This window comes from Canis aureus, chromosome 15, assembly GCF_053574225.1.
Source record: "Canis aureus isolate CA01 chromosome 15, VMU_Caureus_v.1.0, whole genome shotgun sequence".
NCBI classification, from domain to species: domain Eukaryota; kingdom Metazoa; phylum Chordata; class Mammalia; order Carnivora; family Canidae; genus Canis; species Canis aureus.
In genome coordinates, this window is record NC_135625.1 from 24,486,687 (window position 1) to 24,558,775 (window position 72,089).

General features: G+C 35.4%; 2 pseudogenes; one reads left to right on the plus strand and one right to left on the minus strand.

Moving 5' to 3' along the window:
* Window positions 1-27,541: 27,541 nt before the first annotated feature.
* LOC144283975 (small ribosomal subunit protein eS6 pseudogene) lies at window positions 27,542-28,265 on the plus strand (annotated as a pseudogene).
* Window positions 28,266-40,870: 12,605 nt separating this feature from the next.
* Window positions 40,871-50,762, minus strand: LOC144284149 (splicing factor 3B subunit 4 pseudogene; annotated as a pseudogene).
* Between the last annotated feature and the right edge of the window lie 21,327 nt (window positions 50,763-72,089).

The following is a 72,089-nucleotide window of genomic DNA, read 5'->3' on the forward strand; positions in this document are numbered from 1 at the left end:
AGTGATACTATCTTTTTAATTATAGTCACTGTAGTGGAAGTAGCACCTCAATATGGTTTTGATTTGTTTTTTCCCAAAGAACAGAATACTGAACATCTTTTCATGGACTTGTTGGCCATTTGTATATCTTCTTTAGAGAAATATCTATTTAAATCCTTTACCCATTTTTAGATTGAGTTATTTGTTTTTTAGTTTTTGATTTATAACAGCTCTTTGCGTATTCTGGACACTATTCCTTATCAGATAAATGATTTGCAATTATCTTCTCCCATTATATCAGTTGTCTTTTCACCTCCTTGATAGTATCCATTAAAATACAAAAGTCTCAAATTTTTATAAAGTCCAATTTATCTATTTTTTTCAGCTGCTTGTACTTTATTATTAGCCAAGATATTAATGACGAACCAAAGATAATGAAGATGTACACTCATGTTTTCTTCTAAGAATGTTATGGCTTTGGCACTTACATTTAAGTCTTTGATCCATTCTAAGTTAATTTTTCATATGCTGGGAGGTAAGGGTTCAAATGCATTTTTTGCATTTGAAAATCCAGTTTTCCCAGCAACTTCTGTAGAAAAACTATTTTTCCCCACTGAAATATTCTGGCATCGGCCAAAAATCAATTAATCATTAATACATGGGTTTATTTCTGGACTCATAATTTTATTCCATTGATCTATACATCTATCTGTAGGGTAGCACCACACAGTCTTGATCACTTTTAAAATCTTGAGAGTTTTGTCTTAAATTTTGAATTAGAAAGTATGAATCCTCCAAATTTAATTTTTGTCAAGATTGTATCTTCTATCTTGGGTTCCTTATATTTCCATATAAATTTTAGGATCACCTTGTATGCTCAATGTATAAATCTTAGACTTCTTTTATTAAGTTTATTCTTATATTTTTTATTTTTAATATTGTTATAATGGGAATATTTTCCTTTTTTAAAAAAAAGATTTTATATATTTATTTGACAGAGAGAGAGAAAGCAAGCACAAGCAGGAAGAGTGGTAGAGGAAAAGAGAGAAGCAGGCTCCATGTGGGGCTTGATCCCAACATCCTGGGATCATAACCTGAGCCGAAGGTAGATGCTTAACTGACTGAGCCATCCCGCACCCCTGGAATGTTTTCCTAATTTTATTTTTGGGTTGTTCATTGATAGTGTACAGAAATACAATTGATTTTTGTATATCAATTTCTATCCTATAATCTTGAATCTGTTTATCATCTCCAACAGTATTTTGGGTTGTCCTTGTAATTTTCTATACACAATATCATGTCATTTGAAAATAGATGTAGATTTACATTTTCCATTATAATGTGGGTATTTTTGTTGTTGTTGTTGTTGTTGTTACTGTTATTGAATTTTCCTGCATAAAATATATACTAAAGTGTTGACTAGAAGTAGTTAGCAGTGTTTACTTTTCTTTTTCTCTAATCATAGGGGAAAACATTTATAGTTGAATCATGAAGTATGATATTAGGTGGGGTTTTTCACAGGTTCATTATGAACTAAATGTGCCTCCCCAAAATTCATAAATTGAAACCCTAACCTCCATTGTGATGATATTAAATGATATCAGACTTGAAGAAATGTGTAGGTCAAGTTTCATATATGCTTTCCGACTCCATTTTCAATAACAAATGGAACAACTAGAGAGGAAATAAAATGTTGAATAAGATTATAAATCAAAAGGTAGAGTATCTGAATCCCTTATTTTTATTCCTTTCTAAATCTGGAGAACTGCTCAATTCTGGGCCCCACATTTGAAGTGGTGTACCGAACAAAGTCTAAAGAGAAGAGACCAGGGATAATGTATGAAGTGAGACAAAGTTGAGAAGATGACTAACTTTATGCATAGATGAGAAGACTTAGCCAGGAATCTGGTAGTTTTCTTTAAGCATTTGAAAGGTTATTGTATGGAAAAGTAATTATGTTTATACTATGCTTTCACATAAAGTAGAATTGGCACCAACAACAAGATGTTTCATCATTAACAGTTATAAACTCAATTTCTAGAATGATACTTAAAGATGAGATATTCAAAGATAGAATAGGGTGCTACAGGTGATAGCAAATATTCCACCCAGTATTAGCAGCAAGGACACGGCAAAAACATCCAAACAGAGATTGAGGGAAAAGATGGGATTTTAATATAGAAGTCCTTTTTAACCTTGAAATTTTGATTCTCTTATTCCAAAATCATGTCTGATATCTTCCAGGTACATCTTCCAGGGACTCTGGCTCCCTTCTCTCTGACTGCTACTAATTGAAATAGTGGGCCTCAAATGCTATGAATCATTATAAGAGTCCAATTATATTTATTAAAAGTTTCAGGTAGGGGGGAAATAGCCTTTTTATTACCTTATATGTATCTCAAAGCATCTACATGTTTTAAAGGTGAGATCATTCATGCAATTTCTGAAGTAGAAATGGACCTGGAGAATAATACAAATCTTTTCTACCAACTCTTGAGTTAGAAGTTCTTTTTTTTTTTCATTTTCATCATAACCAAATGTTTATTAACACTGATCTAAGATTTGAAAGCATTTAATGGTAACAATTTTATAACTAAGAGTTGTATAATAAAATCTTCTATTGTGGGATCCCTGGGTGGTGCAGCGTTTGGCACCTGCCTTTGGCCCAGGGTGCGACCCTGGAGACCCGGGATCGAATCCCACGTCGGGCTCCTGGTGCATAGAGCCTGCTTCTCCCTCTGCCTGTGTCTCTGCCTCTCTCTCTCTCTGTGTGACTATTATAAGAAAAAAAAATCTTCTATTGCTTTCCCCTGCCCCCAAAGTTCATGCATTTTATTAGATGAAAAGCAAAACAAAACAAAACAAAAATAGAGGAAGGAAAAGTTTGGCTGATGATTGGTGACTCTGATGCATTTTATAGAGTGGAGGATACAATCAAATCCATGGTTATATCCTTATCCCTTTCTGAGGAGAAATGCTTTTCACAACCACAATTTTGGCAGACATCTTCCTGTTTTGGGGATCAAGAATAAAACAAATGTTTATTGTTACACTCTGTCTGGCCAGGAAAATTATCATAGCATAAAATACCCTCTTTCAGTAAACATTTTATTCATGGACTGAAAAAGCATGTTGCACTATTTCCAGAAAGGATGCTCTAACAAGTAAAACGTTAGTTGGAGAGAACAATGTGATCACAGATGTAAGACCATAAGAAAAACAAAAACAAAACTGGATACACACTAAAGCAGGGCTCTGACACATGCCTAAAGATTCTCTTGTGGTTTAGGGGGATGGTGATTATACTTGGTGGTGATTTTGTTTATGATACAAACTTCAAGAGAGCAAAAGTTTTTCAACCGGACTCCCTGGGTATATTTGTTAAATTTTATTTTAGAATCTATGTATTCATCTATTTATCATCTAGCTAGCTAACTAGATATACATAGAAGGCAAAAGAAGAATGTTTGGTTAATGTAAAATTCATATATCCATTCCTTTAGGATGTATGAGAAGATATTGATAGAAAAACAAAATAAAACAACTGTTGAACATTCAGGGTTTACTCTCTTTGCTCAGTTGGGATTTTTTTCCCAACTTGTCTGAGTTTGTCCTCAGTCTCTACTGAAAGTAGTGAAATTTTCTAACAGCAGTTCTGCATAGTAAAGACTCCCTATCAAAGATTTAACCCTGAGTGTGCTCATACTGTGAAATCCTACAACCTCAAATATTTTATTTATTAAGCATATGTGATAATCTGTCATACTGTATTATAGACTAGTTCAGGCTGTGAGATTATTTGATTTGATAAAGATAAATAAGCATCTTCTCACTTCAGCCTCCAAAGACTGGAGCTGCTACCAACAAATAAAATAGAACAAAATCTCCAGCCAGATCACTAGTAACTACTGATAGCCTATATATACTTGACCAACAGGACTGTTTTAACATTATTAAGAATGCTACGAAAAAAAATAAATAAATAAAAATAAAAAAAATTAAAAAAAAAGAATGCTACGGTAAATTCAGAATTATGCTTTGGAAGCTGATTTAAACTTACTTAATGATGTTAATAGCATTACAAAGCATTCCTTATGGATTTATTATTTTTTGGAATTGTTTTGGGTTTGATCTAGATTGAGAAAGCTTTGGCATTCAGCCTGCAATATTATCTGTTTTAACATTTTTTTAAAAATATTTTATTTATTTATTCATGGGAGACAGAGAGAGAGAAAGAGAGAGAGAGAGAGAGGCAGAGACACTGGCAGAGGGAGAAGCAGGCTCCATGCAGAGAGCCTGACGTGGGACTCGATCCCTGGTCTACAGGATCATGCCTGGGTTAAACCACTGAGCCACCCAGGCTGCCCTATCTGTTTTAACATTAAAAAATGTAAATTTTTGCATCTTTCTTAAAAAATGGAGCATGCTCTTTGGCACCACCTCAGAGAATTTTTGTTGGAAAAGACGTTAACATGTACACATTTCTTGAATAGTCTTATCCCTCAGTTTTTAAATTTTGACTTTTTTCATCAAACAAAATATGAAGAGAAATTTTAAGAGAGTGACATGGAGCTAAGGCTGGCCAAATTGACCTGATATGATATCTTTACTTAATGTGCTTTAACATACAAGAATCAACAACAAAAAATTTCCTGTCCCATACATGACAATTTCTAGTAGTTCATTAATGTTGAATTTTAAACCAACAGAAATGGAATCATATTGCTATTGAAAGGAATTTGCATGAGGCAGGGATCACACATGTAAATGCTGTCATTTTACTTAACATCTAAAAGAAAGATTTGTTGTTGAACTAGAAAGATTTGTTGTTGAACTAGGTTAAGACAATACATATTTACATTGATTTGTCTCTGCTACATTTGATGTGAAACATGTTCAATTTTATTTTGGTTAACATTTTGAAAGAAAATTCTTAACCATGCTCCAATAAAAAATAAATCTAAAAAATACTGTCAAATATTGTTTCCAAGTAAAAGTATCCCTCCTAATCCCAGCTTTGCAATGCACCTCATTATTGCATGTCCTCTGAATTGATTTTATTCTCCAGAGTTTCAGAGAATTGTTTTCAATATACTGTTTACTGTTATTCCTATGCAGATTTGCAATACTGAGAAACTAGCTAGATGATTTACTGTTGTTTATTTGGAATCCTTTTAAGAAAAAGGCACTGCAATTGATCTTAATAGGGACGTGTTTACAGGGAATGTAGCCTGAAGAATACAACTAAGACTTCTTAGATTGTTTTAATATTGAAAAAGGAAACACACAGGAATTCGCTTGCGTATTAATACCTGCCTTTCATAATACAAGGAAAAGTTAATTACCAAAAGGCAATTTTAAAAAAGTAATTTACTGCTGCCTTGCTAAAACCTCCTTTTTTGTTTTACTAAGAAAAATAATGCAAAAGAGATATGTAATGTCAAGTTAGTAACCAGGTGGGGGATAAAAAAGTACAACCGAATTTATGTCAAAAACATTACTTATCATGCTGATATCCATTATGATATTTCTTCTTTTGAATATAGGTATGAGTATTTTTATGTGAGTTCCACTCAGATACCACAAAATGTTGCCTCAATCTAATTAAATAATAAATCCTTCTTTTAGGTATAAATAAAGTGAGACCAAAAATAAAAAAGAGAGAAAACAGATATTTACTATTTTGTTACTAGAATCTATAGGCTTGTAAAATTGTAAGTAGATTATAGTTTTAAAAATTTCTTTTCAATACTTAGTAATAAGTACCTGATCACATTTTCTGAACCAAAAATTGGTACATACGTCCCTACATCTCTTAACACCATGTCTCAGAAGTAGGGCATACTATTTGGAATTTTGTGACCATAAACATGAGTAAAATGACAGGAAATAAAGTCCTGCATTGATGATGTGAAAGCTGACACCATGTAATCATCCATTTAACATCTTTTCTGTTGCTTGGCACTATGCTACGATTTAGAAATATAAAGATTTCATGCTCTTTGTTCAAAGGAACCCACTATAACAAAACAGGGCGACATGTTCATAGCACATATGAATTACAGAGATGTTCAAAGGAAGGAAGGGAAAGCCTCCTTAGAAGTTGTCATTTTTGTGGTGCTCAGTGAGTTCACATGTCCATGAAATCCAAAAGTATCTCTTTAGAGAAAAATTAGCACAGCAAAAGTACTCTTCAAATGGATGAATAAATAGTAAAATATAAAATTTAGAAAAATTAATTGTATCTTTTTTATACTTTTGTATTTGTAATATGATTGTTATTTTTATATTTATAATACATTTATATTTTGTATATTTGTATATTTGTAATTTAATTATTAGTTATAATAATTCAAGGAGTTAGCTTTAGCCATTAAAGAATTTTAGGGTGGTAAGGTGATTCATTTTTGTACTATAGAAATAAATTTCAATAATATTGAAGATTAGATATCTTTATACGCATTCCAGTCTGTGTGAGGGCAACATAAAGAGGTCAGGCCATTCTAATCTACAGAAGATAAATATAAATATAGATAAAAATAGTAAAATCATTCCAGGCCTTGGGAAAATGACAAAATGCCAGCAATGACATGAGAACTGTTTACACGTGAAAACACATGCTGAATCAAATAAATAGATGAGTTGTTTATTTGTGGGAGGGGGGGTGCATACCTAGAGAACCTCCCTTCCCCACAATTTAGGCAATGTAAACTCACAGATTTACTAAATGGAGGTGTTAAGCTGGATTTGGGGTAACCAACAAAGCGGCTAAGCACTTAAGGATAAATAGTTGAAGTAAAACAGACTTACTCATGTAGAAACAGATATAAAATGGCTGAAACAGCAAACACATCAATGAGCAACTTCTCAACTAAAATGAAACATGCATGCAGGGAATGCTAGAGAGCACAGAGAAAATCAAAACCCTGGAAAGAGCTATTAATATGCTGTATCTTTCAACGCATTCTTCAGCTTGAACAATGCTCACATGGCAAAAAGTGGAAACTTTTCTGGCTTGGTATATTTCAACATAACTTCTGCATAAGCAATTGCATAATCACTAACAATATAGTTAAATGGAAGACCTCAGGAATCTAGACAGTATTTTAAAAAGTACAAAGAACAACACCTGGATGGCTCAGTAGGTTAAGCATCTGTCTTAGGCTTGGATCATGATCTCTGGATTCTGGAATCAAGCCCTACATCGAGGTCCCAGCTCAGGGGGAAGTTGGCTTCTCCCTCTCCCTTTTCCCCTCCCCCTACTCATGCTCTCTCTTTCTCTGTCTCATAAATAAATAAATAAATAAATAAATAAATAAATAAATAATCTTTAAAAATTTAAAGTAAAAAGCACAAAGAAATAGCCTTATATGAGACATTAATTTTTACACACTATTTTGCAGTTTGAGTCCAAGCAGATTAATTGATGCATTAAAGCAAAGCAAAGCAAAATAAAACCAAGAACCTTTGGAAGAACAAAACAGAATCCAGAGTTGCTACAATGTTGAATTTTCAAACAAAAAATATATATAAAATGGTCAGGAAATGGTCACACATATTCAGGGGAATAAATGTCAATAGGAACTATGATTGTCACAGATATTGGGTTTAGCAAAAAAGACTTCAAAATGTGTATTATAAATAGGTTCAATTAGTCAAAAGAAGATACATTCAATTGTTAAATATGAGTAAGTAAGAAATATCATTGGGAAAGTGGAAGTTCTAGAAATTAAAGATTAAAATATCTGAAATTTAAAAATCACTTGAATCAGCAAGCCCAAAGTTATGAATAGAAATCATTTAATGTGCAAAACAAATTTTAAGAAATGGAGAAAAATAAGACCCTCAATGATCTATGAGATCATTTTCAGTATTCCAATAGAGCAACAATTGAAATCCCCAAAAAAGAGGATAGAGACATGGGGCAGAAAACAAAACTTAAGTTTTGACCAAACCACTTCTCAAATTTTATGAAAATTATAAACTTGTATACTCGAAAGTTCAATCAACCCCAAGTAAGATAAAAGGAAAAAAGATCATGGCTAGACACAGAAGCACAACTTGTATAGATGTGTGCATGCTTGTGTACAATAATCTATTTATCTGTGTAAGAACATGGGGTGGGCAACTATCTCACAGCAGCAGTCCTGAAAAACATAAGCTGGGAAGTGACTAAAGAATGCAAGTAATAGGACCAAGAACATAAGTCTAAAGGAACACCCACGTTTACAAGGTAGATGTTAATAAGAGAGGATAGCCATGGATGGAGCCCAGAAGATAATATCCAGAAAGCAAATGAAGTCTGAGAAAGCATGTCATGAAAAGCAAAAAAGAAAACAAAAACAAAAACAAAACTATGAGAAGATGAATGTTAACAAGTCCAATTGCTCCTAACGTGTCAGGCAGGATGAGATGAAGAGAGAAGACTGAAAGTTAGGTGTGGGGCATCTGAAGGCCAAGATAATAGTGCCTCTTCACAGAAGCAAGGTCAGGGGCTGAACTGAAGTAGGTTGAGATTAAATGCAAAGTTAAGTGAATAAATCTTCTGAGGAAGTTACAAAGTAAAAGATAGTAAATGAAAGGGTAGTTAAGGTGAATAGTGTTTGATAATTAAAATATGAGTGATTTCCAGAAAGATGGTTAGACTTTGGGCCCCGAGAGAATTTAACAAAATTCCAGAGAATTCCAGAGAAAAATGTGAGGCTTCCACACAAGTGAATCATGTGCCGACATGTGTGTGTTTTGGAGGAGGAGAGTCTTCCTGTATAACAGGAAGAAAGATTCAAAAAGCTGTTTTTAAAATATCAAACTACATTTACAGTGGTTGTTGTGTGGCTGCTGCTCTGACTGCACCTACCCCCGTGCTCTCTCTGTGACTGCTACCCATTTCCCACCCTCCCCACACCAAGCCCCAGCAGAAGGCCTCAGCAACATACATTCTAATTCTCATCATCTGGTGTCAGTTCCTCCCTGGTTGTTAAATATTTTTAGTATTACCCCTGATTACTAATATTATAGGATTACAGAATAGTGAATATAGCTTTTGATTTTGAAGTAAGAGAAGCTGGGGAAGTCCATGTTTCAAAATTTCAGTGATTTATATGTTACAAATCATCCGCTGGGAGGGATACAGAAAAGATGATTGGGAGAACATGGAAAAGAATAGAATCTAAGTAATAGAATTGAGATTTCCTAAAAAGTCATATGTCTGGCTGAAGTTGAAGCTCATACAAGTGTTATAGGGTAATCACCATTGTTACATGACATTTCTTAAGAGGAGGAAGCAATATAAAAACTCAGAGTTGATGCTATTTTTAAAACTGCCCAAGTAATTGCAGTGGAAGGACAGGGAAACAAAAAAATGGAAGGCACTAGAGACAGAGCTCTTACTATGAGCTTTACTTGGAAAGGGCTTTACTTCAAGAGGGAACTGAGGGAGCATGAGAAATGGCAAAACTCAAGTGAATGAAGGTCACAGTAAAGCCACAGCTTTGTGAAAAAGGTAAAGGGATAAGATGTTGACATAAAGAAAGAAAAGGAATAGGAAGGGAATCTCAGGACTTGTCAAAGACTGAATAGTTTGAGAGATGATGTGGTCTGGGGATCAGTCACAGGAGAAGGTTAAGTGAAGCAGAATAAAGTTCTCCTGAGTCAGGGAGGGCAAGGCTATGTAAGTCCAAGGTGAAGATGTCCATGTGGATGCTGTGAATGAACAAGGAGGACTGACAGGGATAGAAAGGGGAATAAAAAACCCATAAGCCAAGTTGTATAGAAATGTGATTGATAGAGAATGGATGAGAAATCTTTAAGAAATTTGGAGGCAGAGGAGTAATGGAGTAATGGAGTAATGGAGGCAGTTCTTATGCTAGTTATAAGTTTTCCAATGTGATTCAAGTAAGAAGATTTGCAAAGGATAATGCCTATTAGTAAATATTGCACATTCCAGTCCTTAATAAGAAATTTTCCTACTACAAAGCATTTTATCCCTAGTAACACTACCCATATCAATGTATTTGCCAGAATACACTTCAATGTATTTGAAGTGGGCCCCTCTGGATTTATTCACACAAACTTGGGTCTTCAGTTTTCCTTTTTGAAACAGATTGGTAAAAACTAGTTCTCTGAGAAATGTATAATACTGCCTTCCTATTCGGGGCTCCAACATCACTCTTTGCCGTTATGTGAAATGAACGGTAGATTGTCATCTTTGAAAGCTTTGCTCTCTGGTTGAACCTGTAATGATTTGTTTGGCCTTTTATTGCTTGAGAGAGTAAGGGGAGTGGGGCTGCTGAGTTATTAGAATAAGAATGTTTGCCTTGGGATTGCTACAGCCACCGACCTGACCAAGAGGTTGTATTCTCCAATTCAGCATTTGCCTTTTTTATTTTGATTTTCTTTTGTATGTAGCAATAATAAATAATACATCTCTCAACACAGACACCAATGGCCATGGAATTCAAAAGCCATTCAATATCAAATTCTCCCTTTGGAACTCTAAGTGCAGGCTCCTGCTTGAGACGCCACATCCCCAATATTCAGAGATAATAGAAAGTTAGAAGTTTCAAATACCTTTGCTGTGCTATAAAGCAAGGAATATACAGCAATGCAAGACCAGCATAATTCAAACGGGATATCTTTCTCAAGCAGTAAAAATTCCCCACCCATTAAAATGACTAATAATATTGCTCTATATTTATATAGAGTCCTCCTACAAAGGAGCTTAAAATGTTTTACTAACATTTTCTCATTAACTCTACCTTCATCTCCATGAAATATGTGGTGAGAGTTGTTACTTCTATTTTTCCTTGTTTTACCTGCAGTTAATGTGATGTCTGGCATGGTGAGACCATAAACCCAAGGTCATTCCTTTGGACTGGTGATTACAAGACTTCCTTTTATTTGTTTTCTCCTCTTTGGTCTATGGTCAGTGATAATGTCTCATTAATTTAGATGTTAAGTTCTCTTGTCAGACAGCTGAGAATACATTTAGTGAAGTATAATTGGGCTAAGATTGAACACTACCTTAATAATAATATTGGTAAACTTTCCTTTATTTCAGCTCTTAGCCATTAATGAAATACTTTGAAAATAGTTGTCATTTCTTAGATGAGTAGTAAAGAAAAAATGCTGTGAAAAATAAAAGAAGAGAGAATCATTATTCTGCTTTGTCAACTTTGTCAAAAGTTCTACTTTTGAAAAAATCAGAATTCAGAAGAAGAGAGAAACACTGACAAGCACTAAGATAATCTCAGTAAAATTGTTTTTAACATCCATGGAGTCACCTCTTAAGTCTTCTGTCAGACTTAAAAAAAAAAAAAAAAAGGCTCTGCATTCTTATAAGTGGTAAAATGATAGACAAATAAATTAGAAATTTTGATTATGACCAAGATAACCTAATTTAAAAATGACATTGTAAAGCAGCTATTTTCATTGTGATAACTTGATATTCTATTGCCTGAAATTTATTTACTTTTTACTGGATTGTTCAGTGTCTTTTTATGTCTCAGTGCCCTTGCAAGACTGTCTCTTTATCCTAAACATGCCACAGTTATGTCATCTTTTTGAAGTCTCTTCTGAGCCCCACAACGATGTAGGTCCCTCCTTCCACTGAGACTCCACTGATTATGCAAAAGCATATCTACTTTAGCTCTCACCCCAATTTTTCTTTTTTTTCTCACCCCAATTTTTCAAATATGTGTTTATGTACAGGTCATCTCTTATTTTTTCTTAAAGATTTTATTTATATTTTGAGACAGAGAGAGTGATAGCAAAAGAGAGGGTATGAGTGGGGGAAGGAGCAGAGAGAGAAGCAGACTCCCCATTAAGCGGGGATCCCAGGACTCTGGGATCATGACCTGAGCCAAAGACAGATGCTTAACCAACTGAGCCAGCCAGGCACCTCCCTGTTATCTCTTAGATGGTGACCTGCTTGAAGGAAAGGGAAAGTGAACACGACTTATCACAGAGCCAGTGCCTGCCATATAATATCCCCTCTAAATATGAAAAATGAGTGATTGAATCAATCCCTGCTGAATCCACTGTATCTTATGCCCTACAACATTTAATTTGCTGAATGAGTCTGTAGCTAAATAAATGATAAATGAAATAATAAGTGAAGACATTCAACTGATCAATAACTGTATTATGATAAACCTCAGCCTCCTTCAGGCAGCTCTTTATAAGAGTACCGCAGAATGCTTGGCTTTCAGCACCTATGAGTCATTAAGCCGTGTGCAAACTCAGCTATTCACCTGCGCCAAACAATGAGCTTCTTGGTCTCTACAGTTGACTTACAATGAAAAAAAAGTATAGCTACTGGTTACAACACTTTGTTGGTATTTTTGTGCATAAATATGTCCATTTATGTTTCCTTATTTTCAAAAATGTATTTGTTGTCATCTTGAGTATCTACTTTTAATCACTAGCACAAAATTTAAAAGCACTTTCTTTGCCCAGATCTCTCTCCTGCCCCCAGACACAGGAAGATCTACAGCAATCTGATATTATCCCATAATTTAACAATTGGCAGAACAATTTGAATAATTTGGGTCCTTAGAGCAGGTTAGTCTTATGTTCTGCCAAAGATTGGTGTGTCATCACTTACATTCCCTTCTCCATGAATGTCTTCTATTTTTCATCCTCTTTTGGGTTTTCCTGTCACCCCTATTCCTGATACATACACACACGCACATATATATATGTCTATATATTTATGTTTATATTTCTTTTAGGACAGCATTATACACATGGTGACAAATATGCAATAAATATTTAGTGTGCATTTCAAAAGTATATACAGGAAGAAAAGGCGATCATCAAAAGTCATATGACTCAAAGTATATAAAATTTTTTGTTGACCTTATGTTTCCTTCATATTGGATCCTTTATTTTTTTAATTTTTAAAAAGATTTTACTTATTTATTTGACACAGAGAGAGAGCACAAGCAGAGGGAGCAGCAGAGGAAGAGGCAGAAGCAGACTCCCTCCTGAGCAGGGAGCCCAACGCAGGGTTCAATCCCAGGACCCCAGGGTCATGACTGAGCTGAAGGCAAATGCTCAACAGACTGAGCCAACCAAATGCCCCACATAGGACACTTTAAAACTCCATTAAAGTAGAGATAGAGTTTAAGGAAAATGTATATACACTGTGATAACAATAGTATCTCTCACTTAATAAATTGAAAATTTAAATATTTTGGTGAAAAAATTTGGTGTAAAAACTTATCCTATTTAAACATGATACAACATTAGTGTTAAATCATGCCATTAATAAAGTTAAAATTGGATGACAAAGCACTACAGTGAGAATTTTTCCCAGATAATTAACACAGCCACTGTTATGCATTGCCAAACACAGGGATCAGTACTCTGAGAGATTAAGAAAAGTATCTTTGATGACATTTGAATAAATTCCTATAATGCAGTATCCCATTTAACTCAGTGGACCCAAATGTGTTGCTTGAACTTTGAAAGAAGCTATTATCATAATCATCCTGACTCTGGTGAAGAAGCCCTTTGCGCTAGTGACTGCACAGTAAAGGTTCAGTGACAGCTCTGAAATGGTATTGAAATATAAGAGATTAAGTGCACCTTATCAATCAATATGCAACGGCACTATTAAAATGCATAAGCTTTCTCATGACTGTCTTTTCCCAGTAATAAGAAATTACCTAGTAAGTTTATTTATTTAAGAATTGAGGATTTAAAAAAAAAAAAAAAGAATTGAGGATTTTACCAAATATTTACTTTTTAAATAGACATTAATTTTCTAAGGACCCAAATGGAGAGTATTCCATTGAGTTTTTGATTTTTGGTGTATATGAATTATAGACCTACATTTTTGTTTGTCCATATATTTTTGACTATCAACTGGAAGAGATTAACCAGTTATTAACAAGGTAATGACAAAAAAATAAAACAATAGTAATGACAGTGATGATGGTAGTTGTAATTATATTTTAATTTAATATTTACTATGTGTCAGACTCTATTATCACAGACTATTATTACCTTGATACTAAAGCTAGATTAAGACACTACAAAAAAAGTAAAATTATAGGACAATATCACTGATGTACACAGATGTAAAAATCCTCAGCAAAATGTTAGTCAACTGAATCCAACAATACAGGGATCATAGACAATGATCAAGTGGGATTTATTCTAGGAATACAAGAATTATTCAATATCTGCAAAGCAATCCATGTGATACATCAACAAAATGAAGACTATAAACTTTATAATCATTTCAGTAGATGGAGAAAAAGCATCTGATCAAATACAACATCTCATGATATAAGTTTTCTTTTCTTTTCTTTTCTTTTTTTTGTAAGAGAGAGGGAGAGAGAGAAGAGAGAACACTGCGGGGTGGGAGGGGGGTCGGGTGGCAAGCAGAGAGAGAGGGAGAGGAAGTTTCCGGGAGGAGCAGGGAGCCCAATGTGAGGCTTGATCCCAGGACCCTGGGATCATGACCTGAGCTGAAGGCAGATGCCTAAGCGACTGAGTCATGATAAAAATTTTCAACAAAGAAGAAAATGAGAGCATGTACCTCAACACAAAAAGACCATATATGACAAGCCCACAGCTAACATACTCAATAGTAAAAAACTGACAGCTTTTACTCTAAGATCTGGAACAAGGCAAAGATGTCCATTTTGGACACTTTTATTCAACATATTCCTGGAAGCCCTAGCCACAGTAATTAGTCAAGGATAAGAAATAAAATGTGTTCCAATCAAAAAGGAAGAAGTGAAATTGGCTCTGTTTACAGATGACATGATCTTATACGTAAAAAATAAAAGCCCTAAAAACTACACACACAGAAACACAACTATTAGAACTAATACACTTAGCAAAGTTTAATAAAATTCAGCAAAGTTGCATGATACAAATTAAAATAGAAAAAAGTTACATTTGTACATTTGTATTGTACACTTATAGCAAACTATCTGAAAAGAAAATTAAGAAAATAACCCCACTTAACAGAGTTAAAAGAATGAAACATCCAGTAATAAACTAAAAACTGTACAGTAATCAAAATATGCCACTGACATAAAGCATGCATATATTCCAATGAAATAGAACCAGAGCCCAGAAATTGAGCCACAGTATATGATAACTAAGTAGCAAAATTATACAATGAGAAAATGACAGTGTCTTCAATAAATGATGTTGTGAAGCTGGATATCTCAAAGCAAAAGAATGAAATTAGACTCATATCACACCACACACAAAAATAAATTCAAAATGGATTAAAGACTTCAAAATTATACCTGAAACCATAAAGCTCCAAGAAGAAAACAGAAAAAAAGCTTTTTGACATCAGCTTTGGTGTTATTTCATAAATATGAAAGCACAGGCAATAAAAGCAAAGAATAGACAGGCTTACCTCAAACTAAAAAGCAGAGCAAAACTAAACTTCAACAAGATAAAAGAGTAATCTATGCAATGGGAGAAAATATATGCATATATCTGAGAAAGGGGTGATTTCCAAAACATACAAGAAACTCTTATGACTTAATGCAGAAAATTTATATAAATAAATAAATAACCTTATCTTAAAATGGGTAAAGAAAATGAATAGGCATTACTTCAAGGAAAGCGTATAAATGGCCAATAGGTGTATGAAAAGGTACTCAATATCACTAATTACTAGGGGAACGCAAATCAAAATCACAATGATCCTAAAAGGTTAAAAGTATATGTATTTATAGATGCAAGGAAAGAAAAGTCTGGAAGAAAAAAGGTCAGAATGTTAATAATAGTTATTTCTGAGTTGTAGAGTTTGGATATGTTCTTTCTTTTTGTATAATTGTATGTTCTCTACAATAAATATGCAATGGTTTATAATTTTTCTTAAGATTTTATTTATTTATTCATGAGACACAGAGAGAGAGAGAGAGGCAGAGACACAGGCAGAGGGAAAAGCAGACTCCATGCAGAGAGCCCGACGTGGGACTCGATCCCTGGTCTCCAGGATCAGGCCCTGGGCTGAAGGCAGCGCTAAACCACTGAGCCACCCGGGCTGCCCAGTGGTTTATAATTTTAAAAAGTCACAATGAGATATCACCTCATACCAGTTAGGATGCATATTATACACACACACATGCAAAGATAACAAGCATTGGCAATGATGTGGAGAAAAGGGAACGCTCCTACATAACTGCTGAGATTGTAAATTGGTGCAGCCACTGTGGGACAACAGTGTGGAGATTCCTCAAAAACTTAAAAATAGAGCTACTCTGTAATCCAACAATGCCGCTTCAGGGTATATACTGTATCCAAAGGAATTCAAATCAGCATCTCAAAGAGATATCTACATTCTCGTATTTACCACAGCAGTAATCCCAATAGCCATGATATAAAAGAAACTCAAATTCCATCAATGGAGGAATAAAGTGTGAGATCATACATGTATAAAATGAAATATTATTCAGCCTTAAAAAGACGAGATGAGGGGGACATTCTACCATTTGGAACAACACGAATGAACTTGGAGGGCATTATACTAAAGGATATAAACCAGGGACACAGGAGGATAAATACCACATGATACCACTTATATGAGAAATTTAAAATTCTCAAAGTCATAGAAGCAGCGAGTGGAAGGGTAGTTGCCGTGACCTAAGGGGAAAGGAACATTGGGAAACATTAGCCAAACGATGCAAAATTTCAGTTGTGCAAGATGAATACAACCTGGAGACATAGCAGTGCCTCTAGTTAACAGTACTGTATTGTTAACTTAAAACTTTGCTAAGATAAAAAAAAATGTGTTAAGATAATAGATATTAGATTGTATTCTTCATCATAACTAACTAACTAACTAACTAAATAAATAAATAAATAAGGCAGGAGGAAGCTTTTGGTGGTAATGAATATGTTTATGGCATAGATTATGGGGACAGTTTCATGGCTTATACTTGCCTCCAAACTCATCAATTTGTAAACATTAAAAATGGATGGCTTGTACAATTGTACAATTGTATGTTAATCATACTTGAATAAAATGATTTTAAAATATATAAATTAAAAACAGTATCTAATTCAATGTCATGGGAAGCATAAATGGATAGATAGAGCACCATGGGGGATGCCACTTTAGAGAGAGTGGTGAGGAAAAGCCTCTCTGAAGGGCTGATTTTGAGCAGAGACCTCAATGAATTTAAGAAGCAAGTTGTGTGTAGATTTGAAGGAAGAACACCGCAGGCCAACTGAAAGGCCCTGACACGGAGACACACTTGTTCAGATATAGCAAAAAAATGTCAGTTGTGAAAAGGTCAGAATAATTGAAGGGGAGAGTGGTAGGAGGTAAGTTTGGAGAGATAGAAATAGTCAAGAGTCATATAATGTGAGCTGTGCAAGCCACTGTGTGGACTTGGAGTTTTATTCATGGTGGTATTAAGCCATATGACATTTTATCTCACCACTTTGCTTCTAAATTGTTTCCAATGTTTATCTATGTTGATACAAATCTAATAAATGCACTGTAATTTTCTACACCAGCCTCTTTTTGATGAACATTTATGTTCCTTTTACTTTCCTCATTGTTGGGTGCTTGTAATTCATTCTCTGCCTTAAATTAAGAATACATATTGGTTTATATATTATGATTGATATTGTGAAAGTTTCTGTGATTTAATTTTGTGGATTTTATTTTTTTTTATTTTTTTTAAATTTTTATTTATTTATGATAGTCACAGAGATACAGAGAGAGAGAGAGAGGCAGAGACATAGGCAGAGGGAGAAGCAGGCTCCATGCACCGGGAGCCCGATGTGGGATTCGATCCCGAGTCTCCAGGATCACGCCCTGGGCCAAAGGCAGACGCCAAACCGCTGCGCCACCCAGGGATCCCTTATTTTTTTTTTTTTAAGATTTTATTTATTCATGAGAAACACAGAGAAAGAGAGAGAGAGAGAGAGAGAGAGGAAGAGACATAGGCAGAGGGAGAAGCAGGCTCCATGCGGGAGCCCAATGTGGGACTCGATCCCTGGACTCCAGGATCATGCCCAAGCCAAAGGCAGGCACTAAAGCACTGAGCCACCAGGGATCCCAATTTTGTGGATTTTAATTTGCCATATTTCTGTTTTGCTTTCATATGTCTCATTTTTCTGCCCACTGTTGGATGGATTGCATTTTCATCATTTTCTTGTTGGCTTCCTATGGTTTGCAATTAAAAGTAGTATAGTTTTGGGTTTACCTTTACATACTTAACATCCATTCTTATCTCTTAAAGGCAGAAGTGATCCTGGAATTAAAATAAAAACTTAAAAAAAGTGATTCACTATCTTGGTCAACTTCCCAAACAATGCAATTCCATACCTTTCTCATCCTCTGTATTTGAGATCTAGTATTTAATGATTTTTTTTTTTTTAAATTTCACCAAAATTGTCAATTAGGATTCTTTTCATTCCAATAAATACCTAGATGGATGTAAAAACTTTTTAGCAATTTATTTGTGTACAATTGCTCTGTATCTACTTCATCTGTTTTGTTTTGGTTTTTAATTGCTGAAGTATATATTTTGGGATAATTTTCAGTGAGTCTCTATGAACAGTAAACTCAGTCTTTCATGTTTTTATTTGTGTTACTTGGAGCTTAATATAAACCTTCAATCTAAGCACACATGTTCTTCAGTTCTGCAAATTTCAGCAAATTATCATAAAATTCTGCATCCTCACCAGTTTCTCAATTTCCTGCATCTGCAGGAAATTTTAAAAGACAAAGGCTGGAGTTTGCCTTTAAATTCCTCCAGTTATCAAATCCTCTTTCATTTTTTCTGCTTCTTTTCCTCACTGACCTACATTCAATGATTTCATCACATACATATTCCAATTAATTAAGCCCACTAATGCTTTATTCAGCTCTATATAATCTAATGTTTAAAATATCTGGTGATTTTTAAAGAAAATCTCTTTTTTAATACAATCTCATTTTTATTTAATGATATGTTTCCTGTCTTTTTGATCACTTCAAATGCATTTGATTTAATCTCTCAGAAGTTGAGTTCTTACAGTACCAACCTCCTGTTTTCGTATCAGCTAGGTCTCACCCACAGCAGTTTGCTTGCTGGTAATAGTTACCATTTTTTATTGTTATCTTAGGATGCATGTGGTTCTCCCTTTGAATCAGAAGTTTCCCAGTTTGTAGCGTTTGTTCTTGTTAGGGCTACAAACTTTTCAAAGAATCTGGGCTAATTTTATGTTTCTCAATGAGGAATATGTCGTGGGAAATTAGACTCCATATTATTACTTGGCACCTGCTTACTGTTCTGGTTTTGTGTTGGTGACAATGTCTTTCTGGGCTGATGGGCATTTTTTCTAGTCCTCATTTCACAGAGGAAGCAGTACTTTAGGATTCTTAGCTTTACGTAGGAGGCTTGGTTTTGGTTTCTACTGAAATAGACTTGGAATCTCACTTCCTATCTCCATGCTGGCAATAAAATCCTGTACCTCAAGCCAATATCTGGTTCTAATATTCATATGAACCATTTGGCTTATAGATCCCTCCCAGCAATAGTTACTTGGGTAATTTTCTGTTCTTACTTACAATGCTTGTTTTGTCTGTATTATATGTATTTTCTCATTGAACTAATTTTACGTAAAATCTCTCTCTAAAACTAGAATGCTGCTATAGACTCTTTATGTCTCACCAAAATTTATATGTAGAAATCCTAATCCCCAGCGCAACAGTATTAGGAAGTGGAACCTTTAGAAGGTATTTAGGTCATGAGGGTGGAGCCCTCCTGAATGGAATTAGTGTCCTTATAAATGAACCCCAGGAGACATCCTTGCTTCCTCCACTATGTGATGACACACAAGAAGACAGTTGCCTATGATTCAGGAAGAGAGCCCTCACCAGACAATAAACCTGCTGGCAACTCGATCTTGAATTTCCCCATCTCCAGAATTGGAAGCAAGAAATTTCTACGTTTATAAGCTATCCAGCCTACAGTATTTTGTTATAATAGCCTGAACAGACTATGATGAGTGTCAAAAATCTTTAGGTTACAGAATCCAGTTTCATGCCAATCATGCCAATCAGCCAGCATATTGTGATGAAAAATACCTGGTTCAAAGTTTTGCTCTTTCATTGCTAGCTGGGTGGTGGTTTTGGCAAAATGGCTTAAATTCTCTGAGTCTCATTTTTTTCCCCCTCTGCTTGACCACACCCTCCTTTGTAAATTTCTGTTTTTCTCTTATCTTGGCTTTTTTTTTTAACCCAATAAGTCACTCAGAAGAGAGTTTGTTCTATTCATCCACATTTCTTTTCTACTCATCATTGCATTAACTCTCTGAAATCTACCTTCTGAATGTATCACTGTAATGAAATTATTCAGTTCTTTTTTTTTTTTTATCAAATCTAGCAGCTGTAAGTAAAATAAGAGTTCTTTCATTAAAAATCTCAAAGTCAGGGAAACCACAATTTTGAGACTCATTTTCCCATATCACTCACATTGATATGTTTTCATCCGTCTTTCCTGGCTTCTATGAACTGATGGGAATGGCATTTGGGACAGCATGGCAGCAAAATGTCTTTATGATTCCTTACTGGCCTCAGTGGATTTTCTATCAAACATCCTAGTAGAAAGTCTGAGTCAGAACAATTGAAGAGCAAACAGTCCAAAAGCCTGTCTTAAGCGAGGACCTGTGTTCTTGAGATGTCCTTAACATCCCCTACTTGGGGGCATTAGTTGGAGGAAGCATTGAAGATGACAGAGTTATTTCAATAGAAATGGAGACAAAATCTAATATGTCTTCTCCCTGGCTTATACCATATGTGGTGTGAAAAACAGATAATTTTAAAATCTAAGAAAAAAATTTTATCAATTTCCCTACCTAATTTCTAGATGTAAGTAATAGAAAGTTCTTCATTCTTTAAATAAAATATCTGAATACTGAATGTATTCTATAGATGACTGGATTCACCATATATATTGTTATTTAAAAGTCCCCTACCAGGGGATGTCATAACTCTTAATTTGGCATATAACACCCTAAAATTTTTATATTCTACAAGACTAAAATGATTACCTGCAACAAATTTTCACATAACATTAAAAATCTTTTTTTCATTATTTAAAACTACTCTTTGCATAGAAACACAAAAATGATAAAATTAAATAATACTTCTTAAAAATGACTAAATAAAATCAATCTACGTTTATGTGTTTTTTGGGGTTTTTTTGTTTTTGTTTTTGTTTTTTTTTTAATCTGTGTTAAAATAAAGAAAGCCCATGTGGCTCTATTATTTTTACAAATGTTTTCTTTTAAATGGTCTGAAAAAAGTAAAAAAAAAAAAAAGAAAGCATTATAAAACAAAGAAATAAATAACTTGAGTGGGATGTTGATGTTGTTGTATAGCAGGAGTCGGATGTAGGTAAATGGGGATAATTCGCAAACAGCTGTCCTATGTTACTAAGAGCCAGCAAAGCTGAGAGCCCAAAGGATTTCAAATGTCCCTACAAAGCTTCAAAATAACTTCAGGCTGATGAGCTAAATCCCTGTTGATTATTAGATCAAAGTATCAGTAAAGGTTTAATGTGTACATATAACTATGTGTTAAAGAGATCTATGAGAATAGGTGTGTTTTAAATGTATACTTAAATACACAGAGGTTTTTTAAAAATCTGTCCTATTATGTTACAACAGAAACAAAAAATTTTCTCAGGCAGCTAAATGTCAATAATGCGCATGTTCATTCCATGTTCATACTCCTCTCCAGGAATTGTGCAAGGGTGTTGCATATGCCAGACAATGTCATTTGAGGCCTTTTCTGACTTTCTTCTGGATCTACCATACAGTTTTAATTTTCACAGTTTAATATCTGCACTTGTTGGTAATGTACATAGCAAAATGATCTATGGCACTGCAAAGCAGAAAAAGCCAGGCATGATTACTCTGATTACAGGGAAGATGGATCTTTTGTGTGTGTTTGTCAACCTAAATGGAGACGCACTATGAAAAATTCAAGATGAAAGCATTGTCGTATTGGATAAATATGAGCTCAGAAACCTAACTCAGTAACAGAAGAATTCCCCCACAGGACTGAGAGCCTCTAATAATCTAGATTGGACCTTCTGAATTAATACTGTGAACCTTTTGCTCGCTACATAATTGCAGTTAGAGAACTGTTCCTGTAATTGACCAAAGTTATCAAGTTTCATACCTACTTTTACTTACCTTGACAGCTCACAATTGTGATACAAGGCAGCTGCCAGGATTCAGGACAGCCATTAAGTGGCAAGAGAAAATTGCAGAGTTCAGATGAGGCCGCCGACTGAAAATGAGCCTCAGTTTTTGGATTAAAATGCATTTCAGTTGCATTCGGCCTGGTTTGTCTATGAATTTTATTTTCCATTAATGCGAATTCAGACTAAAATTATTGTTGAATTTTTTTCCAAGAAAGTCTTATTGTTTTTCAGAATCCTAATGATATACTTTCTTGAGTTAATTTTATTTTCAAGAAAGGTGCTTTAAGTGCTTAAACTCCTTATAGGTGGCCTAATTTTCTGGTGGGAAAAAATAAGTCACTGAATTAAGATTTGTGTGCTAATGTGAACAGTCGTAATGATGTGATTTGTTTACATTAACCAGACCTAGTGGTTAAGATGGTCTCCACTCTAGTGATTTGAACTGAAAAAGATATCAGCAAAGTTTCTCAGGTGTGATGTGAAGGAAACCATAGGTATAGATGGACTGAGAAACATAAGCTGCCTTATAAATAGCCATACCAACTTTTCAGACACAAAGTAGAATGCTGATAACCCCCCAAAAATAAAAGTCCTACAACCAAAGGTAACTAGTTTCACTTTTTCTCTTTAACTTTAAAATGGATCTTTCTATAATTATTCTTCTCTCAAGGAATATAAAAGTATAATAGTACCATAAGGTACTAATTAATTTGTTCGCAAAAACACATTTTATTGATATAATTACCATGGCGGTAGGGGGTTTTGTTATCTATATTGACCTTACTGGTCTCCAGTTAGCCAATTTGGGTCATCTGTTTAAATTTCACCTCATATTTAAAGTTTAAATATAGGGGCACCTGGGTGGCTGAGTTGGTTAAGCATCTGCCTTCGGCTCAGGTCATGATCTCAGGGTCCTGGGATGGAGCCCCACAACATGTTCTCTGCTCAGGGTGAAGTCTCCTTCTCCCACTCCCCCTGCTCCACTGTCTCTGTCTCTCGCTCTCTAAACAAACAAACAAACAAACAAACAAACAAACAAGCAAACAAAGTAAGTAAGTCTAAATATAATGAGAGCAAGGTGGTAGATATGAGGGTTGCTTTGGGGAGTGTTTACACTGTCTACTCTCCACATTTTTCCAGAAATAATAATCCAGAACCTCCTTTTTTATTGTATTCAACAAAAAAGTAAGGGTTATTATGTAAGTTAATATTGGTCATTTATAAAACACACCATTGAAGTTCTATTTCTTTGCTATTAGGAGAGATTTTAGCCAATCCTGAAACTGCTGTCAAATGAATATTTTAAGGATCTAAAATTCATCTCCACAAAGTCCCAAATATGTCAAATTCAAGTATCTACTCAGATTATTTTGCTGTGAAATATAAAGGGAATCCATACATTTAAGAAGGCATGTTTATGAAAAATGTAAAATAATTAAAAACATACATTTTAAGATACTGATGTTGATCGTTAGCCACAGAAGAGAGATGAATTCTAAAAGATCAAACACCTGCTCATTTTCAGGGAATGGGGTAACTGGGTGATGGGCATGGAGGGGGGCACTTGACGGGATGAGCACTGGGTGTTATACTATACGTTGGCAAATCGAACTTCAATAAAACAATATACATACATACATACATACATAAATGACCCAACACCTAGAATAACTCTTCCAAAATAACATATAGTGAGATATGAAAAAGAGAAAATATATCTTCCATAATCACATTCTCATAAATTTATTATTTGCACATTTGTGAAAAAGAAAGCGACTGTGTAACAAATTTCAGAATATTATCAAACTTTGTGTTCTCTATTTAAAAGCAGTTATTCTGTTTTTAGAGGAATAAAAAACATCCCTTCCTTTTAGGAGGAAACAAGAACAATCTACCTCTTGATAAACAAAAGGAAGGAAGGCACAGAGAATTTGGGGATTTTATTCACTAGTGAAAGATTAGTGCCTTTATGGATTAGAGTTCTTGAATTTATATTCTTACCTGCATAGAGCAAATGATTCAAGTTATTATTTGTCTCCTTTCAATACAAGGTGTATTAAATAGTATGTAAATAAACATGTCAAGCAAAACCTATTTATTGTCATAAGAAAGTCATTTGGTAGACAGCTTGTCAGAGACTGGAAAATTAACATCTTTTTCAGATACTTTTTCTTCCAAACAGGTTGATAAGTTTAAGACAAATATATAGCCTAGTGTTATTAAAGGTATAACCAACCATGCTCCCTGTGTCTGAAGCTTAACAGGAAGTAGTAAAACAAATGTTAAATTTTGTTATATCTTTGATACAAAGTAAGTTTAAGTTTTATTGAAGTTTAATCATTTCTTTAAAAAATTAAAAAAAAGAAGTTTAATCATTTCTTAAGGTAGATCTATGCTTGTGTGCTCATTACAATAGAGACATTTATCATTGATCAAACTTTCCAAACCACAAAAAGAAAGACACTTGGAAGAGTTAATCACATTCACCATTATTTTTCATTAACTTGCTGCCCAAACCTCCTGCTCTGTTAGAAGAAGGTAACAGAAAGTAAGGATCATGTGAACGATTGCAAAACATCTCCTAGACCAGAGTTCTTGGGATTGTCTCCCAAGACTTGAGAAAAGAGCTACCAAGTTTGATGTATCCAATGCCCTCACCCTACAATTAAGTATACTAAAGCAAGCAAGACAGCTAGTAAATACAGAGATGAATGAGGGATATTGTGGAAATAAACACATGTTTTGGTCATCACAACAGTTTGAAGAAAAAGGCTTTAAAATAACCTAAATATTAAAGCTCCAAACACAAACAAAAACTATTATTCAGTAATTAGTTGCATAATGTGCATGATAGAGTGACAAATGCATCAAAGGTGTAAAGAACCAGTGGTAACATTAAAGATATCTGTTCAGAGATTTATTATTGTTATGATGATTAGAAGTAGCAGTTGCAGTTAGAAGTAGCTATGGATTTGGAATAATCCATCAACAGCAATTTATAGAGTCTAGATTTATATCTTCATATTGAAAAGTTCACTAAGTTTAGCAAGAGTTGAAGCTAATTTTCCATCAGAGATCAATCATTTTTCGTGATTCAAAAGCATCACATACTAACCAATAAGGTAATTGGATAGCTCAAAATCTTCAGTGATTTCCCTTTTCCTAACAAATTAAATACACAGTCCTTAACCTAAGTTTTGGGCTGACCAAAGCCACTTTGGCTTTTCACATTTATTTTTTTTTTTTTTGGGGGGGGAAGGGGTAGATAGTCAATCTCTAGTAAATAGATACAGGTTGCTTCTCCCATCACTACAAACAAATGGAATGAAATCAAGTCTGCAGAGTAATTCTGCCCCCGACTCCCACACAATTTCCAGCAACCTAGGAATATGGTATCATGTAATCATTTGTTATCTGACCAGCAATATCTCAGGTCTTTCTTCCCTTTTGGCCCTTGCATATGAGATTCACTTGTGGCAAATGGAACAACATTCCAGTGGCAGAATTTGGCCATTTTTGTCATTAGAATCAGGTGACAAAATGGGCAGGGTGGAATGACAACAGAGCCAGGAAGTCACTCAAAGGATGATAGGCTACTGAGGTCTCTAAATTCTCATGCCTTGTCTGTGCAAGTGTGGTGGCACTACACATTTTATCAAGCCCATCTGTGCATTTTGAATGAGATACATTTTACCAATGAAAATATCTTTCTGGGGCAGCCTGGGTGGCTCAGCGGTTTAGCACCTGCCTTCAGCCCGGGGTATGATCCTGGAGACCCTGTGTGGAGCCTGCTTCTCCCTCTGCCTGTGTCTCTGCCTCTGTGTGTGTGTGTCTCATGAGTAAATAAATAAAATCTTTAATATATATATATATTTCTGGCATTCTTTAGGCTACTTAGAAAATGAGTAGCACTGATCAAGGTAACTATTTACAATAGTTCTCTTTGGAAAGTGAAGTACCCATTACGGTCTTTTAAATGTCAGATAACCACCCCTGGACTATGTATTCCTGTTTATCTGCGGATATTTCAAATATTACCTAATGCCTCTAAGGGTAGATTAAAACGAACACTTTTCTATAAACTTTCTTTAATACTGTCTGTGCTAAAGTTTTTTGTTTTCAAATCACAGAAAATATGACATATTCAAGGCTCTCTGTGATGTGGTTCTCTACAATCTTTTCTAAAAATTTCCTTGCATGTTCCTATCAAATAACTCACTAAACTTGAGCCTATCCAGTGCCACTAGCTGTACTATTCTATAGGGAAAAATTTATCTCTACCTATTTCTATTCAAAAAATGTAATCCACCTATAAAAGCTCATTTTTAAAACAAATTCTTATTGCCTTTATTGACTATTCTTTATTAGCACTCATAAACACACTTCTACATAGTTCCTTATGTAAATATAAGTTTTTTTTCTTAAAGATTTTATTTATTTATTCATGAGAGACACACACAGAGAGAGAGAGAGGCAGAGACATAGACAGAGGGAGAAGCAGGCTCCCTGCAAGGAACCTGATGCAGGACTCCATCCTGAACCCTAGGATCATGCCCTAAGCTAAAGGCAGACGCTCAATCACTGAGCCACCCAGGCGTCCCGTAAATATAAGTTTTATATATGTTATCTATATTTCTATACAACTAGGGAGTTAATAACTTACTATACTTTTAATAACAAATTTCATTAATCCCCTTATTTACTATACATTTATTGAATACGGACTATATTCCAAGAAATGGACCAAATGATCTATTTAGTCCCTGAACTCAGGTAGCTTACCAGCAGGCAAGCCAGAGAAAAACAGCATGCTGTGTGTTCTAGTGGACAAATTTATGACAAATTTGCTGCTAAGACAGCCTGAGGGAAGGGCCTTCTAAGTCAGCTTGGGAGAATCTTGAAGTTTTTTCCAAAAAAATACTGTTTGAGGTGAGATTAAAGATAAATAAAAGCTGTTTTATTTTTAAAAGGCAAAGGCAGAGAAGTGCTAGAGAACAAAATTTGATTTCACAAGAACCTATTGACTACTTTTGTACCTGACTGTTACTATGTTTGTGTGCCATGGTAAAAAATTTGAATCACATTATATAGACTGTGGCAGCCATTGAGATAGGAAGCATAGGGACTGATTTCAAATTACCATTTTAGAAAGATCAGATTGTCTCATGGCAGACAGATTGGGGAGGAGGGCAGGATAAAGAGAGTGAATCAGAATTGTTAATAGTTCACGCAAGTAATGAGGAAGGTTTGAAGTAAGCCAGGGACAATGGGGATCAAGATCGTGAAAATAGGACTAAAGTATAACATTTAATTAAAAAGCATTAACATTGCTGTTTTTTTGTGGTGCCATAGAGGCAGAAGGCTGCTCCAGGATGAAGCTGAACATCTCTTTCCCAGCTACTGGATGCCAGAAACTGACCCTGAAGTAGGCAGCGAACATAAACTTCATACCTTTTATGAGAAGCTTATGGCCACAGAAGTTGTTGCTCATGCTCTGGGTGAAGAATCAAAGGGTTTAATGGTCCAAATCAGTGAGTGGCAATTATACAAGGCTTCCCTATGACACAAGGTGTCTTAACCCATGGCTATGTCGCCTGCTGCTGAGTAAGGGGCATTCCTGCTACAGACCAAAGAGGATTGGAGAAAGAAAGTACAAATTTGTTCAGGGTTGCATTGTGGATGCTAATCTCAGTGTAAACAAAAAGGAAGAAGGATATTTCTGGACTCACTGATACTTCTGTGCCTCTTGCCTGAGGCCCAAAAGTGCCAGCAGAACACATAAAGTTTTTAATCTCTCTGAAGAATATCATGTCCACCAGTATGTTGTGAGAAAGCCCCTAAACAAAAAAATTAAGAAACCTAGAACCAAAGTGTCCAAGACTCAGAGTCTTGTTACTCCACATGTCCTCCAACACAAACGTTGGCATATTGCTTTGAAGAAACAGAGTACTAAGAAAAATAAGGAAGAAGTTGCAGAATATGTTAAATTTTGGGCCAAGAATGAAAGAAGCCAAGGAAAAACTCCAGGGACAGACTGCTAAGAGATGGGGGCTGTCCTCTCTGAGAGCTTCTACCCCTAAGTCTGAGTCTAGTTAAAAATAAGATTTTCTAAGAGTAATGAATAAATAGGATTTATTTACTAAATAAATAAATAGTATTAACATTATGGCTTATTCACACACACAAAAAAGTATGAGAGTGAAGAGAGAGTTGACAGCTGCCTGTTGGGTGGGTCCCTTGTGTCAGTGTGTGTGCCATAAATTGAGAGAAGAAACAGAATGAGAAGCACTCAGTGGAGAGAGAGGAAGTCAGCAGTTTCAGTTTTAGAAAAGATGAGTTTGAGGAATGCATAGGATGTCTAAAAGGTCTTTTTATATATGATTCTAGGGCACAGGAAAAAATACTAGATAGAAATATAAATTTGGGCTCATCATTGTAAACTAGTAAATCAAAGAAAATGGATATGGACAAGACTGCCTAAGTAAAGCAATAAAATAGAAGGGAAAAAAGTGTAGGCTTCAACCCTTGGAAATAGGATCATTTAAAATGTAGGTGGAGACAAATAAATTTATTGAGTAGACATAGGAGGGTATGGTCAGAGACTAAGGATGGAACTCAAAGGAATTGAGAGAATGAGAAGCAAGAGAGAGATGATTCCTAGAAACTCAGAGGTAAACATAGTGAGAACAGTTTCAGTAAAGCAATGGGGACAGAATATAAATAAAATAACTTCTACAATTTTGTCCTTATTCTTCCTTTAAATAATAGTATGAAGTCATTTAGTTCTTTTCTAATCCCCCCTACTATTATGCTATAATGACTTATCTTGGTTTCCATTCTAGCAGCTTGGGCTATATCTCATTTAAAAACTTCTGAATTCTGTCATCCTGTACATGACATTAAACATAGTAAACTTGTACAAAAGCCCAAATAGGAAATTCATCTCTAAAAAGTATTTTCCTATATATGAAACCCATAAAGTTTACTTCCTAGGAAAAAATTAATAAAAGTTCCATATCTGATTCTATTGCTGCTCATGTATTTTTGAATATAAGTATAAGGAGAAGAGGAGCTTATCAAAGCTTGATATTTTGTGACTGAATATGAATCCCAGGTGCTTCCTGTGGAAGTGAATCAAAGGTTTTAAGCTCTTGTGTTGCAGGTTTCATAACCTCAGGGATATGCAGGAAGTCTAAGGAGTGAGCTCAGGTGGGAGAAAAGAAGGATGGCTCTGAGAGCAGCTTGGGCACAGAGAAGGTATCATGGGAGTCCATCCAATAACAGTTGTCTATTATAGACAATAACTGTGTTTGGCTTACCAATGGACTTTGGCTCTTCAAAACCAACAAACAAAATGCTTCTCATTGTCAAAACTGCTAAGTGTTAATTATCCCCTGGCACCCAGAGAGCTTAAAATTTAAGACCAGGCAACAATCAATTGTGTACGGTTTGCAGTGATTCTCCCAAGAGCCATTGTGAGCCTTTCTACCACTTTCTACACTGCGCTTGCTGCTTTTGTGATTTTATTCATCTGGGCCATGAGAATATATGACACGAGGTGACTCCGGGCCTGGACTAGATAAATAATTAATTCTCAACTCAGCCAGAAGCCACCACTGCTGGCTTCAGCAACCCCGACTCCAATGCTGAGTGTATAAACTTGGAAAAAGCCCCGAAGTGTCATGATATTTGCAATATGTGTGAATGACAATCTCTTTTTAATAGTTTCCTACCTCCTGTTTTCCCCAGTGATATTCTAGTAACCAGGAGCAGCCTGAGGGAATCTACAATTCTCTCTTTTTATTTCCCTTACTACACAATAGCATGATTCAGCCTGTTGATGTTATATTCTTTACCATTAAATTCAGTCTGCTTAAAACATTAAATGTTCAAGATTGGCAGAAATTTAGAACTGCCTTCTTCAAAACCAATTTAAATTGCAGATATCTGTACTTAGTTACAGAAATTCCACTGCATTCACTGATAGAACAAGCAAGTCAATGCAAAGGCCTATTCTAAGTGTACTAATGGTAATTTCTTTTTAAAAATTTCAAACCAGGTACCTTGGTTATCCATTTACTTTTTTTCCCCCTATTTCATGATAAAAATGGGAATATTTATTAAAAAATAACTTTTAAAAACCCTCTTGGTTTAGATCAACTTATATCTCCTTACTAGATTCCTATATCTCATATATTCTTTTCTTTCTCTTTATGCCCTAATTTTTCCAAAGCAATGATTTTCTGTAGACACAAAAAAATCAGTACAACTGATTAGAATAAACCTAGAGGATTCAAATAATGTCTTGAGAAGAAAAACAAATGCATTTAACATCTGCTTAATATGTCACTGGTGATATCCTCATTGACCAAGGCCGTACTGGTCCCTGAAGCCCATTATCTATCCTTCACTTGACCATAGAGATCTGTAGAAAGCTGTGAATATCATGACCATGGGTCCAGCGTCCTTAGTTTCACAGATACTCATCCCCATTGAAGTCTTACTACTATCTCTGAGCACTGCTTTGATGGGGGAAGTAGACCTTAAAAAGTATGAGATTACCTTCATTCCTCACCAGTATTTGGGATTATCCTACTCTTTCATAATACTGAATGATAATCTCTTCTATGTCCCTTCTGTATAACCTATTTCTTACTACTTCTTAAGCTTTTATATACAGAAAAAAAGTCACAAAGAGCTGTTGGCTTCCTGAAATTCTGATTCAGCTATGCAAAGATCCCTGAAACAAGGTAACACTAGGGATCTTTCTATTGGAGATGGAGGGACAGGAAAGGGCCAGAGGTAAAAAACCCAAAGAGCAAAATCAATATCTCAAAAAAGTATCCTGCCACCATGGTGGTTAAAAGCCTAGAAAAGCCTAGGTTCAAATCCTGACCTTGCCATTTATAAAGTTGTATGACCTTGAGCAACACATTTGATCTCTTTTTTCCCTTAATATTTCATTGAAGAATATTGTATAATAATAATATATATGCTAATACATACAGAGAAAAGTACACTTACCTGAAGTGTAAGCTCAACACATTCTCCCAACATGAACAAACCTACGTAACCAGTACCCATATCTAAAAAAGAATGCCATGAGCACCCCAGAAACCCCTCTTTTTTTTTTTTTTTTTTTATGATAGGCACAAAGTGAGAGAGAGAGAGGGGCAGAGACACAGGCAGAGGGAGAAGCAGGCTCCATGCACCGGGAGCCTGACGTGGGATTTGATCCTGGGTCTCCAGGATCGCGCCCTGGGCCAAAGGCAGGCGCCAAACCGCTGCGCCACCCAGGGATCCCGAAACCCCTCTTCTTAATACTCTTTTTCACTTGCTAAAGCAATCACTGTTCTGACTTCTAATAGCACAAGTAGTTACTGCTGGCTTCCAGGGATACTGCCTATAAGCCTCTTTTTGCTTCATTTGTGAAACAGGGATTATAATTTCTTTACCCTTGGGTAAAATTAAATGAGTTCATATTTATGAAAGGCTTAGAAGAACCTACAGCATAGTAAAATAAAATAAATGCTTAGAAGATTAAATTGATATCTGATTATTTGTTTAGTATAAGTTGTATGAACCTAACCTATGAATTTTAATTAAAAATAGGTGAATTCACACATGAGGAAATAAATGAAGATCTACTCTGGTTGAACTAAAAATCAATTTCACGAATGTATCCTTCACTTTTACAAAGTAATCTCAGAAAAATATTGTAGTTTCCTTAGGAATAAAATTTAATTGTAGATCCATATCTCAATGGTAATTAAACATGGTTTCTTTCTGAAGTCCAACACTTTTTCCTACTGTGAAATAGTTATACATGAGATCACGTGTCATTTCAAAGAACTTCTAGATATTGTTAAAATTTATTTGTTGTATTGAAAATTTTGCAAGCTGATCATATATACAAGCATTATTAACTTGAAAATGTAGACAATAGGATTATAAATCTTTGAATCGAATATACGTGGTTCTCAAATTTTAAAAATACACATTTATTAAAGAAATTATATCTAAAAAAGATGCACTTGCCATCATATTAAAGAGGTTCATTACACACTGAAAGGGCATGAGATCAACATTAAGAATGCTATTTCATTTGTCACCATTTCATGGTATTGATTTTTTTGTCCTTAGAAATAAGGAAATTTTATACCTGAGCTATCAGAAAACAACAGGACTTGACTCTAAACACCTTTCTCTTAAAGGAAAAGAAGAAAAAAGGCAGAAAATAATTTTGAGAAAAATGCATAGATTAAAACACAATTTCAAATAAATTTTAATATATTTTTCTTCTTTTTTGGTTTATTAAATAACACTTATGTGATTGTATTAATTTTCTGAAAATCTTTATACTACTTCATTCACAAATTATGTTTCTAGCTATTCAGTGATATTACACAACCAAACGATTGTATTTGAAGATACAATATCATGTTACATTTGGAAACACATGCTAAAATGATGACAATACGAAACTACAAAAGTGTGAATTTAAGAAAATATTTAATAAAGAAACTTAGAAACACATCAGGTCAAGTTTAGAAGTACTCATTAAGAAGGGTATTCTTTGAAGTTTCATTTCTACAAATGAAGTTCCAATATTTTTTAAGTATCTTGAAAACCCAAAAAAGCAAGAATATAAGTAACCCATATTTGACAGATACCCTATTGTTTTAGACTTTATTAAGTTGCTGCAGAAAATATTCAAATTTTTCCTGAGGATACAATACCTGTGACTTAACATTTAGGATTTAATACACTTTAAAGTTACTAGGGGTAGTGCGGGTTCATGAATATGCAGCTGCTGCATGCACATTGGTGTCTTGGCCTTGGAAGGGTCTCACCTTATAATCTGATGACGCCATCTTGAAATTCTTAATTTTTGAACAAGGAGTCCCCATTTCCCTTTCATTTAGACTGGGTACATTTCATAAACTTTTCTGACTAGAAACTTGCTCAATACCCTAGTTATCTGACATGTTCAGTGGACATTCAGCCCATTTATTTCCTCAAAGACCATCTGAAAAGAATGGAAGTAGTGGCACTTGTCTTACCACATCCTTGAATCATGTTATGTCTATGTTAATGGACTGCATGCTTTGGTCCCATTTTTCTTGATGTTACCTGGGATTTTTTCTTTCTTTCTTTTTGGTCAGTGATACCCTCTTCTTCTATAGCTTTAGACTCACCTTCCTCCAAAATAGTTTACTTTTGGCCAAAATATGCTCAGATAGACTCCATATTTAGAACAACAGCAACAGGAACAACAAATGGGTCTTTCACTAAACATTGTCTTCTATAAAGAAGCCTATCATTTTACAGTTAAGAATTCAAAGCATGATATTGTTTTCTTCTTGAAAGTAATATGAACTCATAGTAGAGCATTGGAAAAATATATTAAACAAACTTTAAAGGCAAAATGTCACCCATAATTTTACCCCTAAGAGAAAATAATGTTTTAAAATATTATTGTTTCTTCCCTTTTTCTAAGTACTTAACATACTTAAAATCATATCACTTTTTCTCAAAGTGTGATCCATGAGAGGCCCAGAGAAGGTCTTCAAGGTTCAGAGATCCATGAAGTCAAACTTATTTCCATAATAATGTTAATATTTTATTTTTATTTTTCAGCATGTTCACATTTGCAAATATGCTGTAATAGTAAGGATAAGTAAAACTGCTATCTCCTTGGCCTGAATGCAGACAATGGCCCTAATTCATACTATTATTCACCATATTCTTCACAGTCACACCCTTCACAGTCACACCCTTGTATTCTTCATAGTCACACCCTTCGGTGGAGGGAGAGGGGAAGCCTTCTGTAATTAAGAATGACCTTGATGAGTCAGTCATTTTTATTAATTTTGTTAAATCTCAAACTTTAAGTACTTTTTAAAAAGTATTCTGTGATGAAATGAGAAAAATGCAGAAAGCTCTTCTGCTGCACAACAAAGTAAGATAACTGACTTAAGGAGAAGTATTTGTGCCATTGTTTGAGATGTGTTTAGAACCAACTACTCTTATCATAGAACACCATGACTGACAGGAAACTACATTTATTCAGACTTGAGTATTTAACAAAGATTTTTTTTTTTTTCCAGAGATGAGCACTGTGAAGCTGACACTTCAGGGGACACAATAGACATATTGGTTGCCAATGATAAAATTCAAAACTCTAAATGAAAATTAAAATTTTGGATAGCACGGAGCTACCTGGGTGGCTCATTCGGTTAAGCAACTGCCTTTAGCTCAGGTCATGATCTGGGTCCTGGGATGGAGCCTCACACTTCAGGTTCCCTGCTCAGCAGGGAGTCTGCTTCTTCTTTTCCCCCTGTGTGTGCTCATATTCTCTCTCTCTTTCTCTCTCTCTCTCTCTCTCTCTCAAATAAATAAATAAAATCCTTAAAAAAATTTTGAATAGCAAATAACCACCACTTGGGGATTTATAACCTCTGAGTAGTTAAACATTTTCCTGAGAAGATTGGTGGTGACATTAACAAATGCAATTTTTGATACAGTATAATTATATTATTTGGAATATGTGCATAACTCAACAAACCAATATTTTCCAAGATCATGCATGGGTAAAAAAGCCATTCAAAGTACAAAATAGAACAATAGATTTTAATGTAAAAGTATAAAAAAAATCATATCAGTGATTTTAGATTCCATATTGCAACAACATTTAATGAAATTGCTACTTGTCCAGTTAAAATGCATTATCAACAAGAAATAGCAAATTATCTTCAAAAGCTACTCTCTCATTTCTAAATACATATTTTTGTGAGGTCAGCTTTTCATATTTTTTAATTCAAAAAACTATGACAGATTGAATTAGGAAGCAAATAAGAGAATTCATATACATAAAAGATACTTGGGATCTTTAATAATTTTTTATGAGCATTAAGTTTTCCTGAGATGAAAAATTTTGAAAACATTTGAAAGTTTGCTGCAATATATAATTTTTTTACCCTGGATTTTACACTTAATATTATTTATTACCTGCCTAACACTTACCATAACTTTTTTTTATTGAATTCTTTTCTAACTAGACTAGCAACTATGAGTCTGAATCTTATTCATAGTCATATTTCTAATTTCTAGCAGAGTACTTAGCATAGTACTTAGCATATGTTCTATAAATGTTTATAGAATGACTGAATTGCAATGGAACAAATCATACATGTCAACAGTATTGAGTTCCATTAAATCTTATTACCTGATTCACTGCTTGCTTTGGATTAGTCGCCCTGTTCAGAAATGGTTACTGAATCTTTCCAATACTTAACATGTGAATTATTCCCTGGAAACATCCAAGCAAATCACTTAACAATTAAGTTGTTTTATTGAGTGGGACACCTGGGTGGCTCAGCAGTTGAGCATCTGCCTTTGGCTCAGGATGTGATCCCGGAGTTGCAGAATCAAGTCCCGCATGGGGATCCCTGCATGGAGCCTGCTTCTCTCTCTGCCTATGTCTCTGCCTCTCTCTCTCTCTCTCTCTCTCTGTGTGTGTGTGCCTCTCATGAATAAATAAATAAAATCTTTAAAAACAAAATTCTTTTATTGAGTGGAAAGAGTTCTGATCTAAGTACCTGATTTCTAATCACAATTCTAACAATATTGGTAAAAAGTATAATCTTGGTAAAATGAATTATCATATGCTTTCTGGAGTTATAAATTTTACTCATTGCATACCAAATGTAAGTATTTTAATTAAAACAAAACAATACTTAGAAATTTTAATGTATCCCTACTTTACTATAATATCATAAGAGAAAGAGCCACCTGTGAAAGATAGTGTACAATCTTTGTGCCATGCAAAGGCATAGGTGCTAAATTTGCCCATTGTGTAGAAATTATAAGATCAGAACATTAAAGACAAAAATCTGGAAAAATACCAGAGAGGAATAAATAATTGCTTGCTTAGTAATTATTTACAGTAATTTGGTAATTCAGCAATTACTTAAAGTAACAAAAAGCAGACTCTAAATAATGTTCTTGTCAACAACAGTAGGTACGCACTTGTTTTCAAAGTGCCAGAATCCAAAAAAAAAAAGTGCCAGAATCCAATTTAAAACTCTTTTTCAGACATTCAAAGATCAAAATTTTTATTATCTATAGAACCTTATTAGAAATAATAAAATAAAGAGCTCTTGATTGGAATGGATAGAGTATAAATGTAAAAAGAAATTATGAAGAAAAAAAGAAATTGGAAAAAACAAGCTGATACACCTAAATCAGCACTGAGTATGAAAAAAACTAGAAAAATAAATTGATGAAATAAAATTGAAGTCAAAATAAAATATTGGACTATAAAAACACAGAGGTAAGGGGAAGGAATTATCATACTCTGAATCCCCTAAAGTGTGTGGAAAATTGATAGTGGATATTCACATTAAGAAAATTTAATGTTAAGTTTGTATTTTTTAAGATATAAGGGCAATAATAAAAATATAAATAGAATGCACACATTTTATGATAGTAGGGTGCAAAATGAGGTAAAGAACATTAGGTGATTGCAATGTAAGGAATTAAACGGAAAGAAGAAGCAAAGAAAAGTAGGGTTAGGTAACACAAAAATAAAAGTTCAAATAAACTAAAACCTTCCAATAATCACTGTATCAGCTTGGGTTTTCTACAGAAACAGAACCAACAGGAGATGGATATATAGTAGATAAGTTCTTAAAATTGCTGAAAACAATGTAAAAACGAATTGATACATAACAAGTATAAGAGAAAGCAGAAAGTGGAAGTTCCTCCTCAGTTCAGAAGATTTGCTTTAGAAAAACAGCTGTTAGACAACAGAATGCACCACGGAAACTACACAAATCTTGAGACTGGCAGCTTAGTATCTGAGAAAAAGGATGCTGAGACTAATCAGGGAGAGTATTGGAAAACGAGGAGAATCTATTCACCCTCTCAGTCAGCAAACATTTGGTGTCTGCAGACTTTTCCTTGTTCAAGGGAAAATAATCAGACAAAATAAATACCAACCTAAGGACTGGGTAAGAAGCATCTTCTAAATAAAATTTCCCAAAGTCTGTGCCTCAGAATTTATTGGTAAGATAAGAGACATAACCCTATAATAAAATATATTTTTAATGTATTCTCAAATTCTGACTTAAATGTGAAAGTGGTTTCTGTATTTTAGGATCTTGTGGTACTTTGAATATGCTGCTATTCACTGTGTATCCCTAACTGATGAATAACTGCTGAGACTTCTTCATGAAACTGATACATGAAACTGATATTTTCAGACACGTTTTGAGAAATTACTATGGCAATATGTACAACATTCATTGTAAAGTTACAGGATCAAGCTACAAAATTGGCTATATAATAAATCTCCACACGTATTTCCATTGATAAGAGAACACGACGATATTATGTATATTCAATCTATATGGGAAACATATAGGCAAATGAACAGAGTATAGTATTATGAATGGTAAGGTAAGTGAATGCATACGACATATTGTAACTGTAAGGGGATATCTAATCCTACCTTGTAAAGAAAAAGCTTTTCAGAAAGAGTAGGGGTGTGAGCTAAGACATGATTATTTAATTAGAGATGTTTGCAAGATGAAATATGGAGGGGAGGTGGCTGGTAGTCTGAGGATGACTGAATTTTGCATTCCTACCTGAAAAAAGATATGACCATCACCCATAGCCATAAAAGAGGCATTTTAAAACTGAGAATATTTGAGTGTGGTTGAAGTTGAGAGTATGAGGTGGGAAGTGAGGAGATTGCCTGCTGGAAAGGTAAGAGGTTGTACTATCATGAAAGCCCATACAAGATATGTAAAGCATATGAGCTTCATCCCAAGGGCAATAAGGAACAAAATTCAAGTTTTACAAAGGTTAGGGGGAAACCCTACTTTTGTTTAAAAAGTTACACTACACTCTGGAAATGTGGTATAACAAGAATAGAAGAAAAAAGACCAGTTGAAATGCTGAATGAGATGATGATGGCCTAAAAGTAAGAGATAAAAGATTATACAGGACTGATAGATCTGAAAGATAGCTGAAGAGCAGACAGGGCATGATTTCCTAAGTTAAAAAGAGGAGTCAGCATGATACCCAGGTTTCTGTAAAGCTTGATGAAAACCTGATGAATTCATTCAATGGCATGAAAAACAGAGAGTGAGTGTTTGGGGGTAAAACACAGCATGGCTCAGGGATGTGCTGGATCTGGCTCTGATTATGTTAGATTTGAGAAGTTTTTGGAACTTCAAAATGGAGTGGGTCATGAATGCCTGGGTGGCTCAGTTGGTAGAGTAAGCTGACTATTGATCATGGGGCTGTGAGTTTGAGCCCTGTGTTGGCTGTAGGGTATACTTTAAAAAATAAATAAAAGAAAGGGGTATATCAATAGTTAGTTAAGGGATCTGGGTTGAGATGAAAATTTGGTTATTCCATGAGTGTACTTAACATTCTTTCAAGCATTTAAGAAATAGATAATTTTCCTTCTACAGAATCATTCTAAGGTATACCAAAAGGTGGAATTTTAACCTAAATTTACTTTATGAAGCTAGCATAATGCTGATACTAACATCTTAGAAATATAACAAAATAAAATGTCGCAAATCAGTCTAGTTTATAAATATAGAAGCAAATATTTGAATTTAAATACCAGCTCTGACAACATAAAACTTTAAGAACTCTATGTTAGAAATATCCTAAATAAAATAAATAGTTAAAATAATATTTGGAATTACTTAAAAAGGTGTCAATATACTAAATGTTTAAGATGAAAATACTATTTGAGTGATCAGGAAAATAATATCTCTCCAGAGTGTTGTCAATTCTTTGTGACCAGGAAGGAGAGAAAATGGCAAAGCTGTAATGACTCTAACAGCTTCTATCTGGATATGATACATGTCACTTCCACTCACATTTGTTGAGTCAGGTAGGTCATTCGATGATGCATAACTTCAAAGGGGAGGGGTGGTGGGACATGCAATCTGTCAGTGTGCCTGGAAGGAGAGAAGGAAGAGTATTTGAGGCCCTCCCTGACGCCAGAGTCACAGAGATAAAGCCAATTGTCCTCTTCCTGCTGTGGGCGGTTTGGGAGGAAGGAGGATTATAACACCAGGGGTCACTCTTTCCGGTCCTCCTGAATGCCCTGTCTAATTTAATCTAGCCAAATCCAGACGGATAATCCATCATCCACCTTCCTAATCAAGGAAGGTAATATTCTGGGTCTCGTTCTCCTTAAAATAGGTTGATAATAGCTCACACCTGGAAGACTTTTTAAAAAAAGATTTTTTTTCCTTTTTTAAAAAAGGAAAATAATAAGCAAAAAAATGTAAAAGAGTAAGAAATGCCACTGGTATAAGAACTAAAGGGTTCCAAAGTTCATCCAAATAGAAGATTTTTTCCCTTAGTATTAGAAAACTCTAGAGCAACCAGATTCTGAAGAATTGTACACAAGAGGAAATTAGGTAAGTTAGAATATTACTAAATGTGTTGTGGGACCTCAGAAGATTTCAGAAGTCTTCTTCACAGAGGACAATATTATATCAGTTCTAAGCAGGGAAGAAAGAGGGCAAAAAAATTTTTTTGACACCCCACTCTTGTCTGAAGCAAATAATGAAAATGTGGGAAATGTAATCACTAGTTCAAGAACTAAAATCTTGGAAGGAAAAAAAAAGAGAGAAGAAAAAAATTTAAAAATCAACAAAACATAAAATGAACATGAGTGTAATTTTTTTCAGACAATCAAACAAAACCCTGAAATCATTATAAGTTTAAATCATAGGAACTGTAGCTCATCTTGAGAAGAAAAAAAAAATAAAAAGATGCAAAAGGAAATTCTTTCACATGTACAGAGAAGTCATGATATCCTGAAATCTGTGTATTACTTAAATGAATTTCAGTGCTAGAATCCAGAAACACACTCTCCTCACAAAACCCAGACAGCCAAAGGGCTGAACAAAACAAAAACATCAGTACCCAAGCTGCTATTTGCTATCTTACTCTCTACAAGAGTCAAGAACTGTATAGCTAAATAGGATGGACAGACATACAGGGAAAACGCTAGAACTCCCTGATGATTTGAGGAGGCAATAGAAAACTTAGAAAACATTTGGTTAAAAAATACATAAGGAAAAAAAGATCAAGGCAAAATATCTAAAATAAATTGGATCCAAGTTTGTTTATGTTGGATGTCTGTATATACATAAAAGAGAAAGAAAAAACCCAAATATATCTAAAGGTTAAAAAAAAATATATGAAGAAAAATCCATTTGGGGGCAAAATAAAACAGTTTAAGAAACACAAGATGCTAATGGGAAAAACTTTTGCAATCTCAAAAAGAAACATTAACTCTTATGAGATAAAAAGTAATCAAAAATGTACTGATAAAACAATGAACCACATCAATCTGTACTCTTACAGAAAACATGGAGTTGTACGTAAGATTAAAAAAAAAAAGGAGTTTAGTTTTATTTTCTCTGTGTATTTGCAAAATACTTAGGACCAACACAGAAACAATGATAAAAGCTCCTGTGAAAAAAAATTACACTTAAAAAAAAAAAAAAAGAAAAGAAAAAGACCTGAGAGGGATTAGTGCCTTAGCCCTAGGGAGCTACAGCAAATCTGATTAGTCCAAGGAATTGAAAAGATATTAGGAAGATAGAACAGGAGGTGAGAGAATTAGAAATTACTGAGGAAGAAGGCCTCGGAATGGACTATGATGGGAACTGGAGCCGGGGCTGGGCGGGGGGGGCGGGGAGGGGGTGGTGTCTGGGTGGAGGCAGGGGTCCCCGCTGGTAGCCAGAGGGTGGGGATCATGGAGGCCCAGTGTATCCACAAGGAGGCACCAGTGGAGGAGGTCCAAGCATCCCATGTGGAGGCATGGGACCTGGGTGACCCATGGGAGATCCATACAGAGGCCCTCAAGGGGGCATGTCCATTGGAGGAGGCCCAGGATGAGGCATTCCAGGTGGTGGTTGGGGTGGCAGATGCCCCCCAGTGCCTGGGGGCCCAGCATGTGGGTGGCCTGGGCCATGAGGGCCATGGTGGGCCAGCTGCATCTGAGACATCCCTGGACAGGGCATCCCACTCGGTGGGAATGGGTGAGGATGCGAGTGTCCATGTCCAGGACGTCTGGCCCCTGGGATTCCTGCTGATGGTGGACTGTGTCCTCCAGCCCTCGGAGGCATAGGTGTCGGGGGGCATGGCTGGGGGTATCCCAGGTGGAAGGGCTCCAGGAGGCAGCACTAGGGGTGCGAAGGACCCAGGAGGAGGCATGCCTGGTGGAGGGAGCCCAGACCCCAAAGATGAAACGACAGGATTGGGGGCTGAAGGCAGAGGGGGTGCGTCTGCAAACAGCTGATGAGGGTGGTCAGCTTGGGAGAGTGGGTTCTGGGCTGCCAGAAGTCGTTCAACTGCTGAGCCGTGGCGCAACCCCTTGAAGTCCTTGAAGGCATAGGACGCAGTGATGGGGCGGTTACCAAGATACTGCCTGTTCATGGCCTCGGTAACTGCATCCGAAGCATCAAATGACGCAAAATTAATAAAGGCATAACCTTTGGAGTTGCCTGTATCAGGGTCCCACATAATCTTGGGGGGTTGTAAGATGACCCCGAAGGCGTTGAAGGAATCATGAAGCAGATTCCCATCAATCCCTGGGTCCAGATTGTCAATGAAAATGTTGGCCCCCACGTCCAGGTTGCTGTTGTGAGCCGATGTCTTGTTCACTCTTATTGGCTTCCCATAGAGTTTGATCATGTTCATGATCTTAATGGCACAGTCAGCATCTTCCCCACTCAGGAATTCCACAAAGCCATAGCCTTGGTGCTGACCTGTGACTCTATCCTTTGGCATGTGGGTGCTGACTACTGGCCCTGCCTGGAGAAAAAGCTCCCACGCAGTGGTTTGCCAACCTTCTCATCCAGGCCCCCGATGTAGACAGTGGCATCCTGGTTCTGCTTCAGATCCACCCTGCTGCCATGGCGAAAGAGCTCCTGCCCTCTCCAGGCCTGTACATAAGATTCTTAACTAATGTTTTCTGGATGATAATACTACAATTTTTTTTTTCATTTTCTTACATTATTTAACACCTCCTGAATTTTCTTCAATTAACCAAGATTTTAATTAAACAAATACTGATTTGTACCTTCCATAGTCTGAGCACTGGGCTAGGTAGATGCAATAGATACAATAGTAAACACTAAATATGGTGCCTGCCCTTCAAGCACTAATTGAATAGAAAGAGAATTAGCAATGCAGTGTAAACAAGTTCTATGACTGATAGATATTTGTAAAACTAAATATGTGTGTGTGTGTGTGTGTGTATATATATATATATATATATATATATATATAGGCACAAAAGGGCTCAGTATATATATATTGAGCCCTTTGAGTTGTCCAGCAGGAAAGAACTCAGCAAAATATAATTTATATAAAGAAATGGTTTATGATAGAGTGAGTAGGCATTTAAGTAATGTAGAAAACAAACATACATTTCTAAGTCTGCTGTATTAGGAGATGTGGGACTTTGGAACAGGGAAGTAGGATATTATCTGAAAGGCAAGCTAGAATTTCAAGAGAATATTCTATCTCATAGACTGTGTGAGAGCTGTATTGATGACAAGATAGGGGAGGGGGACAGAGACAGAGAGACAGGACAGAAAGAGAGAGAGAGAGAGAGAAGAGAGATAGGGGAAGGGGGAAGGAAGGAGAGAGGAAAGAAGATAGAGGTATTCCCACTAGCTTAAGAGCCCAGACATTCCAACTTCTCTATACTCATCTGAGCTTCCTTACTTTCTGGTGTCTATCTCACTGAAACATACTGTTCCTTGTCCCAATTTCTTGGGTTAATTTTTAGAGTCATTTTAATTCTTCAGCAAGCCCTCCTCAGTGATTTGTCATTTGGATCATGGACCGTCTCTACAGTCTTTACTTTGTTAAATTTAAATGCTAATGCCCCTCATTATGGGACAACCTTTACCTGTGGCAATTACACCTGAACACAGGGGAACTATTTAGGTTCTAAATGAAATAGCTAATCTCCTGTTTAGTGACACTGTACTTAAAAAAAGGAAAAAAAAATATTTTGAATCAGGTGTATGTTCTCAAATTACCTAATGGCAGAAAATAAAAAAGAAGACAGAGAAAAGAGAGGAAATTAACATGTGGATATTTTGCATCTTTTTTTTAAACAAATATGGTCAGGAAAAATGTTATTTGAAAACTAGTTGCAGATACTCCTAGCCTCTTACAAGGATATTAGTTTGAGAAGTGAAAGGATTTTCTAATGAATTCCCAAACATGAAATTCAAAACTCCAAAAGGAATTCTTGTCCTTTATGACTGTTATTTTAGAACCAAATTCTATGAGCGTGTTCATTGTCTGGTGACTCCTGATGATAGGGCTTTTAGCTTGATTCTTGACAATCTCAATAAACACATCTTCTATCAATCACACACTTCTCACTCCCCTGGAAAGTAGGATATAAACACAAATTGGTTAAACCCAGTCTCCTTATTCTCTGATAATGCCGAACTTATACCACAATTATGTGCACAATTGCAACACTATCCCATGGGAGTAGAGTTGTGGCATTGTGTCCAAACTCATTCTATGAAGCCAGCATCACCTTAATTCCAAAACCAGACAAAGACCCCACCAAAACAGAGAATTATAGACCAATATCCCTGATGAACACAGCTGCAAAAATTCTCAACAAGATATTAGCCAATAGGATCCAATAGTACATTCAGAAGATTATTCACCATGACCAAGTGGGATTTATCCCCAGGATGCAAGGCTGGTTCAACACTCGTAAAGCAATCAATGTGATAGATCATATCAACAAGAGAAAAAACAAGAACCATATGATCCTCTCAATAGATGCAGAGAAAGCATTTGACAAAATACAGCATCCATTCCTGATCAAAACTCTTCAGAGTGTAGGGATGGAGAGAACATTCCTCAGCATCTTAAGAGCCATCTATGAAAAGCTCATAGCATATATCAATCTCAATGGGGAAACACTGGGAGCCTTTCCCCTAAGATTAGAAACATGACACGGATGTCCACTTTCACCACTGCTATTCAACATAGTACTAGAAGTCCTAGCCTCAGCAATCAGGCAACAAATAGAAATAAAAGGCATTCAAATTGGCAAATTGGCATCCTCTTTGTGGATGACATAATACTGTACAAAGAAGACCCCAAAGACTCTACCCCAAGATTGCTGGAACTCATACAGCAATTCGGCAGTGTGGCAGGATATAAAATCAATGCCTAGAAATCAGTGGCATTTCTATACACTAACAATGAGACTGAAGAGAAATTAGGGAGTCAATCCCATTTAAAATTGCACACAAAAGCATAAGATATCTAGGAATAAACCTAACCAAAGAGGTAAAGGATCTATACCCTAAAAACTATAGAACACTTCTGAAAGAAATTGAGGAAGACACAAAGAGATGGAAAAATATTCCATGCTCATGGGTTGGAAGAATTAATATTGTGAAAACATATATGCTATCCAAGTCAATTTACACATTCAATGCAATCACATGTCGTTCAATGCAATCCCTATCAAAATACCATGGACTTTCTTCAGAGAGTTGGAACAAATTATCTTAAGATTTGTGCGGAATCAGAAAAGATCCCAAATAGCCAGGGGAATATTGAAAAAGAAAACCAGAGCCGGGGGCATCACAATGCTAGATTTCAAGTTGTACTGCAAGCTGTGATCATCAAGACAGGTGGTACTGGCACAAAAACAGACACATAGATCAATGGAACAGAATAGAGAATCCAGAAATGGGCCCTCAACTCTATGGTCAACTAATATTCAACAAAGCAGGAAAGACTATCCATTGGGAAAAGGACAGTCTCTTCAATAAATGGTGCTGGGAAAATTGGACAGCCACGTGCAGAAGAATGAAACTAGACCATTCTCTTACACCATACACAAAGATAAATTCAAAATGGAAGAAAGATCTAAATGTGAGACAAGAATCCATCAAAATCCTAGAGGAGAACACAGGCAACACCCTTTTTGAACTTGGCCACAGCAACTTCTTGCAAGATACATCTATGAAGGCAAGGGAAACAAAAGCAAAAATGAATTATTGGGACTTAATCAAGATAAAAAGCTGCTGCACAGCAAAAGAAACAGTAAAAAAAAACTAAAATACAACCTACAGAGTGGGAGAAGATATTTGCAAATGACCTATCAGATAAAGGGCTAGTATCCAAGACCTATAAAGAACTTATTAAACTCAACACCCAAGAAACAAACAATCCAGTCATGAAATGGGCAAAAGACATGAACAGAAATCTCACAGAGGAAGACACAGACATGGCCAACATGCACATGAGAAATGCCATCACTTGCCATCAGGGAAATACAAATCAAAACCATAATGAGATACCACCTCACACCAGTGAGAATGGCGAAAATTAACAAGACAGGCAACAACAAACGTTGGAGAGGATGCGGAGAAAGGGGAACCCTCTTGCACTGTTGGTGGGAATGTGAACTGGTGCAGCCACTCTGGAAAACTGTGTGGAGGTTCCTCAAAGAGTTAGAAATAGATCTGCCCTACGACCCAGCAATTGCACTGCTGGGGATTTGCCCTAAAGATACAGATGCAGTGAAAGACCGAGACACCTGCACCCCGATGTTTCTAGCAGCAATGTCCACAATAGCCAAACTGTGGAGGGAGCCTCGGTGTTCAATGAAAGATGAATGGATAAAGAAGATGTGGTCTATTTATACAATGGAATATTACTCAGCCATTAGAAACGACGAATACCCACCATTTGCTTCGACGTGGATGGAACTGGAGGGTATTATGCTGAGTGAAGTAAGTCAATCGGAGAAGGACAAACATATGGCTTCACTCATATGAGGAATATAAGAAATAGTGAAAGGGAATAAAGGGGAAAGGAGGGAAAATGAGTGGGAAATACCGGTGAGGGTGACAGAACATGAGAGACACCTAACTCTTGGAAACGCACAAGGGGTGGTGGAAAGGGAGGTGAGCGGGGGGATGGGGTGACTGGGTGACAGGCACTGAGGGGGGCACTTGATGAGATGAGCACTGGGTGTTATACTATCTGTTGGCAAATCGAACTCCAATAAAAAATATACAAAAAAATTTGTGTTCAAACTGTTCATTATTTTTTTTCTCTAAGTATAACCCTTAAAAAATCACAATTAAAAAACTCTAGAATAATCTGCATTTTTGTGGTTAAAGAAATCAGTGTGGATTCTTTAAATAATCCATGAGGGTCTTAAAGCTGAGATTCAAATGTATTCAAATGTCCAGGTTGTGCTTGATGATTAAACAGGGTTTCACCTGTGGTTTGCGGGCTATTGTAAACCAAACCTCATGGAAACAACCCATGTTTAAAACCTGTGATCCTTGGGGACAGAATGCATTGAATTGGCTTTACTCCTGCATGAAAACACTTTTCTTGCTTCTTCAGTCATCTATGCCATACATTCATCCCATGTATGGTGAACATAAAGGCATTCAATACTTCTAATTCTCTGGGAGCTGCTTCTGCAGTCATAAACTCAGAGAAATGAGTGAAAATAGTTCATGGAAACTCTTGGCCTGAAATGCCTGGTCATTGAACTCTTCTACCTTTCATTCTGACCTTGGCCTCATTTCTGTTTACCTTCCTCTGCATGTAGCATCTCACATCACACCTGCCTTCAGTTCCCATCCCGTTGTATCGGCAAAACCTCTGAGCTTCCTGCTCCCTCTGCTTGAAGGGTGCCACCTGCGTAGCTCCTGTTCATCCATTGGATCTCAGCCTACATGTCAGCACAGTAAAGAGGCTGTCGTTACTGACCACACAATAGAAATTAGTCCTCTATTTTATTTGCCTCAAATAACTCATAACAGGCAGACACAACTCTATTTACTTCCTTTTACCCTGCTTCCTTGTTTATTGTATATCTAAAATGTAACCTTGACCAATATCACTGTGGTTATATTAACTATCTTATTTAACATTTTATTTCCATCCTATAGCACCATGTTTGGAGGAGAAGGGTGCCTAATAAATATTTTGGATGAATGCTCCCATATAAACCCAACTAGACAAAGTGAGGATTTTCTGATAGGCTTACTAAACATTGATTATATCATTCTAGTATCATTCTGTTAAGAGACAATTAATGGTCTGTAAAGTCAGAAAAGAGGTAACTACTGAATTTATAGTATTTATTTGGTAAATTTGCTTGGATACTTATGAAAATATGTTAAAACTTGCTCTGGATTTCTCCACCATTGAAGGATAAATGAAGAAAAAGTACGAATGTTTCTTTTGCATATGGTAATCTCTCTCTCTCTCTATATATATATGTATATATATATATTCTATATATATAGAATCTTGTATACTACATATACTACGTATACTATATGTAATTTTCTCATATACTACAGAATCTTGGTTCACTGGTCTTTTTAAAGATGAACTGGAGAAAATTAGGATGATTGAAGTTTTTGTTATAATTTTTTGGATATATATTTTGAATATATGGACAATTACAATGTGACCCAAAGAAATAAATATTTCTGAAACATTCAATTCCATCATACTTCTTTATTACATATTTTATGTCAATTTTAGTGCTTTTGTATGTTTCAGAAGTACTAAGATTTTCTCACTTAGTGATAAATTAGTTCCAATTAAGATTATTTATTTATGAAATCTGTTTAACTGTAACTATGACAGTCATAATGGAGAGGAAGTCTGCAAATTGGTAGGATAGAAAAAGTTTTCCCTGGAAGAATGAAAGTGAGACATTGTTTGCTAGAAAAAGAATAAATGAGAGACAGCTAATAAGAAAGAAAAAAATTACAACTGTAAAAGAAAGTGAATAGGGCATCCTCTTCCAAGGAACATCAATGGTCTTCAAAAAAAATAAAGGCTGACAGATTATAGATTATAGATAGATGATAGATAGATAGATAGATAGATAGATAGATGATAGATAGATGATAGATAGATGACTTTGTAACATGAGAGGAATGTATTTACTTAAATTTTAATATTCTAACTATAAAAATTGAAAATCATTTAATTGTATTGGTATCCCAACTTTTGCTTTGAAATTTTACCAAACTGTGACATACAAAAGTTTAAGAACTAGTTGATGCTAAAATAGATAGAACTAACACAAAAATGATAATGGAAGCAGAACTATCAGGGATTTATATCATGAGAATATATGACATAACATAGCATCAGAAGATTGGCCATCTACTTATTCACCTAAAGTTCTGTGACAGACTATGAAGGCTGAGTTTGTTGCTTGAGAGAGAGGAGCAATGTAGCCAAATTTGTTTGCCAACCATTAATTAATGTTGGGCTACAGTTACCCAGATTAATTTTCTCCAGCAAGAGAATAAGTTCTGTTTTCTATATATTCCAGGAATTTGGGGAACGGAAGAATGCCAAACCAGAAATACTATGTAAACTAATAGCTAACAGATTTCAGATAAAATTGAAATAACATGGACAGAACACTGCTTAGAAGGTGATGTTTCAAAGTTACTCAAACATTTTCGTGAGGTTGATTTGTAAGCTTGTGACTTTTATGGTAAAAAATCATTAAATATTATTTATAATTCTGCTAATTGATACACACAGATCAGCCAAAAGAGAAAATAGAAAAATAGATTTATAATGTGGTCTTGAAAACTTAAAGTTTCATGTTCTTAAAGGACACATAGTTGTCAGAAGGGCAGAGGGTGGAAAGATGGGTAAAATGGGTGAAGGAGAGTGGAAACACAAGCTTTCAGTTGTGGATTGAATAATTAACAGGGATAAAAGGTAGAGTATAGGGAATATAGTCGATGATAATGTAATAGTGTGATATGGTGACAGATGGTAGCTACACTTGTGGTGAGTATAGCATAACATAGAGACAACTCAAATCATTGTGATATACACCTGAAATTAATGGAACATTGTGTCAAATACAGTCAATTTTAAAAACTGGATAGGTAAGCATACAGAGATCTAAGCAAACTTCTTAGACATAAACCAAAGAAAGAAAAAGGGAAAGAAAGGAAGAAAGGAAAGAAATAAGAAAGGGAGGAAGGGAAAAAGGAAGGAAAAGAGGAGCTCCATCAGAACACTCAATCAGAAACTCATTTAGCAACACTAAATGAATTTTGGGAATAAAGTATTGTTTGCTTAGATGGGTATAGGTGTGTGTCTGCATCTATTTGCGTGAATAATACATGCTTAATAAAACTTGAAAATGTTTGACATCATGCTTAAAAATGAACATTTATCATTTTTGTTTAGTGAATTTAAATTTCATTAAAAATAATAATGGCAAAAAAAATAAATAAAAATGGCATTTAATCATAAAACTATTTATAGTTCACACACTAATAGAAACATGTTGTCTTTTTACTTGGTGCCGGCCGTTATGGAGCCATTGTTAATTCCTGGGCTACGAAGTAGTAATGTAAGTAAATGATAGTAGTAGTGATGTAAGTAAATGGGTACTTTTACCCATTAATGAATAGGTAAATAATGAATTTGCAAAGAAGTCCTACCATGGTATTCGGAATAGGAGGTGATGGCTCAAACTATTCTCCCCATGCATGTAGGACCCCAAATTTAGAGTTGATATCACATAACAGTGAGTTTGCTGTACCTGTGGCTATAAAAATAAAATAGTAGGAGCAGACAGATGATTTTCAGAATGAATGGCAAGTCCCAAATGTGGCAAAATATATAGAAGACAAGACTGGAATTTAGAAGAGAGATCAGGAAAGAAGATTTACAGGTAAGTTACACCTAAAGAAGTGACTGGAAACCAGGTAAGTTGACAGGGCTCTGAGATGAAGAGCAGAAAAAAACTCTTCATCTCAGGGCAACAATGGAATCCCAATGGGTGCATATGCTTAGCCCACAAAAAGAGATAAAACTGGGTTGTGAAATAAGAAAATTAATAGAGCAATACTTCACAGAAGCCAAGACCATACTATACTGTAAATACAATCACTTGCCTTTGGCTAGTAGAAAACAAACACTAGCCAGCTCAGTTCCATCTTGCAGTTTTTTTACTAACTTCAGTTATTCTGTTTAGCCATTCAGAACAATAATCAAAATGAAATGGGTTATCACTGATTTATTCTCCAGTTTTTTATGAGAACCATTAATTGTTTCAGGTATTGGGGTCATCTTTCTGACTTCTCTGAGGAGAGAGGAGCCCCACACAGTTTAAAATGGTTTATGACTTGTTTTCTATTTTGCATCTAAATTGATATATTGGTATAGATCAAAACTCCAGGAGGAAAGGATAGCAACTGATGATTAGAAACTCAAAATAGAGCAATATGCATTGAAAACAAAGATGAGAAAATACAACTGGCCAGCAGAATGGGCCTCTGTAAGAGAGCTTTTTTTTTTTCATTGAGTGCCTTATAACTTACTACTCCTTCCCACCATCTGTCTTGGCACAGACAGCTGTAAGGACAGCTTTCCATCTAACTCTTTTCCTCCATGACCAGAATCTTGAAAGTTAAATTGGTTCCTTTTATTGTCTGCTCCTTGAATGGAAGCCAAACTAGCCATTCACTGCAGGTGGTTATCAGTCAACACTTGCAATTATGGTCCAAACCGGTTTTCCAACAGAAATCCATCACATTATTAAAGGCAATGCATAAAGTGTTTCTTAAAAGATTCAGGGATGCCAGCAAACTCACATCTAAAAGGATCTCTAAAAAGTTTCCCATGATGGTTGAATCTTCATAGTCCTAATTTTCAAAAGTTAGCTAGAATCACTTTAATGATTTCCTTTTTTTTTTTCTTCTCAAGAAAAGCATTTACAAGAAGTAGGGTAGGGGTGTTTTGTTTTGTTTTGCACTTTCGTAATAAAATTTCTGGGTACTTACTCTGGGGACAGATCCTGTTTTTGACATTGGAGATGCAGCAATGCATATGATAGGCGTAGTCTCTGTTCTCAATTAACTTACATTCTGGTGCTTAAGAAAGATAGAAATTAGACACATACCTACAGATTAGTATGCATAATGTTAAATACTATGAAGAAACTAAGGCTAAAGAGATATAGAGTAACTAAAGGGGTGATTTAGGGGGCTATTTTGATGACTGAAGACCTATTTAAAGAGCGAGCTTTGAAATGAAACTTAAACAATGGCAATAAGTCAGCTATCTAAATATCTGGGAGCACAATTATGATCATGGAAAAGCAACTAAAAGCCCTAATACAGACATAGAACAACAAAAGCAGAGTCTGTCTAGGTAAGTAGGCAATAGGGGAATGGTAAAGGTGATGTTAGGGAAGAGGGGAAGGATAGAATTATTTACAGCCTTATGGTCCATTTAAAGAAATTTGGATTTTACCCTGCAGATAAAGGAAAATCCTTGAAGTATCCTCAACAAAGAAAGGACACAAATTGACTGCCATATTGAACCTTCCCAGTATCTACGTGGTGGATTCATTGCTGGAGAACAGAGCCCCTACTTTCCTTCCCCACATAACTGCAAGGTATAGTGGTGCTGCTCTCCATGAAAAAAAAAAAAAAGCAGAGTGACAAATACCTCCACATTCGATAGGCCAAGTAGCTCCACCTAGGGAAAAGCTTTCACTAAAAAAGCAATCTGTGATTTCCAGTGGACTCCTGATGAGGTCTTTGTTAAGTGAAACATATTTTCTCAGTTCTTACACCTGAACACATCTCCTCTCCCTATTATTTTAGCTAGAAGCAATAACAGTGTCCAAAGATGTGCGATTTTAACAGGAGTAATAGCGCACATGTTCTCAGGTAGAGGACCTTTTGGAATGATTCAGAAATTACAGCCACACTTCTGCAGCGAAGAGGAATGGATATGGCAGTCCTCTGTAAACAATAATGCATCATGAGAGTAAACATTATTACAGAAGTTGAACACCAAATATGCTTAAACTAGAACAAGCACTTGCACTAAACTTCTGCTTCTTATCACTTGGCCCATTGAGTCTCGATTTGTAAGCAAGTATTAGAAAAAGATATTTGGTGCTGCAGTGACAACAAATCTATCAGAGTTAGGGGCTTTGAACTCTCTGAATTATTTCCCAAAGTAAAAACCTTGAGCCGGAGAGAGTCATGCTCACTTAGGGCATTTCTGGCAGAATAATTATTATATAAAAGAACAATGAACATAATCAATACTGAGTTTGATGCACTCTTTTCTGGTGACTTTCAGAAGACACTTAATACGCACAAAATGAATTTTCTCCTTGTTTATATTCTTCACAATGATATTTATGGAACAAACTCTTTGATGCAGATACTGAATCGGCCATTTGCTCTTTAGCATAGTAGTACAAGCTCATTTCGCCAAAGGGGGGAAATTAAAACTACATGAAAGAGTAGCTCTGGAATGCCACGCTGATGTTAAGGTTACTATTAAGATTAAAATATCAGTTTCAATGACTATGGAAAAAGTGGAAAAGCATTTTTTCCATTTAAACTTATCAGACTGATAATGCCAATGGGGAGACAAAATTTCCCCCCCTCAGCTGTGATTAGTCTGGTATGTAAAAAATGTATGGATGATTTTTCAAGGTCATAGGGACCCATAGACATACTGACTCCATTGTGTTGCAGAAAAAACAGATCCTGTTGGCTTGAAGAGATACTGTGGAGGCCTCTCAGGTAGATGAATGTACTGCTTCTGGTTTTGTTTGTTAGCTGAACACATAGATCAAAAAGCCAACATGTCTTTATGAAGCCAAGATTAGGCCCTATTTTTCATCCTGAGGGTCAGTCAGACTCTACGATGACAAGTATTTAATAATTTCTAATTTATAGCCTAATAATATTCATGGTACACCAGATCAAAAAGTTTTCATTCTTCCAGGTTTTGTCAAAGCTGGATATATCTTTGTTGTCACTCAAAACCAGAGCAGATCAAGCTTTGGAAAAGTATAGAAATTACTTGTTCTATATGATACTCAGGAATTCTAGCTTTTTGCATTCACACTATGAAATCTAAATGGGATATGGATTAAAAACTCATTGTGAGGTTGTTTTCCATACTGAAGTATACAAAATTATTAATTTACCTTGAAAGAAGAAGGTTAACAGGGAATCTAGTTAAAGTATCTATGTCCCAAATGTTAATACAATGACAAGAATATCATTTACTAACTTATGAAATAGAAACGATTTCAAGGCATTCCTGAAAACTTGAATAAAATAGTTTTAAAGCAAAAGGCGAGGTTTATTTTTATTTCCTTAACCTCTTTGGGAGAAATATTTATAATCATTTAACTATAAGCACTAGGTATTGAATTTTTAAATATGCATGTATATACAAGAATAAGAAAATTTTCATTCTGGTTCTCTTATTTTCTGGAATATCCATCAGTATAGGACATAGTGGGGCTTCCCCTCTCCAGATATTTCTTTCTGAGACATTTATCAACTTTGAGTTACAAGTAACCCATTTAAATGCTGAGTGAATTTGATGTTGCTAACCTTTAGTACAGCTTAATAGCCAAGATTAGGACTTCATAGTTGCATTGTCTGGAGAAAATCCAGGCTCTGCCTCTTAGTTACTGTCTGATCTTGAGCAAGTTTTTAAAAATTTGTTTTTATTTTCTCCACTTTAAAATGTGAATATTAATATTACTCACCTTGGAGGTTAGATAGTGAGAATTAAGGGATATCGTATGTGTAAAATGCTAGAAAGTGGCTGGTACACAACACTGCCAGAACTTGTTTGGTGGCGTTGGTAGTAGTCTTGTTTGGTGGTGGTGGTGGTAATAGTAGTCAAGTCTTGCTTAACTCCACAACTTCCTTTCCTCCTTCAGTCATTTTATGTTAGAAGTGTTTCCTCCTAAGCAAGGATAATTTTTCCTCCTTTGCTCTGGACCCTGCCTCCTTCTGCCTTCTCAGATATATCACCTATATTCCCTCTATAACCTCTACTACATTTTCACACTCTCTCCATAAGACCCTTTCCCATTATCACTGACATTTTTTCAGATCTCCCCCAATTTAACAAAAAATAAAAAAATAATAATAATCTCTTTGATTAGCTCTTCTTTTGTAGTGATTACTCTGGCTGTATCCTTGCTTTTGAGCACAGATTTATTAATCCAAATTCTCTTCTTGGGCTGACTACAAGTTCTCACCTTTCATTATGAAGTTCTTACCTCATTGCAATTGAACTTTTGCCCCAATTGTTCTCTTCAGCTGACTTTGCAAAGGACAAATGACCTTTGCTTTGCTAAAGCCTCTTAACCTATTTGATACTGTACGGTGCTGGATTTTTCAGGGCCATTTTTGCTATTCACTAACCTTATCATATTGCGAATGCTCTCTTCTCATGATTCCACTTCTGTGGTTTTCCTCCTCTACTTCCTGCCAATACTTCTATATTTTGAGGTTTACTTCTCATCCATCAATCCATTAGGTGTTATTTCTTTCCTAAGCCATCTCCTCTTCTTTCAATTTCTCTCTCTCTCTCTCTCTCTCTCTCTCTCTCTCGGTCTCTCTCTCACACCATATGTATTTCCTAAGGTTTGAATCTGTATATTCAGTAGCTTTCTAGACATCCTCACTTGGCAGTCTCACAGCACTTTGAGCTCAGCATAGTCCAAACTGAACTGCTCATTCTCTCCCATCAGATTGAACCTCAACAAATCTTCCTTCTCTGAGTGCTCCCTACCTTAGTCAAAGGCATCACCATCTCCCCTATCCCCTAAACTCAGATCATGGGAAACATCAACACCTCTTAACACCAAAACAATGATCTCATCTTGAAAGTTTCAATTGAATCCCAATTTTTTCCTGTTTCTGGTGCTAAATTAATCCAGGCCTCCACTGTTTTTCTTCTGAAGCATGAACAAAATACTTCCTTTCTCCATCATATTCTGTACCCTTGCAATAGATTTCTCACAATGCATACAAAGTGACCTTCCTTAACCACAACCCTAAAACTTTAATGACTTTTTTAAAAGATTTTATTTATTTATTTATTCATGAGAGACACAGAGAGAGAAAGAGACAGAGACATAGGCAGAGGGAGAAGCAGGCTCCACACAGGTAGCCCGATGTGGGACTTGATCTCCAGGATCACGTCCTGGGCCGAAGGCAAGTGCTAAACTGCTGAGCCACCCAGGCATCCTGAAACGTAGTGACTTTCATGGCTTCTGACTTAAATATTGCTAAGTGCCTTGAAATGGTTTACACAGACCTCTGCAACCCAAATTCACCTTCTTCTTCACTCATCGTTTGTTAATGTCTTCCTTGTGCTATATTCTTCAATAATATTAGGTTTCTTTACATCCTTCAAATCCTGCGTGCCTCCAGGCCATTTCACCAGTACCTGTATACTGTCATTCAGTCCTTCCCTCTCTGACTAGAGAAGGGACTCTCATGTTGGTGAGATTAAGTGTGACTTCCTCAGAAGACCTTCTCTGAGCCTTCTGAAATTTTTTCCCCTTTTGTGTCTTCTGCAGTGCCCATATTATTATATTTGGTTTTAGATTGAGGGTCTTCCCTGCAGTACTATAAATTCCAATGCTACTTATTTCGTAGGGACTGTGCCATTCTTATATGTTCAGCATACATGGAGAATTTAATCAATATCTGGAAAACCAGCAAGTTAATGAAATAATTATTAATTATAATTTTTTATTATTTATAATTATTAATTATAATTTATTAAAGAAGATTTCAATGACTATTTGGTCACTGGACAGGCCTTTAATAAATGCTTCTCTCTTGCTAAAAAAAATAAAAATAAAAAAATAAATAATAAATAAATAAATGCTTCTCTCTGACTATAGATTCATCTGCAACTACAGTTAACTTTTAGAAGTTGTTTATATAAACAGAGGAATTGTTTCTTATGGTGAGTCAGAGATATTGAAGATTAAATACTTTCTAGTAACTTTATAGCTCTTGATAAATGATTTAAAATCTATGCACCTCAATTTACTCATCTTGAGAAGAGGATTATTTATAGATTGTAATTGGGAATGCAAAGGAAGAAGCATGGAAACTGGTCCTCAATGGATCCTATCCACACATCTCACTCCTGGAACTGATGCTGAAATACAGCTTCCCAATCTACCATCAATTCTACCCCTATGCCTACCATGGATATGCCTCTGGTTATGTCCTTTATTCATTTATTTTTTATTTTAAAACATATTTATTAACGACCAGGCACTGAACTCATTCTTGTGGATACAGCAGTGAACAAAGTGGAAATGATATCTTCTCTTTCAGAATATTTGGTCTGGTGTGTCACTCATCGGTAAATAATTTCTTTACATTCTGATCACTCTGCTAGAGTGAGAGTTTCTGTAGGACAGGTACTATTAATACCTTCTGGCTTGTCACTTCATGGGTGCTCAGTGAAATGGTCTATCTAGGACACTGGATCAATCTACATAATTAGATTAAGAATATAAATTTGATTTTTCCCTTAAAATTCAATTATAATTTTATTCCTACTACAAGTCTTTTCCATAATCCCATCTTCCTAGCCCTGTGAAAATTAGTGTCTCTCCTCCCTTTTGTGCTCTTAAGGCATCTCTGACTATGCTTCATTAGGGTATATTCACATTGCTTTCTAATTAGGTCTTCATATATCTTTCCTTTCTGGTTGACTTAGTCTTTTCAAAGTAAAATTTGTCTTCTTCAGAGCCTTTTGAATATTAAATTGATGATAAAGGAATGCATAATAAGTGACAAAGTGGCTACCCTAGGAAGAAGTTTATGCATTCAAAGGTGACAAAGAAAAATCTCATCAGGAAAATATTCTAAAAGGTGTGGATTCACACTAAATATCATTTCATGTTTTCAAGGAATTAAAAGACAAGGATAAAATTAGCTATTTTTATAGATAAGCATTACATGTATACCACAAAATGTTCTGATGCTTATTAGTCTAAGAAATGTAAGAATATAGTATTGTGGAATTATGGAATTATGTAAACCAGTAATAGACCTTGCTATCCCTTTGTTTCAACTTTTCTCACACATTTTTAGCTACTAAAATCTGCCACTCCCATCCCACCTTCATATTGCTTAGAAATAAACATTTAGCCTTTAAAATAGTTTATGAATATAAGATGTTACTAGCAAGCCCAAGGAGTATCATTTGTTGAATACTTATCAAAACTCTGAAGTCCAAAGCCAGAGACTGTGAAAGAGGTTAAAAGATCAATGAGACATTATTAGCCTTGTACTCTCTCTAGGGTATAACCAAGATACATATTCAAAGAATTATTAAAGCACATAGAAAGTGATGGCTGCCACTTTAAAATTTAAAGGTAAAAATAAAAGGTAGGACATTGGTAGTGATAAGAAAGTTTCATAAAGCAGTGACATTATTTAAATGCAGCTTAAGTAATCATAAATTAAATTATGTATAGAAAAATCTAATTTGGATATAGCACAGATGTCCGAGGGGAAAATGGAGATCCAAACTTCAAAGTAAAAATACATTTAAAATTTTTCAGTTCAATTCTTGTTCAGTTAAAAGTATCTCAGAATTACTCTTCAGAACACTCACAAAATGATCCATCTCTTCATTTTTCTCTTTAAACAATTAACCTATTCCTATTTTTCAAGTACAATTATATTAGATTTTTAAATTTAGAGTTATTTTATTTTCTATGTCCTAAAACTTTATTAGTAACACAATCTTTGCCAATTAGAATATCTTATTTCATACTCAAATACCATATTGCTTGTGTTTTACACATTTACCAGATAGCGTATTTGGCTATCTTTCTTTTGTTGAAATTCTCTCTGTATACGTGTGTTTCCTCCACTAGTTGCTGGGCTATTGGTGTCTAAAACTATATTTTTCAACTGGAATTTATATAACGATTGTACATAGTACACACATAATAAATATTTATGAATTGCACTGTTAAAACACACTAGTGAAAATACAAAGGTGAAAAAGATGCATTCAAACTTTTGTAGAAAAAATCACTTGTAAGTTAGAGGTTCCTCGATTACCAGAAGCACAAAACAGGGCTGTTGGTCCAAGCTGTAGGTACTATGAGAACAACAGAATCCTTCTGATACTCATTTAAGTAATTTTTACATGGAGAGAATAAAAGCTTTTTAAAAATATTCACGGGCAGCCCAGGTGGCTCAGTGGTTTAGCACCGCCTTCAGCCCAGGGCCTGATCCTGGAGACCAGGATCGAGTCCCATGTTGAGCTCCCTGCATGGAGCCTGCTTCTCCCTCTGCCTGTGTCTCTTCATTTCTCTCTCTTTCTCTCTCTCTGTCTCTCATGAATAAATAAATAAAATCTTTAAAAAATATATTATCTAAACACACCCCAAACTCAAAATGTTGGTACCTCTTTTATAAAAGTTGGTTTCAGATTAATGAACATTTTATTGAGCATTTCACTGTTGCATGCCCCAGGGACAGATCAGTGAGCAGTATGTTGAACCTAACTTCATGATAGGTGAGGAGATCATATTTTGACTGTATTCATGTGTGAGCTGTTATTTCCACAACAGCATTTGGCCCTTGGAGCTGGAGAATGGAAGCACACTAACTTTTTTTTGCCTTGGAGTAATTTAGTGTCTGAATTTCTATGCCATTCCACTAACACATATCTCTTCCCTTCCCTTGAAATTACTTCGCTAAAATGATTCATGAAGATTTGATAAATACTCTAGCAAGCTTACAAAAATAAATTATATGAGGACATTTGAAGATTGCTATTTGAAAAGTGATTTATCATTTTTACTTACGCTCATGTAATTCATATCTAGTCCTGCAACTATTCAGGCATGATTTTCTTATTCTGGACTTTTGTGGCTATTTAACATAAATAAATAGGTGAGTTCATTTCTTCTGATATTTCTATGTTCTTATTATTTCCATCAGTCATTTTTTTGTACTTTTCCCACCAAAAGAAACAACGGACAATATCTGAAATTCTTATATGGAACAGAATTTAAGAGAGGTTTGTGACACTCAATTTCTCTTCTTGGTGAAAGGCATCTTCGGGCCTTTGTCAAAATAGTTATCATAGCTTTATGGCTGCCACACAGTGTATTTTAGATTCCCCTCGCACTCCTGATTCAGCCAAAACCACTATGTGATCTGCCAAATGCTTGAAAACATATAATACAATGTGGGCTCTCATAGCTTCCACCTGGCATCACAGATCAGTTTTCAATCAGATATGCCCAAATATGTTAGATGAGCAAAGTTGACCTGCTTAATATGATCAGTCTGTGGGCTACATTTTAAATAGGGCAGACGCATAAAAGTTTAACGTTGCCTTTTGCCTTCATAATCTGAATAAACATCTTGGCACACCTGCACTACTTTTTGACTTGGGAATCTAACATTATGGATCCTTTCGTTTTAAATCCTCCTCTGAAGAGGACATTAAATGACACCTCCTGCTCCATCCCTATCATTTCTCCACATCCTTATGACTGTTCTTAGCAGAAGTAAAATGTTTTCCTTTTCAAACACTCCTTGTTTCCTTCCTGGGATGATACTCTGCAAGTCTTGGTTATTTCATATTTCTTCAATGCCCTTACTGACTCTTGCCGTTTTCCCATCATGTTTTTCAACACTTCTACCCCCAGAAAATGGTGACTCCTCTTTTTTTCATGCATTTATCTCAACACAATGAGCACTTGCTCTAAGTCAGGAAATGTGCAATTGTCCCTGGGACAGATTGATAAAGGAGACTTACACAGTTCTATCCCATGGAGTTTTCTCTTGAGTTGTATACTTCAGATTAGCCCTTCAAACAGCCACTGGGAAAGGGTTTTAGCAAAAGGGGGTTACCATCTGGGACTAGAGAAATTCAGCAATGTTTCTAACAAAAAGTATTATTTGATCCCAAAGACTTTAGAAGCAGTCTTCACATTTGAGTGTGCTTCAGGTAGGTTTTATCAAAAATACATAATCCTGGGCTGTGTCCTCAGGGATTCTGATTTTGAAAATCTGACAGGAGGCTTATAAATGTGCCATTTTTTCCAGCTGCCCAAATGATTTTGAGGCATAAATTTATGTGTCAGACTGTTAGCACCACTGCCCCATCAGTGACCCCAATATAAAAGGATGTAGAGGAGTAGATAATTCTTAAAACTAGCAAGCTAAGTGTCAGGTGACCAGCAGGAATAAGGATGAGAGAGCAAACAAGGTGGAATTTCTGCACAAAGAAGTATAGCCTGTAGAAAAGAGCCTGATTTTTCTTTCTCCAGTTGGAATTGTTTTTCCTTTTGCTCCAGTGAAAATATACTTGGAAGAGTTTCAGGAAGTCATCCAATGACTTATTTTGAGAACCTACTCTACACCAGCTTTTTGTTACCTACAGAACAACACAGCATCCCTGCCCTCAAGGAATCAGTCTAGGGAGAAATGCTGGGGAATAAACAAATATCAAAGATCTATGAGAACTGCTATAATGGAGATGGGTGTAAATTTACCATGAAGCCAAAGTATCAAGGCCTCTTATTTTCATGGTCCCTTCTGAAGACCTGCACCTGATTTGTATGCTTTATATTAAAGTGAGGTTGCAACATTTTAGAAGCTTCTGACTTCATGAAACCTGGATCCACCCCTGAACAGTGATGTTTTTGAATAGACGTAAAGATAATGAGGTGATAGAGATACCTTTCTAGGAAATCAGAAAAGAATCAATATACCAATGGTTGAGCTGGTAACAAACTAGGATTTGTTTGGAGAGAAAATTATCTGGAATGATGGTGAAAATATTGGTGGAGTGATTAACATGTGATAACTTTAGTAGCAAGGAGTGAGTGCCTGTGCGTAGAATATATGTGTAGCCAATAAAATAAAATAAAATAGAGGAGAAGCTGCATATGTAATTGAAGGACACATGGTAAAGAGCCTATGTATCAAGCCAGGGGCTTGGACTTGATTATACATTTAGGAATATTTTAAAAATATCACCTAAGACTCCTTTAATACTACCAAGGGCTAGGCCACATCTTCAGACAATCTGTCTAAATGGGTGTGGGGTAGAGCTTGAGATCTATGTGTGTGTGTGTGTGTGTATAATGCAAAAAATATATGTATATTTCTATACATATATGTATAACATATATATGTGTGCACACACACACATACATATCTTTGGGGCTTGAACTCACAACTCTGAAATCAAGACCTGAGCTGAGATCAAGTCAGATGCTTAACTGACTAAGCCCCGCAGGTACCCCACGAAGTAGTATATTTTGTATTAAATTCTACTACTGAGAAGAGCATGAGAGCATGAGAAAGAATAATGGGAAGAAGAGTGACATCTTAGAGAAACTCTGTCTAAGGAAACTAATGTAAGACCAGAAGGAAGTGTAAGCAGAAGGTAGGCACAGAGTGACCAGAGAGTGCTTCAGGCAAAAGAAGAGAATTTGTAGTATGAGGAGGGAAGGGGCCAGGAAGTGAAGTAGACACTGTGGTAGAAGGTAACAATCAAAGAGGAAGGTGTGCCAGGCCACTTGGAGGAGGAAGCAGTGGCCTGATTATCAGAGTCTTGTGGACCATGAGTTTACATTTTATTCTAAACATAAGAGGAAGTTATTGAGTGCTACTAATTAAGGAAATGGCATGGTCTAATTTTTATTTGCAAAAATGTCACTTTGGCTTTGATGCGAATAATGGATTAGAATGAACAAGGGAAGATTGGGCCATCTTCTTTAGAGACCATTACAGAGAGGGCTCAGATCAGGGTGGTACCAATGGAGACGGGATAGATTTAATCATGTGTACTTTATAGTATTTTCTCCCTCGATAGGTGAGTGATGGCGACGTCTTGTCTACCACAATATGCCTATACTACCTTAGCTTAGAAAATGTTTGATGCCCAGTAATATTCAATGGTTTTTACTGACTGACTTGAATATATTAATCTTGGAGGCAGGGAGAACAAATAAGAAGCTTTTCTAAAGGGGTTTATTGAAAATGGAGGGATTCTACAGATTATAAGGTGAAATCAGTAGGCATTAATGCCTGAATATGGGAGGAGGCAAAGAATAGAGTTCCATAATAGGCAGTTACAGTATAGAATAATGTCAATAAGCAATAGAGAGAATTAAGGGAAAAGGAATGTTTTACGAGAAATGAGAAAGAATGAGATCAATCAAAGACGTAATTAGATTGAAGGATTGGCTAGGAGCTGTTGGGGAATAATCAGGAAAATAGTGATCTTTTCAGAACAAAATTGACAAGAGATATGCATTTAATATTTACATGCACAAGTATTGTGAGTGTAGGTAGATGTATGTTATAGTATGTTCTAATAAGCAGATATAAACTTCTTTCTTTTTTAAATATGCATGCCCCCATTTTACAGACAGTTAACCTACTTTTCTCACATTCTAAAAAATCTCACAGGCACTTCACCTACCTGTAACCGTCATGGTCAATAACATGCAAAGAGATACTAAAAACACATTCAAATACAAGTTTAAAAAAAGCTAAAAAAATAAGGTCACAGATTAATTTTTAAAAATATAACCATGATCTACTAATATCCCACATACAGTATACAACAACTTTTTATTTTACATGTTGGTAGAATAATTGTATAAAAAATAGCATACAGTTGGTAGCTCTAACTACTTTTCGTAAACTATCACATCAATCTTTACAAAACCCTTTCTGGCAGATACTATTACTATTCTGGTTTACTGACTTAGTTATAAACTAAAACTAAGATAGTTTAAATAATTTGCCTAAAATTGTGGAGCTACTATATTAATCCAGGTACTCTTACTAGTATTTCTGTTCTTGATTGCTACTTTTAACTCCACTTGCTACCTGTAATTCTAATGTGTTCCAACACTGCATTAAAGACAAAACCAGTGATCTCTAAATATGAAGGTTGAAGAGAAGACAACAGTCCTGAGAAAATAAGGCAAATTGACTAAAAATTAGAAACATTAATCCTAAAAATCAAATAAGGTAGAAAAGATTGAGAACAAATAGATATCCTTTTCATGTCACAACAAACTTGCTCAGGATTCATTATACATTAACCATGAACTCATGTGAGGTTCAAAAAGGGGATGTATTCACATCTTATTTGGGGTATACATATATAGAATTACTTTAAGGGTAAATAATATTTATGTCATCAAGGAGAAAATAAGCAAGTGGACCTCGTTTCATGAAGAGAAATTTAGGATAGATGAAAGAATAACTTTCAAAAAATAAAGAGATGGCTATGATCTCTCTCTACTAAGAGAGGATTGTTATCTTTATGAAGGACAATTAGATAATTTAAAAGAGATACGCCTCGTTAAGTCATCATGTCCAATTTTGAGGCAGGGAAATAAACTGAAAGACCTAGCTCTCCTAGGTTTCCAGACTCATCTAAACAGCAATAACAGTACTTAAACATTCACTTTAATCATCATGTAAAGTAAAATTAAAAGAAAAAATAAATGCAAGCTAACTTTATTCTTACATCCTTAATTTCAAGCTACCTTAAGTGCGATGCTCTTATCCTTCACTGTCCCTAACTCTTCATTGGTTTCATTCTCATTCAATATGACAGTAAATTCAGAAAACTGACTCACTCATGTATATGAAATGACAGAATTTATATTTACATATATATTTATGACTATATATTGACATATATATATAATGACTATATATACATGTCTATAAGCATATGTTATATATACACATAATGACAGAAAGGAGATGGACTAAAATCAAAGTTCTATTCACTCACCTTATTATATCATCTCCTATAGTACTTACATCTGTCTCTTTCCTTCTATCATCTCTTGGTTGCTGGAAAGCTGTAGCACTGACAATATGGTCTATAATAAAATCTAAAATTGTAATTGGGCACCAAAAATTCTAATTGCCATCTGAACTGACCACACTATGATTATATGCCATTGAATGAATTTATCTGTTAAGGATATTTCCAGTTGAAAGTGAGAAAAACCCCAAATCTGATTCTCTTAAACAGTAGGGAAGTACATTATCTCTCCTAAGAAGAAGTTAAATATGGGGCAAGACCCAGGCCTGAGTGATTCAACAGCTCTTTGTTGTCATCAAAGACACAATTCCTGGCACTATGCTCTGCCATCTTCAGAGGCTTTGCCCTCCACTTGAGCCCCTCATGGCTCCAGGATGACTGTAGAATCTATGTACCACCTGGCATTGTTACCAGGAAGAAGAGAGGAATTGTCTCTTTTTCAAGAAAGAAGAAACTATTTATAGATTTTCTATGATAAAATCCATCATGTTTTATTGGCCAGAATTAGGTCATAATGTCATCCCTTAAAAAGTCATTGGGAAGGAGGATGAGATTGCTTATATAATTTATCATAGAATGACTAGTTGAAAGTCAGTTTTACTAGCTGATTTAATAAATATCTCTCTGTAATGAAGAATAAGTTTCTATTTATTAAAAAGCTATTGAATAATTAAGGAATCAGGACATTAAGGAATAATTAGGAAAATGATCATGAAAAAGCATCCAACACTATCTCAGCTTCCACAGTCACATATAAATTATTTAATAACACAAAGTGACACTGTATTTCATCATCTTTAGCAAACAGAATTTAGAAAGTAACTTCTTATAGCTGATGCTGACAACCAAAATATAGATTAAACTTAATCTGTTCTTATTGTGTACTTTTCTGGAAAAAAAAAAAAGTAAATTAGCTAAAATGAAATGCATTATCATTTTGTATAGACTTAGGTAATTTCAAATGACACCTCATGAGCATATCATTAAATTAAACTAATATTCTATTTAATGTCATTTTTAGCATCTTCTTGTTGGATATCTGAATATTTACTGCTATGGATCATTTGTGTACATTATTTCATTACAGCCACAAAGTAATCATATGTTAATAGGAAGAAAAAGGCTTGCTATTACCTGTCACTGTAGCAAAATCATACTTCTGGTTCCTGTAATAAGTCATATAGTAACTTTTAAAAAACTCTCTAACCAAAGGTTGCCGGAAAAGATTTTCAACATTTATTATTAAAACATGGGATGCTCAATAATGGCTTAGATTTATGGGATGTTGCTTTTTAATAAATTCCTTCAAGTTGCTAGATTTTCATCTTCCAAATATTTCAAAAATTTAAATGTATTTTTAAAGAATAAAACATTAGAACATTTTCATTCCTTTATTTTTCAATACTTCCTTACTGACCTTACTTGACTATGCCTTGATTGTGGAATCTGTCAAGTCTGGATTCAAGAATTTCAACAAAAGTTAGCTGCTTGAAAGTCAGTAAAGATTTGATTCCCATAAGCCATGTTTTTCTTACATGGAAAATGGGGTATAGAATATTTATGATAATTAAAAACAACATATATAATTACCGCATAGTAGCTTAATAAGTCATAGTTATAATTATTGGCATATGTTGTATTTGCATTGCCTTACAGAATGTCTGGCACAGCTGAAACATTCAACAAGTACTTATCAAATGAATAAATACACCACCTCCATTGCTCACCAAACCAAATATATATGAGAGAGGGAACAGAGAGAGAGATCACTATTGAGATGGAGTGCTCACTTACCAATTAACTAACAATTTATAAAGTTTGTCCTCAGTATGACCTCTCCCTTGTCAGGGGCAGGGGGTGAGAGAGATGAACAGGCAAAGCACAGAGGAATTTTAGATCAGCGAAAATACTTGGTATGATATTATAATAATGGGCATTTGTCCTAACCCATGCAATATACAACACTGAGAGTGAACCCTACAGTAAATACAGGTAATTATTACGTGTCAAAGTAGGTTCATCTTTGTAATATGTACCAAACTGGTGGTTGCGGTTGATAATGTGGAGCCTATGCATGTCTGGATACCAGGAGTATATGGAAAAATCTCTGTACCTTTCTCTCAACTTTGCTATAAACTTAAAAGTTCTCTAAAAAATAAGGTTCTTAAAATGTTAGAAGGGGCAATCAATCTTGTATGAGATATAGTAGCAGTCATACAAAGAAAGATTATAAATGGCCAATATTTACATGAAAATGTATTCTATATCATTAGCCATGAGGGAGATGTGAATTAAACCCACAAGGAGATATACAAGACGAGGGGAAAAAAAGTCAATGACACCTAACACAAGCAAGAATTTGTAGCTACTGACATTCTTATTCATTGTAGGTAAGAGTATAAATTGGTAGTATCACCCTGGAAACAGAGTTTTATTATAAAACTACCTAAAGACCCTGTGATTCCAATTCTAGTTGTTTAACTGAGGGACCTATCTACAAAAACTTACATAAAAATACTCATAATTGAAAGAATTTTCCATAGGTGTTCCACAGCAAATATTATTTTATAAGCCCATATCTATAATTTTTAATGAACAGAAGAAAAAAATCTTTATATCTACTTTTTTAAAGATTTTATTTATTTATTCATGAGAGACAAAGAGAGAGGCAGAGACATAGGCAGACGGAGAAACAGGCTCCCTGTGGGAAGCCTGATGTGGGACTTGATCCCAGGACCTGGGATCATGCCCTGAGCTGAAGGGAGATACTCAATTACTGAGCCATCCAGGCATCCCCAAAGTCTTTATATGTAAATTAAAGAGTATTTTTTTTTTGTATGTTATTAGGAAGTACATCATAAGTGGGGTGTCGGGTGGCTCAGTCGGTGGAATGTCTGAGTCTTCATTTAGGCTCAGGGCATGATCTCAGGCTGGTGAGATCAAGCCCTTGGTGGTCTCTGTGCTCATCAGGGAGTCTATCTGAAGTTCCCCCTACCCCTTTCACTCTGTCCTTTCCCTCACTCACACACTCTCTCTCAAATAAATAAATAAATAAATAAATAAATAAATAAATAAATAAATCTTTTGAAAAATACATCATAAGTAACTAAAACACAAAATATAAACTATCACCAATTCACATTATTACTAATTCATTTGTATACAAGATATATAAGGTCATTGTCTATCAGTTTTTCCTTGGTTTCATTAAAACTCCACAGAAAGATTTCTGCTTCTCTTTGAAATAAATATTTTATTTATTTGAGAAAGAGTATGAGTGGTGGGGAAAGATTATAAATGGCCAATATTTACATGAAAATGTATTCTATATTTTCATGGGAGAATGAAAATATAGAATATTTTCAGAGGAGGGGAGAGGCAAAATATTTTATAGAAATATAGAATATTTTCAGGGAGGGGCAGAGGGAAAGGAGGAGCAGACTCCCTACTGAGCAGAGAGCCAAATCCTAGGACCTGAGGTCATGACCTGAGCCAAAGGCAGATGCTTAACTGACTGAACCACCCAGGCATCCTTCTACTTTTCTTTTTTAAAATGAATCATGAACTACACTTTAGATTAGGATTTAAAGTTATTTTAAAGACCATTTAATACAGCTCCTTAATTCACAAAACAGAAAAATGATGTTCCAGAGTTAAGAGGCTTATTTGAAACATCTTGGGGGGGGGGGCGGGGGGGAAGCAGAATACAGCATATAACAAAGAGTAGAAATCTACAGTATTTTTACCATTGACCTATTATATTTATTTCTAAAGAATATAATAGCACTATGACACGTATTTTCTCTTTTTAAAATATGTCTGTTGATCTTTATCACAAGTCAATTAGCATTCTTCAATGTATATTAACAAAGGCAGCACATATAGTCATAAAACTGTGGCACTAAGTTATTTCTTAACCATCTATCATACAACTTGCTTTTCAAAATTTTACTAGTCTTCCTTATGTTTCCATTGACAGTAAAATACATTATCAGCATCTTTATTTCCTCACATTTTCTCAGCTTTATTGAGGTATAATTGACAAATAAAAATTACATATATTTAAGGTGTACAACTTAGTGTGACATATGTAAACACTGTGAAATGATCATTACAATCATTACAATCAAGCTAATTAACATATCCATCACTTCACAGTTACCATATTCTGTGTGTTGTGCACGCATGAGTGGTAAGAACACTTAAGATCTACTCTATTTGCAAATGCCAAGTATATAATACAGTGTTAAACTATAGTCACCATGCTATCTATACACTATTTCCAGAACCTATTCATCTTGTTTTGCTCAAAGTTTGTAACCTATGACCAACATTCCCCATGATTTTTTTTTCATGAGATGTCAAACTGGTTTCTACTAATTAAATTAGATGTACTCTCATAGTGTCAGGATTGAAAAATTGATTTTTAAGTACAAAGAAGAGAACTGGTAAAACAAAAGGAGTTAGGTGCTTTTTTTTTTCTCCAGGTAGCATGTGTATTGATTATTGTCATCCACGTGTATTTAGCTTTTCCTGACCATGTATTGCTTTGTTGCAAAATATCTAGAGAATGCCACTAGCCACTAAGTGTAGCTGCAGTCAAAGGGCAATTTGGTTTGTAGTGACACAAAACAAGTGCTCAAAAGGCTGAAGTGCAGCCGTTGCAACAAAAGTACTTCAACTATCTTCATTCTACTTGTCAATTCGCAAACATTCTCTCTGCATACTGTGAATGTAGGCGAAACAATTTGTCTGCCATTCCATATCTGTGTACTTAAAAGTCAGCAACAAGGTGCTGCATGGTTTTTATTCTAGTGATCAGAGTAATATTTGAAGCACAGTTCTCTGGGTCTCTTTACTTATACCATATCCTAAAGATATATTTTCTTTATGTCAGACCCTTAGCAAATGTCTTGATCCCTTTGGGCTGCTATAACTAAATATCATAGGGTGGGTGGCTTAGAAACAACTGAGAAATTCATTAGAGTTCTGGAACCTGAGAAGTCCCAGAGTCTAGGTGGTGCCAGAAGATTTGGTGTCTGATGGAAGTCGGATTCTTAGTTCATGAACCTCCAGTTTGTAGCAGGGTCATCACATGGTGGAAAGAGCAAGGAAGCTCTCTGGGATCTCTTTTATAAGGGCACTAATCCTATTCAAGAGGGTTCTATCTTCATGACCTAGTCACCTCTCAAAGACCCACCATCTAATACCATGGTCTTGAGGATTAGGACTTCAAAATAGGAATTTGGGGGTGACACAAACATTATATAGCAACAACAATATGAATAATTTTGAACTTATCTTGGCATATGAGAGTTTTCTACTTTCTGTCCAATTTATCTTGAATGTGTACTTCCTCCTAGCCAATAAAATAATCACATATTCACTCTGACCCAGGAATTCCCTTCAGGGACTGAGCTTATTCACTTTAATTTTTCACTAATAAAGTTTTTCAAGCTCATGAATTGTGATCCCTGAATTGCCATTGCATTTGAACTACGTACGGTATATTCATTATCCAAATTTTAATGGAAAAAGAATTTGTTCAAAAGAATATGCTTCTAGGGCAGCCCCGGTGGCTTAACGGTTTAGCGCTGCCTTCAGCCCGGGGCCTGATCCTCGGGGCCCGGAATCGAGTCCCACGTCGGGCTCCCTGCATGGAGCCTGCTTCTCCTTCTGCCTGTGTCTCTGCCATTCTCTCTCTCTCTCTCTTTGTGTCTCTCATGGATAAATAAATAAAATCTTAAAAAAATATATGCTCCTAAATTTGAGTCTTAAACATCAGTAAGTCTTTCTCACATTAATTCAACAAGGAAATGAGAAAGAACAGGACTTCTTCAAACCTCCAAATTTGCAGTTTATAACAGACAACTCAGTTTACTGAAAGGAAACAAAACATTGCTTCAAATAAAATGAGAAAATTTCTTACAAATATTTAGAAAATATAATCTTAAATTTTTCTGTACTTTTTATTTTATAATTATAATTATTTATGATTTTATAATTTCTCTTGATAGTGGATAGATAGATATCAAAGTTTCCTCCACTTTGGGAAATTATATTTATTAAATGGTCTTTTATGTAATTGTTTCAATTTACTAGGGTTTTAAATCTAATTAATAGAGATATAAATAACATATTATATATTATTACGTTTTACTCTATTCTTGTGGTTCATAGAAGCCAATAACAACTAATTCCCCAAATTGTGGAATCTGCTGGAGAAGAGAAAGAGAGGAATTTGTAGAAGTTTTAGAATCCTTTTAGGAGATAACTTTTAAATGTGAATTACTTAAGGAATCTTCAAGATGTTCTAACATTATAAACCAAAGTGTATACCACAGAGGTTTAGATAATGAGACAAATAAATTGTTAGCAGCTCTTAAAATGAAAGCAATAAAATGTAGTCTCATTAAGGTAGTAGAGAAGAAAGACTAGATTTTGAATGATGGGAAACAGAACAGAAGAGCATAGGAGAAACGGTGAGCATGTCGTGTAGGGAACAGAGTGTAGCATACTTGAGAACAGAATCATTTCAATGAGTTGGGGATGCAAGTGGGATAAGAACATCAAGAACCTGGGATGTCAGGGCTGATGGTTTTTGATTTGATGTTAAAGAAGTGTAGGTCTGAGGATGTACAAGAGACATGATGAAAGCATCCATAGGCTAGGATATGTTCGGTGACCTGACCAATGCAAAGCTGGGAATGAGCCTGCTCAGGCCTGAATGGTAATGGCTAACCTGCCTACACAAGATGGATAAAATGATACTAACCATAGGACTGGGAAATTACAATGAGATTATGGTGTTTATTTGTACACCTGGCTTGGACTGTAATCAGGTTCTATTTATCTTCCCTTCGGTGACCTCTTTGGCAAGTTCTGTGCATTAGGAATAAAGCAATCAGAGCATAAATTTAGTTACTGATGCTCATCGCAGCTTATGCACACATCAGTGGGTACAGTGTAGTATTTTCATGGCCATCTCATAATGAAAACTAAACTGACCAAACTCTTTTCAAAGGACACACTAGAAAGGGTCATGCTGTAACTTGCCAGCTCAGTTCCTGGGAAAAGTACCGAGTGAAACTTTATGTGAAGACAGAGTGTCTATGGAGGGTTTCAATATCACGACGGTAAGGATATGTTCTAAATTATGGATGATGATTAGTAACCCTGCAAGCCCCTCTATTGATTCTCCAGCTGTCATGCTAATTTAGTCTCTAAAAATAGTCTACTGTTTTGTTGTTAATGTTTTCAATTTTAGCAGTTGTTTTTGTTGCCTTTAATTTAATTTAGTCTAATTTAATTTGTGTATATATGAAATCATTTGCATGACTCAAAAGTCAAAACCATTGTTTATAACCATATTCAGGAGTCTTGAGTCTATTCCAAATCCATCTACCTTGTTCCTACCCATCATTTTCATTAGTTCCTTGTTTATCATATCCAGGTAATCTAGGGTTTGTATGCATTCTTCTCCTTTTTTTTAATGCAATATATACAACATCCTACACCCCCTGCCTTGATCACTTACAAATATGTTCTGGCAGTCATGGTACTATGATAGAAATATTTTCCATTAACAGAGAGAGAGAGTTTATAGCTGATAATTCTCCATTTAGTGGTGTACCCTAGGTAGATGGACATTATTTCTTAATCTTTTGTTTTTACAAAAAATGCCACACTAATGCATTTTTTTCATATTTTTGGAGGTGAGTCTTCTCGCTGTATTTATACAAAAGGGTATTTCTGGATAAGGAGTAATAAGAATGACTAATTTCTTAAATATTACCAAGGGACCCTCCCTGCTTTCTCAATTCACACCCCACCAACACTGTACCAGAGTGCTCGATTCTCTGCACCTTGCCAACAGTGTGTTTTCAAAGGTTTCATTTTTTGCCATCCTGATATGTGAGAAGTAATGCTCACTTCTAAAAGTTTTCTAATGATAGTAAATTAACAAGCATTACTAAAGGAATAATAACTTGCTCTAAATTTTATAGTTTGGGAAATGCTCAATTATTTAGGAATTGCTCTTTAGTGTCCTCAATTTGCAGAACAACCTTTAAAATACCAATAACAGGCACCACAGTGTTGGTTCATTTGCCAGCCAGGGAGAGGGCTCAATCTTTCTTTGTG